We start from the raw sequence: 71,052 nt of genomic DNA, 5'->3' as shown, positions 1-71,052 counted from the left end.
GTTTTATAAACTTAAAAGCCTTCTGAAATTAATTCAGCTTTTGTGCTCAGGTGAGACTGGTTGGTCAACCCATCTCATTGCTATGTGAATGGGTAGTAGGGCTTAGTCCAGTGACTGCCTATTCAAGGTCTCACTTTGGAATGTGATTTCAGCTTCTAAAATGAGGTATGGTATTAGGGGCAGTGGTGGCTAACTGTTCTGCTCTATTTAAATCATGTTAATTAATACTGTACAAAGAGGTCCTCTCTTTGACTGGCTTTTTTGTCTCTTTTCTTAGAATGCCACCGTGCAGACCATTTCTGGAACTGGAGCACTGAGAGTGGGAGCCAGCTTTCTGGTGAGCGTAGAACTCTTGGGTTTGATAACGCTCCTTTTCAAATGAAAAGCACTGCTTCTCTTCTTGGATTAGAGTTTTACAAAGTACTTCTTAGTAGAAGGGAATCTTTCCAGGGAAGGCAAATAAACAGTGATAACTGTGATATTTAAATATTTCTTTTCTTTATTTTTTCTCTCTTGCCCATTCCTCGCCACATCTTTTAGCAACGGTTCTTCAAATTTAGCCGGGAAGTCTATCTCCCAAAACCATCCTGGGGAAATCACACTCCCATCTTCAGGGATGCTGGCATGCAGCTGAATGGCTATCGCTACTACGACCCCAAGACTTGTGGCTTTGACTTCACTGGAGCCTTGGAAGACATTTCAGTAAGTATGGCTTTCAGGGAAGAGGAAGAAGCACATGGAAAAAATGGTGGACAGTGGGTGTAGGTTTCTTGAAACACACTGACGCGTCACATTCAGTTCAACCAGTTTTTAAATATTAAATGCCTGGTAGGTGCAAGACCCTGAGAATACAAGGATACAGACTGGTATAGCCCCTGCCTTCAAGAAGCTGGTGTTGTACACATTTGAGGTTGCTTTTGTAGCTGATGCAATATGGCCCATTCACCGTAAAGCAACTTCAAGAGTTAATGGTGTGTTTGTTTTTAATCCTCTGTGTAGAAAATTCCAGAGCAGAGTGTCATCCTTCTGCATGCCTGTGCTCACAACCCCACTGGAGTCGATCCTCGTCCTGAGCAGTGGAAAGAAATAGCATCCTTGGTAAAGGTGCGTTGTCTAGGATGGGCCGGCCACACGCAGCAAGATAATCACAGCAGAAATTGGCTACAGTTGAACTTGCACTGGGTTTATACACCCAGGCGAACTGGGTGGGATTTGGAGGTGACAGAAATGTAGCGTTAATTAGAATGATTGTGGAAGGGAAGCACATCACGGTCCCTTCATCTCTGGTTCCCTCTTACGAGAACTCTAGCAGCCAAAGCCTGGTAACATCTCAGCACGGTACCTGACGGGGTTATTGTAGCAAGTCAATAAGATCTCTCTAGTGGCAACGTACTTTATGGGAGGCGGCTTGTTACAGTGTAAAGAGCCCTGGGATTGGAGTCAGGGAAAACTGAGTTCAGATCCTGCCTCATACACTTTATGGCTGTGTGACCCTGGGCACATTCCTGAATCTGTATACATCTGCATAACCAGGATAATGGTACCTAGTGACACAGTTGTTGTGAGGATTAAATGTTATCACGTCTATAAAGTTCTTTGTAAATCTTAGTAGCTCATGTTTCTGTAGCTCATGATTATTAAAAAGCATGGGATTAGCTCTGGCTAACTAGGATGTTGAAGAAATTAAATTGATTCCACATCATTTTATAATTGATTCTGTTCTGTAATTGATCCTGTCTTGTATTACTACCTCACTTTTTCTTCAAGTTCATTTAAAGGTATAATTGTTTTTTAAAAAAATTGTTATCTACCATACCTTATCTTTAAAGACCTACAAGCTGATCTGGTAAATTTCCACGAGATATATTGTCTATCCTTGCCTGTCCTTATACAATTAAGGAGAGTCTTATCTCCATAACAAGATCTGAAAGATGGGGTGGGTCCCATAAAACAATTACCATTCCTTAATTGTCAAAGAGGGGTGTTACTAGCCTCATGTGGGTGCTAGCCTGATTTCTTTAAAATAGTCACCTCCCCACCCTCACGATGCTGTATGCCCTGTAACCAAATTGTCTTCCCCAACCACCCAACTCCCCAGAATTCATAGTAAGGCTGAGGAGCCCTACCGCAGCATCTTTTGGTCATTAAGAGAGGCCATTGATGCAGTTTATTGGTTCCCGCTAACCTAACTAATAAAGTATTGTCTCTCGGTTCACCTTAAATTTCTAACATAACAATATTTAAAATGTACGCATTTAGAGTACATGGTGATGCCACTCAGTGAAATGCAGTCAGGTAAGATTTCTCTGTGGAATCTTCAAAATGACTAATGAAAACTTTGTTCTGATTCATTCGTAGCAAAGGAAACTCTTTGCCTTTTTTGACATGGCATACCAAGGCTTTGCCAGTGGAGATGGCAACAGGGATGCCTGGGCTGTTCGCCACTTCATTGATCAGGGCATTAATGTGGCTCTCTGTCAGTCATATGCCAAGAACATGGGCCTGTATGGTAAGCAGGGATACTTGGTTGATTGGTTTTCCCATTGGGTTCCAAGAAGGATTAGGGGTGGCAGATACTCTATAGAGGGAGACTTGGAATTCATTTGATGTAGCCCTGTTTTTCATATTACATTTTACCTATTAGAAAAAACTTGGGATCTAGAGGAATTAACTGACAGTTTTGTCAGATTAGTCATTGTTGCCGTGTTAACTTCTTCCCAAGTATCTAATCCAGTAAAGATAACCAGCTACCTCTCTTGTTCAGTAAACTGGTCTGCGTGGAATAGTTGGAAGTGACCTAGTGATAATGTTCATCATTGTGTCCTGTAGAAATGGACTAATCCTGTTTTGTTTTGGGGGGGGTAGGGGGGAGCATCATCTAGGCTTCTTTTGTGCCTGGATCAGTTATCACACGTTGGTCAGAATGACTTTTTTCCGTCAAGGACAAATTGTTTGTGGTGCCTCTGCTTACAGAAAACTGTGGGGTAAATTCAGTGTCTGCTCTGGCAAAGTAAATGTTAAAAGGTCTAGGTGATGTGTAACCTGCCTTGTCTTCCAGGTGAACGTGTGGGGAGCCTTTACCATGATTTGTAAAGATGCTGATGAAGCCAAAAGGGTAGAATCCCAGTTGAAAATCCTGATTCGTCCCATGTATTCCAACCCCCCTCTCAATGGGGCCCGAATTGCCACCACAATCCTGAATAGTCCTGATCTGAGGAGCCAATGGTAAATGTCCGGTGCTACTTCCTGTTCTCTGACCCATGCCTCCAGCTGCCCTTCAGAGCTATAGAAATAGCTCTGAATAGTATTGGCTTCCAGTGCGGTTTAGAAATGGCCAGTTACCTTATGGGAGGCACAGTCATCTAAGACCATAGTTTGAGAGTAGAAGGAGGTCATCTAATCTGAGGCCCAGAGAAGCAAAATGATTTGAACCCAAGACCTCTAATTATAAATCCCTTTCCTATATAGCACGCTACCTCATTTTGTCCCTGTAGTCATGTGACACCTTTTCCCATACCAGGGAAATTTTAGACGAGACAAAAACCTGTGAGGCAATCATAACATTTCTCATGCCAACATTTCTATGTACTTTGAACATTGAAACCCAAAGGCCCCTAGGGAAGAGTTCAAATTGACACAGTGAATGTAGCAAGGCACCCTTACTTTTCCCTTTGGTAACGTCTAGGATTGATTTTAAATGATGTTCTCTAGAAATGTATTAAGTACAACATGTAGGATTCTCAAAGGGCCTAGACTCCAAGTAGCCTAGAATGTAAGAAGTAAATGGCTTATGCAAGATGCTGTCTACTGTCTCTTCTTAGGGGGAAAAAAATAATAAAATGAAGAGGGGCCCTCTCTCCATAGCTAACTAGTATCTAGAGCTTTACAGAATCAGCAGAAAAGGAGTTAATGGTTCACCAGCTCCATTGACCAACTTGTCTGCATCCTTAGACATCAGTGACTGCAGCTGCCTTGGTCAAAATAGCGTTCTTCCCAGGCAGAGCAGAAGGCTGTGAGACGGTCTCCTCACATGGGAGTTAGAATTAACCATGGCTCCTGTCAGAAGGAGGCTGGAGTTGAATGGAGTGATTCTCTTTTTCTTCTAGGTTGCAAGAGGTCAAAGGCATGGCAGATCGCATCATTGGCATGCGAACCCAGCTGGTTACCAACCTCAAGAAAGAAGGCTCCTCCCACAACTGGCAGCACATCACTGACCAGATTGGCATGTTTTGTTTCACGGGCCTGAAACCTGAGCAGGTGTGTGGGCTGTCGGAAGACTCCCTCCAGGGTCAAGGGTGGGGTTGTCATGAGGGTTGTTGAGATGTTCTGCAGGTTAAAGGGGGAAAGGGCTTATGAGAAAGAGGAGAAAGACTGAGTCTTTTTCCTTAGAATAACAATGTTAAACAAGCTGTGATTGTTTGCAAGGAAAACACGGTTCTTTCTGATTTTTCTATTAAATGCTACATGTAGGATTTTTAACCTGTGATTTGTGTAAGGCTTTACCTTTTTACCTCTAGCGTCATTATATGTGGTCTTCTTCTTTGTCATTTTAAAGCAGCATAATATGCTAGAAATTGCAGAGAGAGCATGTATGATAGATAGCAATGCACTTTAGTTGATCAGGAGGTAAGTCTTCCCAAACCAGTAAGCAATGCCCAGTCCCCTCTCTTTTTGCAGGTGGAACGGCTGATCAAGGAATTCTCCATCTATATGACAAAAGATGGCCGCATTTCCGTAGCAGGCGTCACATCAGGCAACGTGGGCTACCTTGCCCATGCCATTCACCAAGTAACCAAGTAATTCTGCCTGGCGAGACGGAGCAGAGACGACCTTCCCACCTCCAGACTCTGCTGGCTGAGATCCAGAGAGATGATGGAGCTGGCGAAGATAGGAGCGGCGTGAGAATTTCTTTCAACCACAGTGCTTAATGCTCAGCCATTGAAAGGGTCTCAGGACAAGACCTGAGAGTAGGCTAAAGGCATCCAGAACTAGTGTTTGGAGCTTTGGGGGTCTAACCCGAACTCCCCAACCCATCCTCCACAACTTTTCCAAAACATTTTATGTTTACAGGAACTCTACCAAAAATCCCACCCAAAAATCACAAGTGCTCGCCCTCTCCCCTTCCCCCAGTCTTAAATCTCTGGCATTACAGTGTTGTTCGAGAGCTTTAATCTAGGTAACAAATATCACTTAGCCCGCTGAACCAAAATCTCTGTGGTGCTAAAAGCTCCCAAAGAAGGCTTGCCCAGTTCTGGCTCCCAGCTCTAATGAGAGGCCTCCCATGGCTGATAGAGGCACCTCACATCGCAGTTTGTTTTTGGAAATCGTAGATGCTGCTGTTGCACAGCATCTTGGCTTCCAGAAATAACAGGAAAGGGAAGTGGCTCTCACCCATTGGACAGCTAAGACTTTTAACTCTCCCCTCCTCCCCAATTTTTATTGCTGTCCTTTCCCTTTGACCCAAAGATCCAAATCTGCCCTAATTTCTCTCCCTCCCTCTGCTCAAATTAACCTTCAGACTCTTCCTATCAGGATCCATATACTTGGAGAATTAAGTAAAATGTAATTTAAGAAATGAGCATGTGCTCTCCTCCCCTTTCTCAGCAAAAGATGGAGGAGGGGAATTCGATAAAATGTCTGCACTTTAATATTGGTGTCATTGTAAAGTTTTTCATCGTCCCTGTTTCTGCCACCTCCCCACCAGACCTCATCAGTGTGGTTGTGCACCAAATAGCCTGTTCGTGACAAGTCTGTATGGAGCATTCAGTCCTGGGAGATGGGTATTGTGAGCTGTGGTTGTAAGCTTCTCTGTGTTGCTGGCTGAATTCAAAGATCACCCTCCATTGTAATCACATAGGCCTTTATGCAGCCTGGTTTCCCTGTTACAATAAAATTATTGTAGATTGGATCACTGTCTCCAAGGCTTTTTTTTCAAGGAGAAGCAGGGGTGGGAAAAGGTATCAGCTGCAGTAGCCTATAACTAACACTATATTCAGCTCACCCCAAAAAGCTAATGAATATATGATGATAATCTGGGCCAAAGTTGAAACCAAACTTGCGCATTCATCTTTTTTTGTGCAAATTGTCCTCTGCAAATATATTGGTTCTCTGTGAGGTAACCACCAGAAGGGAAAGTAATGTTGCTGCTAGGATACTTTTGGAGGTAGGCTGTGGATGATAGCACAATATTTAGTAGTTTCCCTGCCCTGCTTTCACATTGTTCCTTTGCAGCTATTGCTGCCTGGTATGTGCACAATATTCCTTATGGGGATGCTGTGTGTCTCCAGTCGATTGGCCCTTAACCAAGGGGAAACAAGACTTGGGTTGTCTGTTATTTTAGGGTTCTGATTTCTTCCCCTCAAACCCAACATTGATCCTGCATGCCTCAGGACCCTGAACTTGAGGAGCAAAGCACAACCTTAATACTCTGCTCTTCTGCTTCCTTCAAGCTGCTGAATGGTTACTCAGAGTTGTTAAAAAGCTTTCCTTTCATGGAGATTGACTCGACAGAATGTTTTTGGAAAATAAACCTGAGGGAAAATAATTATTCTGTCCTTCCCCTTCCTTCCTTAATGTATGTCTGAAGGAGCTGGCCTCCTTCCATTGAATGGTCATTCGGTGTTTTTAGAGCCTACAGTGGGAGGGGCTGAAAACTGGCTTCCAACCATAACTTGGCAAGAAATTTGACCACCCCGAGAGTCTTATTTTTAAGTACATGTGTTCATCTTGGGCTGATGCCCAGGTTTTTTTTTCCTGGTTTTTTTTTTCTGAAAGGAATTACATGGTATTTTGATCATGTTACATTTCTCAGGAGGATAGAATCTTTGCTTGCGATGCTTCTTCTACTTCAAGTTGTCCTGTTGTGTATCTGGTCACTGGACCCAGATGGCTCTGGAGGAGAAAGTGAGGCTGGTGACTTTGCACAGCCTTCCCTCACTTAAATCCAATTCACTTGCATGTCACAGCATTGCCTTCCTGACGTAATGGTCCTTTTCCAGAACTAAGGACAAACAACTTCTCAGACTTGTGGGATCCTTTGTGGGATCCGGTCGGGGACACTTAACACCCATTTAGCCAAATTTTCCCTAGTTACTCCCAAGCTTCTCCACAAAACAGTGACCATAACTTTCTTCTATTTCTCAGGAATGTTTATAGTCCTAAAATTGTATTAGTATCTCGAATCCTAAAGAAATACTGATATTTATAAAAATACTGTTTTGCACAAATCACTTCCCTGCTTCTTGTTGCTTGTAAAGTTGGCCTACTTCTCAGCCCAACGTTAGAGGTCCTTTGAGAGCTGACCTTGACCTTTTGCATTCTCCAGAGACCTTCTAGTATCTTTATCTTCCCAAAGCCCTGTGATATTTCTATCTTGCTTTTGCCCAAACTTTTCTATCTGAAATGCATACCCCTTCCTTCTCCCATTTTTTCACATCCTACCCCTCATTCAGCAAGCATTTATCAAGTGCTTGCTATGTGCCAAGTAAGGAGGGAGGTGGATAAGCATTTATTAAGCTCCTACTATGTGCCAGGCACTGTTAAGCACTTACAAATATTCTCACTTCACCCTCATAACAATCCTGTAAGGTAGGAGGAAAAGTGCCCTGTTTTACAGATGAGGAAACGTGAGAAATGAAGTGACTTGCCCACTGGGTTCACATAGCTAAGTAAGTGAGGTCTTCCTGACTCCACTCCCAGCACTCTATCCATGAGCTGTCAGCTACCTACAGTTTACAACAAAAAGATGGGAAGATTACATATGTAATCTTAGGGGGTGAAGGCTTCACTTAGAAGCGTGACACTTGAACTGAGGTTGGAAAGAAATTAGAGAGTCTAAGAAATGGGCATGAGGAGGCAGGCCACATTCCAGCCAAGGGAACAGCCAGGGCGGAGGCACAGAGTGTCCTACACAGAAGAAGAGCCAGTTTGGCGGGACTATAGTGATCTTTTAAGGGGAGTAAAAAGGCCAGTTGTGAAGGGCTTTTTATGGAAAACAGCAGTGTGTATTTGATTCTAGAGGGAACAGAATCAGACTGACTGACCAGGGGTTACGAGAATCCCTGGAGAAAGGGGAAGCAAGAAAATACAAAATGTTCAATGAAATGACACCTAGAAAGGACAGAATAGCAAAGATCCAATAGGTTAGAATAGAATCAGTAAACTGTATCCTAGAAAATTATATAAATATTACCTATTTTTAAAAATATTTTTAAAATAGGTAAACCTTATCAAAGAACTGGACTCCCTGAAAATAAGAAAGGGCCAAAGAGAAGAAATATTAAAACAAGGGTCGGGAAGTAAGAGGAGAGAAAGTGTGGAATAGTGGATAGAGAGTGGAGATCAATCAGAAACACTTGGGTTCAGTTCTAATCTCTTGACATGTCCTGGCTGTGTGACCCCGGACAAGAAAATGTCTCTCTCATTGGTAAAGGTTCCCCACCAGGAGCTGCTCCCAACATCTTTGATATTAAAGATCTACAGTAGTTTTAAAAAATATATTACAAGTGGAGGTAACAAATGTAGACAGTTCCAGGGTTTTTTCCCTGGGAGTTTCACCAAGGAAAAGAGGAGAGATAAAGCCTTTTGAGGCAATGAATGGGGAGACCTGGGCATATTTGTAGACAGAGTGGAAAGACCCAGCGACTTGATAAATATTAAGTATTCGTGTGCCAATTAGCATACTAAGCACTGGGGATACAAAGGAAGGTTAACAGACAGTCCCCATACTCAGAAGATGGAGAGCATGAGAAGAAAAGGTGAAAATGAAGGGGATTTGTCCTTTATGGAATGGACATTGCAGGTGAGGGAATAAGCATTTCACTGGCATCTACTGTGTACCCAGCACTTTTATAAATATATATCATTGGATTCTTGTAGCAGCTCTAGAAAGTGGGTGCTTTAATTATCCCCATATTACACTGGAAGAAACTGAGGTTGTGACTTGCACCAAAGTCGCCAACTATCAAGTGTCCAAAGCTGGATCTGATCCCAGTTCTTTCTGATTCCAGGCCCAGTGCTTTGTGCACAGCACCCAGCTGTCTCTGTTCTCCAGCCTCAAGGAGAGGGCCATGGAGGGCCATCTCAGTAAAGTGATATGAGCTTCTACTGCAATAGCCCTAAGGTTGAAATTAAGAGCTGGGTTTTAACCTGAGCTCCCAACCAATGTGCCATTTCAGCAATACCATTTTCCTTCATAAAATAGACTAGAAAAGCATTGAGGTGCCACTAACATCTTGACCTCACTCAACTGCTGGGTTGAAAGAGATTAAATTCAACCCAACATTTTTTGTCATTAATATTCACAGGGATGCAAATGACCAAATAGTAACAGAGCTGACACAATTTGGAAAGAACTTGGAGGGATTTTCAGGCTGTGAAACCCAGCACTCCAGTTGACTCATTACTGCCATGTTCAGGGCTCACCTCTCCCACCCACCACGTCTTCAGAGGATTCATGCACACTTCAGGTTAGCAGGGGACCTAACTGGGGCACTAATCTCTGGTGGTAGGGACCAAATGAAAGCCACATATCAAAGGCATCCCATGTTCAGAGCTGAGCTACTTGGAAGGAAGGAAGTGCTACCAGCTGAGAGGCTTTACTTTAAAATAAGTTGGTTTTATTCAGGCTGGTGCCACAGGTTAGGGAACCTGGGTTAGAAATAACAGCGATGGTAAGTCTTTACTCAAAGGCCAATTTCCCTTTTAAATCCATTCCTGCTGGCCTTCTACAAGTGCTATGGGGAGAGGGCAGGGGATGCTGGCAGCTAATCATGAAGCCTCTGAATTGTACTGCTTCCTACAGGCCTAGCAGTCGAAGAGAAATCACTTCTAAGGGGCATATTGATGTAAGTCCCTGTGACTTTTGCCAGGCAGAGATCAGAATAGGGACAGGGAGGGATGGGTAGAGCTGGGCATCTTTTGCAAGAAAACAGACAATGCTACAAAAGCACCATAGGACATTTCCGATGCTGTTATTTTATTTTTTCAAAACGAAACTTATAAAAATGGCATTTAGAGAGTCAGTGAGCAAGGGTCAACTGTGAATACAATGGAGGCAATGTTCAGAATTGGCAGTCAGCCACTGCCACACTGCAGGAAGGTCTTTAATCTGTTTTAGGTCACCAACTGGTCCCTGTAGGATCCTTCCTACCACCTGCCACCATGGATTACTAGTTACTATGTTGAGGACAGTGATAAAATGTCCAATCTTTGAGCAAGCAGGGCTGAAAAGTTCCCTTTTGTGAACAAACTGATTGCTACTATGTTATATTTGTATTTATGTGTGTGTGTGTGTGTGTGTGTGTGTGTGTGTGTATCTCAAATCATGCAACATAACATAACTTTCCTTTGCTATGAATGCATATCTGTCTGTATGATTTTGGTCAACTCTTCAGTAAACTACCCTAACCCTGAAGGAGACCTGCTTTTCATACTCTTTATAAAGTGAGGCCATCTCACCTGCCAGAGAGGGCAATGATTTTAACGTGCAGAATGAGACGTACAGTTTTGGTCATAGCCAGTGGGGGAATTTGTTCTATGGGACTATATCATTCAGAAAGTTTTCTTTTTCTTTTTTTATTGTTCAGTGAGAGGGGGCAGTGGGAAGAGAGATAATAAATGCTTGTAAAAATAAATAGATAATTTGTAAAATAAAAAAAAATAATAAAGTAGGGCAGTTTCTTCCACTGCTAGGCAAGTGGAAGACAATGCTCCAAGAAAGACAATGACCAAAAAAAGAGTCCTATGTGCACCAAGACATTTATCACATCACTTTTTATAGCAGCAAAGAACTGAAATAAAGTCGATATCCATCACCCAGAGAATGGCTTAACAAATTATGGTACATGAATGTGATAATGGCAGCTAGATGGCACAGTGGATAAAGCCCTGGACCAGAAGTCAGGAAGATCTGAGTTCAAATCTGACCTCAGATACTTATTAGCTGTGTTGACCCTAGGCAAGTTACTTAATTTGTATTTGCCTCACTTTCCTTACCTGTAAAATGGGGATAATAATAGCACCTACTTCCCAGGGTTGTTGTGAGATATGAGATATGTGTAAATCACTTAGCACAAAGTCTGGCACGTTGTAGGTGCTATAAAAATGTTAACTGTTGGTATCATTACAAGGGATGGGGGGGCAGGAAGAAAAACAATGGGAAATATAAGTGATGTAAAAACTAAATTTATCTATAAAAATGTGATTTTTTTAAAAGTGTGGCAATCTCTAAAATGACAAAGTAGGCAGTTTCTGGGTAGATAAGCTCCTGTTGCTCCCTTCTGTAATTATCCAACCCTAGTTTGACTTTGTCAACCAGTGAGTGAGTGTGTGTGTATGTGTGTGTGTGTGTGTGCGCACGCACGCACACGCGCACGGGTTTTATGAACTTGCAGAACTTCATGCAAACAACAGTATACAGGTAACCAGAAGAATCTCAGGAAATGTTCTGGCTTCTCTAAGAGGCTTTATGCAGCTGTTATGGAAGCATGGACTAGAATTCAGACTTCTTAAATTCTAGGCCCTCCAAGGCCATGCAATTGTGGGCCCATGATAAAAGTTCACAGAACTGAATGATCTCTCTAGACCCTGTTGCTCTTGAGGAGGATCATTATAACTTGACCCCCAAGGCCCTACGAAAGTGGGGGTTTATGAGATCCAACAACATGAAGGAATTTCTCTGTACTTTTTTACAAAAGGGTTACTCAAATGTCATTCTGGACTCTTCGTGAAGTAATAGCGACACCTAGTGACGGAGGAAGGTGAAGCCAACTGCAAGTATTGGTCAGAATTTCAAAGGTTTTTGAGACCTAAGTATTGATTATCATGTACTCCCAGAGCGGGTAGACACTTTAGAGATCCTCCAGGCCCATCTTCTTTTATAGATTAGGAAAACAGATCAAGAAACTCACTTTAGGTCATCCAGCAAGTTTGCTACACAGAAATGAGGTTTTCTAATTCTTGCTTTCTATGCACTACTTCTATAAGAAGCCTTTCTAGGTCTCCTCTAAGGCCAGTGAATGCCTTCCCTCCCAGATTATCTCCAAATTATCCTGTATACAGTATAACTTGTTTGCACATAATTATTTGCATGTTGTCTCCCCCATTAAACTGTGAGCTTCTTGAGAGCAGAGACTGGCTCTTTATATGTGTGTGTGTGTGTATATATAATGTATATACATGTATATATATGTATATGTATATATGTGTGTGTATATGTATATATATGTGTGTGTGTGTGTGTGTATATATATATATATATATATACATATATATATATATGTATATATATATATATATACACACATATTTTTTGCCTTTCTTTATTTCCAGTGCTTAGCACAATGCCTGGCACACAGGAGGCACTTGTTGACAATTTATGCAATAGAAACATTGTAAAAATGAAGAACTTTTAAAGACTTAAGAACTTCGATCAATCCAATGACTGACCAACTGTGATTCCAGTGCATAGAATATGAAGAATGCTGTCCATCTCCTGACAAAGATATAATAGATTGTGAAATGAGACACATTTTTGGATCTGCCTAACATGGGAATTTGCTTTGCTTGACTGAACATTTGTTAAAAGACTTTTGTCATCAGTGTTGGGGAGGTAGGAAAGAGAGAAAAATACTTTTTAATTGAAAAAAACTAATTAAAGAAAAGGAAATATTAAGAAAGTATTTCTTGCTTGACTATAATTATTATTTGTTATTAAGGAAGAGTTGGAGGGGGAGGGAGCATTTCAAAGTGACTGGTGTCACAAAGACCAACAAACATCAGTTAAAAAGAAAATAAGAGAGGCAGCTAGGTGGTGAAATGAATAGAGCACCAGCCCTGGACTCAGTAGGACCAGAGTTCAAAGCAGGCCTCAGACACTTGACACTTATTAACTGTGTGAGCCTGGGCAAGTCACTTAACACCATTGCCTAGCAAAAAAAAACCCCAAACAAACGAAAAAGAAAGTGTTTGAAAAATACCCCAAACCCTTGGACTAATCTGAAAGACAAAACTGATCTTTTTTTTAACTATCAATTTCAAGCGCAAGAAGAAATCTTCCCTTGAAATAATAAAGACAATAATGGTATTAGAGCAGAAGGCCCTCACTATATTGATTTACCTCAGATTGGTGGCCTTTTTCCCCAAGCCTTTAAATGATTAGACCAGAGAGCGGGGGCTGGAATAAAGAAGACTCATCTCTGTGAGTTCAAATCTAGCCTCTGACTCTTACTAGCTGTGTGAGCCTGGGCAAGTCACTTAACCCCATTTGACTCAGTTTCCTCATTTATAAAATGAGCTAAAGAAAGAAATGGTAAACGATTCCAGTATTTTTACCAAGAAAACCCCAAATGGGGTCACAAAGAGTCAGACAGGATTGAAAAACAACTCACTAACAAATGACCAGACTTCCCCTATCTCTGGAGTTGCTTCTGGCGATCCTGAAAGGAAGATCCTTGAAGGGAGTGGTCTAAGAAAGATTGAATGATTTTAGGAAAACTATCTTCTAAAGGCATGTCTAAAGTTCAGTGACTACTGGAACTATTTGTCTTGCCTTCATAAATGCTCTTGTGATAACCCGGGTGCTTGCTGGAGCACTGTTCATGCTGTGGCTCATTGTGATTTCTCTCCCCCACTCCCCCAGGCATGAATGCTTTTACCATTTGACTTTTTTTTTTCCACTTTTCATCCTATACAACAATACAGTATCACTAACATTAAAAAAAAAATCTTTTCATTCCCCAGATTTCTCACCAACCACCATTCCACACCACATCTCCCACCACTCTAACCATTCTGGAATAAATCAGATTTTTTTTCTTCCAGATTTTTTTTTAATTTATGCAACATTTGATGCCATTTTGAAAGCTTGTGTTCTTTTCTTTTAGATTTAAAACATTTTACTGATAGAAATTATTTCTTTTAAAAATAATTTTAAATTTTAGAATTTATTTTAGCATTTTAATAACATTTTTCCCAATTACATGTAAAAACAATTTTTAACATTTGTTTTTTGCATTCATTTCTTAAAATTTTTGAGTTCAAAGTTCTCTCTCTCCCTCCCAACACTCCCCCACCCACTGTAAAGGCAAGAAATGTGATATCAATTATATATGTGAATTCACACGAAACATTTCCATATTAGCCACATCGTAAAGAAAAAAAGTAAAAAAAATTTGCTTCAATCTGCATTCAGACTCTAGAGTTCTTTCTCTGATGGGGACAGCATTTTCCACCATGAATCTTTTGAAGTTGTCTTAGATCCTTGCATTGCTGAGCAGAGCTAAGTCTATCATAGCTGATCATCACAACGTGGCTGTTACTGTGTACTGTGGACTGTGCTCCTGGTTCTGCTCACTTCACTTTGCATGAGTTCATCTAAGTTTTCCCATGTTTTTCTAAAACCACCCTGCTCATCATTTCTTATAGCACAATAATATTCCATCACAATCATATACCACAACTTGTTCAGCCATTCCCCAACTGATGGGCATCCCATCTCAATATCCAATTCTTTGCCACCACAAAAAGAGCTGCTACAAATACTTTTCTACATGTGGGTTCTTTTCCTTTTTCTTTGATCTATTTGGGTTTCATTGTGGTAGTATTGCTGGACCAACACAGGTATGCAGTTTTGTAGCCTTTTGGGCAGAGAACCAAATTGTTCCCCAGAATGGTTGGATCAGTTCACAACTCCACCAACAATGCATTATTTTTGCTCAGCCATGTCTGACTCTTTGCGGCCCCATTCAGTATTTTCTTGGCAAAGATGCTGGAGTGATTTGCCATTTTTCATCTCCAATTCATTTTACAGATGAGGAACTAAGGCAAACAGGGTTAAATGATTTGCCCAGGGTCATACAACTAGTAAGCATCTGAAGTCAGTTTTTGTGGAAAATATGGTTGGGGATGTTGTTTCTGCATATCATTCAATCAGGGATTGGGTGCCTGTGTGATAGGATTGGAGTCAGTTTAAACCAGGAGGGAATATGAGAAATAGCTAGTTTTTTTAATCTCCACAAAAGTCAAGTAGAACCGAAGGAATGCTATCTAAAGGGCTAGGTGGAAGTTGAACAAAGGGAGCTATATTATAATAAGAAAAACACTATTGGTGGTGAATAGACTAACTGGTGGAAAACCAGTTCTGAGGTTAGGTATAGATTAGCATCAAAAGGGGTGTTCTCAAGCAAGGGCCACGGTGCCCCAAATGTGGGGAGTGGGAGATTCATGTAGGGAAATTAGGGGCTTCAGTTAGGCTATAACCTCTGTAGTACCCAGCCAATGGGGAAACAGGGAAAGGAAATTCAAATGGGGAATAGGGAATAAAAAGGTGTACATTTGTCTACACGTGTGCTCTCACATGCGTTCTCTCACACATGTGGGACACCCTGCCTTCCCAGGTCTTCAACAAAGCTTCTTCCTGCTTCAACAATGGCTTTGTGGAATTCGTGATATAGAAAACCGTTTTGAACTCAAGAGGATGAATCTTCCTGATTTCTAGCCTAGCACTCTATCTACCGTGCCACCAAACTGCCCAGTGCATTACTGTACCAATTTTCCTATATCCCCATCAACCTTTGTCATTTTCCTATTCTGTCATATTAGCCAATCTGATAGGTATGAGATGGCGCCTCAGAATTGTTATAATGTGCATTTCTCAATCAATAGTAGTTTAGAGCATTTTTTCATATGCATATTCATATCCTTTGACCATTTATCAATTGGGGAATGATTTATAATCTTATAAATTTGACTCAGTTCTCTATATAATTAAGAAATGAGGTTTTTATACAGAGAAACTTGGTGTAAATTTTTTTCCCCCAGTTTTCTGCTTTCCATCTGATCTTGGCTGCATTGGCTTTGTTTGTGCAAAAAATAATAAAACTTTTTTAATTTCATGTAATAAAAATTATCCTTTTTACATCTCATGATTCTCTCTATCTCTTGTTTGGTCATAAATTCATCCCTTATCCATAGATCTAACAGATAAAATTTTCCATGTTCCCCTAATTTGTTTATGATATCTCTCTTTGTGTCTAAATTATGTGCCCATTTTGACTTATCTTGTATATGCTGTGAAACCTACTTTCTGCCAAACTGCTTTCTAGTTCTCACAGCAATTTTTTGCAAAATAGTGAGCTCTTAGCCCAAAAACTTGGATCTTTGGATTTATTAAACACTAGATGGCTATGGTCATTTACTTCTGTGTATTATCTACCTAGCCTATTCCACTGATCCACCACTCTATTTCTTAGCCAGTATCAGATTGTTTTGATGATTACCTCTTTGTAATACTGTTTGAGATGTGATAATGCCAGGCTACTTTCCTTCACATTTTTGTTCAATGACTCACTTGATATTCTTAACTTTTTGTTCTTCTAGCCGAGTTTTATTATTTTTTCTAGTTCTGTAAAATAATTTCTTGGTAGTTTGGTATGGCACTGAATAAGTAAATTAATCTAGGTAGAATTGTCATTTTTATTATATTGGTCCAGCCTATCTAATGATCAATTAATATTTCTCTAACTATTTAGAAATGACTTTATTTGTTTGAAAAGTGTTTTGTAATTGTGTTCATATAGTTCCAGGGTTTGTCTTGGCAGGTAAATTCTCAAATATTTTATATTGTCTGCAGTTATTTAAAATGTAATTTCTCTTTCTATTTCTTACTGCTGAGCTTTGTTGGTAATATATAGAAATGCGGATGATTTATATGGGTTTATTTTATATCCTGCAACTTTGTTAAAGTTGTTAATTATTCACACTAGTTTTTAGTTGATTCTCTAGGATTCTCTAAGTATACCATCATATCATCTGCAAAGAGTGATAGTTCTGTTTGCTCATTGACTATTCTAATTCCTTCAATTTCTTTTTCTTCTCTTATTGCCATAACTAGTATTTCTAAAACAATATTAAATAATAGTGGTGATAACGGGCATCCTTGCTTTACCCCAATCTTATTGAAAAGGCTTCTAGTTTATCCCCATTACAGATAATGCTTGCTGAGAGTTTGAGATAGACACTGCTTATCATTTTCAGGAAAGCTTCATTGATTCCTATGTTTTCTAGTGTTTTTAGTGTCACATTTTAGTAAGTTGTATTTTAGTAAGTGTTGTATTTTGTCAAAAGCTTTTTCTACATCTATTGAGAAAATCATTATGATTTTTGTTGTTTTTGTTATTGATATGGTCAATTATACTGATAGTTTTCATAATATTGAACTAGCCCTGCATTCCTGTTATAAACTTTACCTGGTCATAATGTATGCTCTTAGTGTTTCATTGCTATCTTTGCCTAAAAGACTGTTTTACAGAGAACTCATACAAGGCAGGTGCTCACATGGTGGTCAGAAGAAGTGATACAAGGACACTCTCAAGGTCTCTCTGAAGAACTTTAGAATTGATTGTATAACATGGGAGACTGGCAAAAGACCACCCAGTATGGCATGCCCGCATCAAAGAAAGTGCTATGCTCTGGAGCAAAGCAGAATTACAGTAGCTCAAAAGAAACATTAAATGCACAAATTTAGAAACATCTTCTCTCCAAATGTTCATGTGCTGATCTGTGATAGAGCCTTGGACCTGAGACCAGGACCCCAACTCCCTGGTGAGCAACCATAAGCACTCTTCTCTGCCAAGGAACTGGGACCTGGAATTAGGTATGGGCAATGAAATGCAGTCCTGCACCTAGGACCAGCAAAGGGTCCCCATGCTCTTTTTCTCACCATTTGTCTAACTCCCCTGCTGTCTATGGGCTGAGACCTCCCAAAGCTGCTGCTGCCACTGATACAGCCACCTCCAAGGTCTGCTTCTCCTGCTGCGGGGGCTTGTGCTGCCCTCCAGATCGACCATCACCCCAGGATCATAGACCTTTCCTGCTGATCGCCTGAGGTGTCTTGGGCTGGAAAATTGGCTCACCCCAACCATTTTTTGGCTCTGCCGCTCCAGAATTCTATTTTAGGCATGATTTTAAAGTTGTTTGGAGGGAATATTGAAAGAATTCAGCTGGGTTGCTGCCTCCTGTCTGCCATCTTGGCTCTGCTACCCACTATAAGCAAATTCATTCTGCAATTGACCAATACTAGAACCTTCTTCAAGCTTGACTGTGAAATATCCCTTGTTCAAGAATCTAATACATTAGGGCTATGTCTTAGGGCATAAAAGAACTCAGTCAGTTTGGCTATTTCTCTCTCTAAGCAGAACAATGCTTGAATTTAGCATAATCTAAAATGAATAAAAATTGTTTCTAGCAGGCTTGGGTCTACAATTCATAGTGAAGTACAGTTTTTTCTCAAACATATATGCATCAGTTATATCCCCTTCCCCACCTCTACCCCTGGCAGAAGTTCCTTGACAACAGGGACTGCTCTGACTTTTTTTTGTTTGTTTGTTTTGTTTTGTTTTTAATCTTGGAGGCAATGGGGGTTAAGTGACTTGCCCAGGGTCACACAGCTAGCTAGTAAGTGTCTGAGGCTGGATTTGAACTCAGGTACTCCTGACTCCAGGGCCGGTGCTCTATCCATGGTGTCGCCTACCAACCCTCCAACTTTTTTTTAATTCATATCACTTGCTACTGTGCCTTGTTCTCACAAGGCACTTAATAAGTATAGCAGAATTGTGGGTCTCTCCCCCTGGATGGCTATTACCCCAAACTCAACATGTCTAAAGCTGAGCTCCCCATCTTCTCTAACCTGACCCTCTATGGAATTTCTCTCTCCTCGAGAATGAAACCACCATCTTCCCATTCCCCCAGGCTTGTAATCTTGAAGTTGTCTTTGAGTCTTAATTTCACCCCACCTCCATCCAATCAGTGGCCAACTCTTGTCCATTCCATCTCTGAAATATCCTTCCAATCCAGCCCCTTTCTCTGCACTCCAACTAGAGTTGTCACTCTAGTATTGGTCTTCACCCTTTTTCATCTAGGTTATTATAATAGCCTCTCAACTATTTAAAAACCCACCACTCTCACTACCTGTATGATCTTGGTCAAGTCACTAAATCTCTCAGAGCCTCAGTTTCCTCATCTGTAAAATGAGGGTGTTGAACTATATATGAGCTCTAAAATTTCTTTCAGTTCTAAATCTGTGAGCCTGTGGTCTTCCTACCTCCAGCATTTCTCTTCTCCAAAGCCTCATTCAGTTGTTCAGTCATGTCCAACTCTTCATGACCCCATGGACACAGCACACTGAACTCTCCTGTCCTCCACTATCTCCTAAAGTCTGTCCAAACTCACGTTCTTTGCTGTAATGGACAGACACTATCTATCAATTTCACCCTCTGCTGTCCCTTTTTCCTTTTGCCTTCGGTCTTTCCCAACCTTAGGGTCTTTTCCAGTGAGTCCCATCTTCTCATTTTGTAGCCAAAGTATTTAAACTTCAGCTTCAGTATTTGACTTCCCAGTGAATAGCCTGAATTAATTTCTTTAGCCATTGGCTAATTTGACCTCTCTGGTGTACCTAGACCCAAGTAGTTTCTTAATGTAGTTCTCTGATCAGAGAACCCTACCCCCAAAATTTTAATAGCTCCCCAATACCTACCAAATACATTTAAACCTCTAACTCCAGCATTCAAGGCCCTCCACAATATAGCCCATTTGCTCCTTGAGGGCAGGCACTGCATTGGGTTTTTTTTTTTGCCCTTTTTATATCCCCAGAGTGTAACACAGTATCTGGCACACAGTAGGTGCTTAATAAATGTTCATTGATTGACTGTCCAACTCTATACCATATTGTTTCCCATAACCTCCTATTCTGTCTTCCAAACTGGACTACTTTTCATTTCCCCTTCTCCTTCTCACCTCTCATCCATGAAGCCTTCTTCGATCTCATTCTTCTCCCTGTAATCCCCAAGTGCAAGCTAACAGTTATCTGTCTCTTCAGACTTCGCATGGCAAAGTGGATGGCTGTCCTTTGCTCCTGTCACCTTCTACCTCACTTCTCTGCACATGAGTTGTCTCTTCCCTCTATGAGGCAGCTGGCTGTTAGGGATGATTTGAGTTCAAATCCCACCCTAGACACTTTTCTAGCTGTGTGAGTTTAGGCAAGTCACTGAACTTTCCTGAACCTTAGTTCCCTCATCTGTAAAATGGAGATTATAATAGCACCTACTTCTCAGAATTGTTGTGAGGATCAATAAGATATTGAGCTTTATAAACCTTAAAATGCTATATAAATGGAAGTTATCATCATCATCAGACTGTAAGCTCCTGGAGGGTATAGTAGACATTATTTTTTCATGTATTGCAACCCTATCACCTAGCATAGTGCCTTACTTGAAGCAAGCATTTAGTAAATGTTTGTTGAATTCAACTGAACTTGTTTCCTGAGAGACAAGGACTCTCAGCTAGACAGAAAGATCTCAATCGATGTGCTGATTATCATTCCACGCTCAACCTTTCAAGTTATTTCAATATATCAAGGATCTGTGACTTTATCAAGTTGGTTTCATCAGTTCTTCCAGAGAGATCACAATTCCTCCACTGCTTGTTATATTGTCTTCATTATGGCCCCAAGTCCCATCACAATCTAGTAAAACAGGTAAGAAGCTACTTTATGCTCAGCTAGGTTGATCTTCAGGGACATCACTGGGTCTATCCTCAGTCTTTCCAGCTTGATAGACAGGCTCTGACACAGATTAAGTTCTACTGGCGTGGCATTTGGGAAGCCAAGGTTATATCCATGCCAAGATGAGGGTTTCCTTCAAATCTGAGACTTCTTACCAGTCTCCATTCCCTGAACTAAGCCCTGGATGATTTGATCCTTTCATGCCCCAAACCCCCCCAACCCTGGGACTCCTGATGTGGTTGTCTTGGTTTTTCATTATGTCCAGCCCAGGCTTCCATCATGCTTCACTTAATTTTCTAGATTTTGCCTTACAAGCCACCATCTCCCCTCTTTACCCACCCCAAATTCTCAAGCCATAATCAGTTTTTTATATGGCACGTCAATTTATTTGCATCTACAGATATTCTTGTATCTTTCCAAACAAACCAAAATTTCCTTCCCTAGCCATTGCTCCCCTACATAAGTTGTCTTTTCTTATTAGAATGTAAGTTGATTGAGGGCAGGGGCTCGTATTTGAATCTCTGCCATTAGCAAAGTGTCTAACACATTATTGTTTGTCCTTCATTTTCAGACAGGACTGGTGACATCACAGATGATGTCTTGACTTGCCTGTGAATTGGATTTAAGTGGGGCAGAGTTGCACAAAGTCACCAGCCTCTCTCTCTTCCAGTCATCAAAGTCCAATGGTAAAACAAAAACCAAGATGACTGGTGATGGCCTGGGATGCAGTGGGTGACCGGGCATCTTCGATGTCTGACCAGGCTCTAATCATTCCACAGACTTGCATCAGCCGCCTTCATGGCCATTGGAACAAATTGTTCTCATCCACCCATTCCACGGTGGGAAACTTTCACATGCTTGTGGTAGACACCCCCCAACTCATCGACAGGTTTTAGGGGTGTATGGGGTGTTCAAGCAGGACTAGCACCTCTGGTGTGAGGGCTTACTGAGCATTTTTTCAGAGCTGCTCATCCACTTTTAGTGTCTCCCTGGCACTCAACTCTCACCCGGGGCTCCAAGAAGCGGTAGCATCCACACCAGCGGCATCCTAATAAAACCATTTCTGCAGACAGGCTAAACAAGGTTAAGGGTAACTGACGGGTCTAACACACAGTAAGTATGTTTTGGTTTTGGGGGGGGTTTTTTGCTTTTTTCATTCACTCATTCATTCTTGCACTTGACAAAATTCCAGCTGAATGAAACTTCCAATATTGGAAGTCACTCAGAGACCTTAGGAGGGCTCAGGAAAGTACAATTAAAATGATTAAGGAAATTAACTGCCCTTTAGGGAGAAAAAGCAAAGTGCTAAAATTCCAAACCATGTGACTGCATTAGGGACCAGAATATTGAAAGAGCACCTCCAATGTCCCTTGTCTCTCCATGTGAAGAGTCTGAGGAGCCTGTTTTCAGGAGAGTCCTGATCACCTGTAATGAAAGTGCCTTGAAAGAACTTGAGTATGTGGAGACATTCTGTTACCTGGTTTCCCTCCACGTAGTTTGCAGAAGCCTCTTCTATCGACCGCATAGCTGGAAATGAGGGTGCCCTCAGAAAGACACAAGCAACCAGCATATCGGCTTCTGTTTGGCTTCCGACTTTGGTTTGACTCCTTGGCAGCTGGCCGCATCCTAGGAAAGTTGCCATGCCAGGAGAGGCCTTCAGTCTAGCCCACCAGGGCTGCCATGTGGCACTGTGAAATGGGCCTTCTTCATTTTGCCTCTGAGTTTGCTCTCTTCTGTTTCAGGTGAAGGGATTAGAGACTCCACCCAGTGAATTTGGAAAAAGCCACATGAGTGAGCATCCAGGCATCCTAGAATCCAGATTTTGCACCTAGGCCAGCATGAACCGAGTGAGAAACAAAGAATGACCTTCAGAAGTAACATTCAGGACCCAGCCTAGCAGTGGCTGAGATGGGTACTCATTTAGCAGTCAAGCCACATCTGGATGTGAACTTAGTGAGTCCAATGCTATGTAGGAACTGAGCTAAATTTGAGCCTACTCTCTCCACAGACCAAGGCAGGATAGGGGAGAGAGTATACAGAAGGTGTTGGAGGTAAGAGAAATGTTTGTACTTGTATCATTGCTACATCTTCAAAATAAATATCCCTTTGTAGATGCTTATTTATGTTAAGTGGTCAAATGGAAATGGGGTGCTAATATATAAATGATGTCAAATTGCTTATCATTTTAGAGAGGAGGAAGAGGAGGGAGGGAGAAAATTTGGAACTCAATTTTTTTTAATGAATGTTAAAAATTGTCTTTGTATACACATAATTGGAAAAAATAAAATACTATTTAAAAAAAGGAAATGGGGTGCTAGTCCCTGGTATCTAGCAGCGGGGTAACAAAACTAGTGAGCACTCAACCCAATGACATTAGAGAAGTGACACCCCTCAAAACACTCAAGGTACCTCTAGATCCTGGAGGGAAAAATTCATTTTAAAAGAGTGAAGCCAGAGAAATAATCACTACATAATACTCAAACAAGAGGGCCCTTGCCCTCAGGGAATCTCAAGATAAGAAACAAACATAAATATCTGTCATACCATCTTTCATAGATAACACAGTATCAAAGATCTGCTGGTCCAACCTCCTTATTGTGGAGGAAGAAACTAAGGCCAAAATAACGAGCTTTGCACCATAAGTACTTGGGCTGGTCCTGGAATTAGAGTGTTGAGTGTTCTTTCTGCTCCACTGCAGCTGGCTCTTTACAGACCCAAAAGACTGGCTAACTTTTTTTTTTCCTTGCAGCAATCAGGGTCAAGTGACTTGCCTAGGATCACACAGCTAGTAAGTGTCAAGTGTCTGAGGCTACATTTGAACTCAGGTCCTCCTGACTCCAAGGTCAGAGCTCTATCCACTGAGCCATCTAACTGCCCCCTAGACTGGCTAACTTTTGCTACAGGTTTCAGTTTGCCCAGAAAAAAAAAAAGCGATTGAGGCAGTACAGTCCAAAGGAAAGAATGCTAACTTATCAGACCTAGGACTTGGGTTTGACTCTGCCTCATTGGACATAGCGGTTCATCCATGTGAACTCTCTAAGCCTCAGTTTTCTCATCTGTAAAATGGAATGTAAGTTATTTTGCATATCTAGTTTTGCTTATATTAAGAATGATGATTAGTCATGAGATTTTTAAAGTTTTGATGCACTCTTTGATATGTTATCAATGTTATTACATCATAATATCCAGCCACTGAATTAATCGTCTTGGTCTCTATTGACTCTTCCCACCAAGTCAAGGGCTGTTCCCAGGTCCAAAATTACACCATAGAGATCCACCCAGGGAAAAGCAGAAGCCCATTAGGGGGGACGTAACAAGAAAGAGCCAGTAACTGTCATCAGGTGCCAAACACAGTGGAAACAGCAGCAACGACAAGAAACGAGCCAGTACAAAGTCCTCTCTGCCCAGGACTTTGTATTCTGAAGGATGATGCAATATGCCAGCAGAGCCCTTCTCTGTGCCTCCACTAATCCTCTGCAAGGGCAGGGCTGGCCTATGGGGCCAAAAAGAAAATGTTTTTTCCCCAAAGTCACACATTTTTGATTGATGGAGATTAGTGAAGAGCTGGTGTCAAATCAGCACCACCTGCCAGGATGTCATCGATGCGAAATGCAGGCTACCAGTGGTGAGCTGCTAGGTGCACCAGCTGAAACTGCAATCTAGTTTTCAAAGATGTATCAGCCCATAAGAAGCTTCATTAACCCTAATATATATGTGTGTGTGGACACACAAAGACACCAGACATTCATTCAGGCGCATTATTAAATGTACAGAGGCAAAACTTACCAGATTTAAGGGGCTGACCCTGGGGGATTGGGAAGCACCAGGAGACTTTGCAGGAGTCAGTAGATTCTGACATATGAACCTCATTTCACTGGGTTCTTTTATGTTAAAATATCCCATTGGGTGCTAATCAAAAGCCACTGGAGGTGGAATCAGAGAGCTTAGATTCAAATCCCAGCCACTGCACCCGTGTGGCATTGGGCATGCCCCTCTCTGGACTTTTCCTCTACTTTTCAGCCAGTGCTGAAAAGCGAGCATTCACAGAATGCATTAAGGTTTGCAAAGCATTTTACAAACGCTATCTCCTTTGCTCCTCACAACAACCCGGTCCTATGATTACCGCTATCTTAAAAGATGACAGTGAGAGATTAGGTTAACTTAGACAAGATCACACGGCTAGGAAGTGCAGAGACGAGGGAGGACTCCTCTTCTTGACCCCTTGTCCCTTGTCCAGTGTCAGCCGGCTGCCTTTGAGGTGCCTGGCCTGGGCGTGCCTCAGTTTCCTCATCTGTAAAACGAAGGGGCTGGTCTCTGAGGTCCCTTCCAGCCCTAAATGTGATCCTAGGATCTCTTGGTGCCTGTTTCCCCGCCCGCAAAATGGGAGGGCTGGACCCCATGAACTCGAAGGTCCTTTCCAGCCCTAAATCTGTGGAACTGGCTTGGATGGCGCTTAATAAATGCTTGCTGACGATGTGCCAGGATCAGTTAGCGGAAGCCCCTTATGTTCTAGGGCAGGTCAGTGACACGGGGGGAAATGTCCTGCCTGCACCTTCTCCGAGGCTGCCAAAGGCCAGGCTAAAAGGCGGCGCCTCTCAGAACAGCCCGCACAGGGAGCCGGCCTCTCGGGGCGCGGGCGAAGAGGGGGGGCGGACTACACCTCCCAGCGTGCCTAGCGCGGAAGTCCGCGCTCACGTGACCGGCGAGTCAGCTGGCTCCGCAGCTGGAGGCGAGGAGCCCAGCATCGCGAGTCGTCGGAGCAGCCTGTGGTGAGCCCGCGGTGGGTGGGGGGGGCTGCGTGGGCTGAGCCTGGGGAGAGGCCTCGGCCCCCTCCCTGTCTCCTGGGACCCGGAGGTTCCCTGGCCTCGGCATCCGGGGCCCTCCGCGGACCCCGAGCCTTGTCGGGGGCCAGTTGGGTCATTTACAGATGGGGAAACTGAGGCCCGGGGATGGGAAGAGGAGTTACCTTCGTGTGCGAGTCAGTGGCAGAGGCTGGATTCGAACCCACGGCTCCTGTCCTCCTGGAGGGGATTTTGCATCCTGCCTCGCCCTCCACAGGCTGCCTCGGCCCCATTCCCCAACCCCCACCCCCCGCATCCCTAAGAGGGGGAGGTCTGGGGAGGGGCGCCCCTCGAAGGCTTGGGGGGCCCTGAGCCACAAGCTCAGAGCTGAGAGGAACCTCCGAAGTCATCGGGTTCACCCTCACCCCCACCCCCATTGTACAGCTAAGAAAACTGAGGCAGGCGGGTTTAAATGACTTGCCCAGGATAAGAGGCAGTATGTGAACTCGGATCTTCCCAACTCCAGGTGCCGCACTTGAACCCCTGCGTCCCCAGAACGGAAGGGAGGAGGCCACGGGAGGGAAGCTGTGAGAAAGAAGAAACCACCTGCTCACCTGCCCTAGGTAACAGCGAGGGGGAAGCCGCGGAGGAGTGGGGTCGTTCGTGCGGGGCAGTTTGCTAAGGAAGGGCTGGACGGTGCCCTTTCACCCCCTTACTTGAGCATGTGACCTGAGTCACCAGTATCCTCATTACTGCTTAAAGCAGAGCCAAGAGTTTGAGGAGTCGTAACCCCCACCCTGAGACATCTGGCCAGCAAAGGGAAGGAAGTCTTTGGAGCAGAAGCTAGGGCCCAAGAATCCCCATGTGCTGGGAGCTTGGCAAATTTTTATGGTACATTTTTCAACTAAAAAAACCTTTTTTCTCTCCCACCCTCCCCCCACCCCTTTAAAAACAACCCAACATCGTAGTTATGCATGGTCAAGCAAATGAAGTTTCTCTGCTGGAGCTTTTCCCAGCGTGCTCTGTAGTCTGGGTGTTGGTGCAGTTTTGACCTTTGCTCAGTTATTGACCCCTCCAGATTTCAGATTGTCTAAGAGGAAGCCTACCTGATCCAGATCACCCATTTTTGATTTGGGGACGTTGAGATGTTCTCCAGGCATCGGGTTTTGTGGCTCTTTAGATGTAGAAGCAGCCTGACCAGTTCATGTTTTCTTCCATTCACCTTCTAAAGGATGTCTGAGCCGCTTGGCCTTTCCTTGTGGCATGTTATCAGGAGGAAAGGGAAAAGCTTGTGGCTGGCGCTGGGTTTCATGCAGCTGTTCTGAGCTCCGCTGCTTTGAGGAATAGCCAGTTACAGTGACAAATTCTGATTACGTTCCTTATGAGCTGCAGGGGGAGAGGGATGTAGGTTGTGAGGACAGAGAGAGAGAGAGAGAGAGAGAGAACGTGAACACAACAGATCACTGCCACCAGATTGCTGAAGTAGTTTTCCAGGCAACCAGAGTCACACAGGTAGGTCCTATCTGAGACAGCATTTGAACTCAAGTCTTCCTGACTCCAAGCCTGGGCCTCTGTCCATCAGCTGAAACTAGCATTTCAGTGAGTTTGTCCAGTTCAGGCCTTTAACCTGGTGGGGAGGATATGGTGACTATCTTCAGGTATTAAAAAGCATCCCCAGGAATGCTTGTCCCCAGAGAACAGAGCCTGTAACTGTGGGGAGAAGTCACAAAGGAGCGAATTTAGGCTTGAAAAACTTCCCAGCAATTAGGGCAGTCCAGAAGTGGAGTGGGCCGCCCCCAGGAGCCGGGGTTTTCTCCACATCTGGGCTGTTTTTTTGTAGCTAGAATTCTGGTGAAGGTGTGAGTTGTACTAAATGACTTCCAGTCCCTTCCAGCTCTGAGAGTCCATGACTGTCCTCCAAGACAGGCCACACCCTTGGCCACACCCCATTACTTATCTCCTTGTTTCTCTGATTTAATCCTGCTTTTTTTATGGCTTAAATTTATTATCAGTTAATAAGCATTAATTTTCTCTTCCTTCCGCCTCCTCCCGTGTTGACAAAAAGAAAATGCAAACCCTCATAACAAATATGCCTACTCCAGCAAAACAGATTCCCCCAGTGGCCTTGTCCAAAAATGTACTTCCTGCACCTTGAGTCTTATCCCCCTCTCAGGAAGTGGCTTGTGGCTTCATCATGGGGCCTCTGTTGGCCATTAATTACATCAATCACAGTTCTTGAGTCTTTCAAAGTTGTTTATCTCTTCAGTGTTGTTATTATCACATAAATTATTCTAGTTCTGCTCCCTTCATTATGCATCAGTTCATGCAAACGTTCGTAGATTTCTCTTTTGTCATTTTTTTTTTTGGTGAGGCAATCTGGTTTAAGTGACTGGCCCAGGATCACGCAGCTAGTAAGTGTCAAGGCCAGATTTGTATGTAAGTCCTCCGGACTCCAAGGCTGCAGCTCTATCTACTGCACCACCTAGCTGCCCCTCTTTTGTCATTTCTTGTGACATTCATCTACCTTAATTTGTTCAGCCATTCCCCACCTGATGGACTCCCCTTAGCTCTCAACCCTTTGCCGTTCTAAAAAGAGCTGCTATGAATATTTGTAGTCGTGATTCCTTTTCTGCTTTCTTTGATCCCTAGTGGAGCATGGGCTTAGGAGAGGTATTGGTGGATCGAAGGGTAATGCTGGTTTTCTGTGTCTTGTTTTAGGGCCCCACAGAGCCATTCCCAGAGTGATGAGCCCCTGGTCATGCTAAGCCTGACCGCTGACTAGACACTTGTTTCTGTCATGGCTGGCTGGGAAGTGGGGTGGTGAGTGAGCGTCAGAGACAAGCAGCCAGGGCAGGGAGCCCATGTGGCCATGGCTCAGACCGGCATGGTCATCAACAGTGACTATGGTGATTGGGGTTGGAGTTCAGATGCCGGAGAGCGAGCCCGCCTCCTACAGAGCCCCATCGTGGATGGAGCCCAAAGGGGAGGAGGAGGAACTGGGAGCCACGAACGGGGCGACCACCTCCACGCTGGGAGCCGTCTTTATCGTGGTGAATGCCTGCCTGGGTGCCGGCCTGCTGAACTTCCCTGCCGCCTTCAGCACAGCTGGCGGGGTAGCGGCTGGCGTTGCGCTGCAGATTGTGAGTGAGGCGGGGCTCCCTGGGGCCGGGGAGGTGGAGCAGACCCCTTGGTTTCAAAGGAGGGGAGGGCTTCGGGCTGTGTGCAGTGGCAGGGCACACTAGACTGCCCGGTGAGGGAGGGGGATGGGTGCTTTGGCCTGACTTTCCTCGGCAGCAGCTGCTTCCGCGTCTTTTGGCATCCCCTCCCAAACCTCTGCGGCGTGTGCCCCTCTTTCTGCTGCAGGGCATGTTGGTCTTCATCATCAGTGGACTGGTCATCCTGGCATATTGCTCCCAGGCCAGTAACGAGCGCACCTACCAGGAGGTGGTGTGGGCGGTATGTGGCAAACTGACCGGGGTTCTGTGCGAGGTTGCCATTGCGGTGTACACTTTTGGCACCTGCATTGCCTTTCTCATCATCATTGGGGACCAGCAAGACAAAAGTAAGCCCCCCCCATCTCCCGGGGGGCTGCCTCTGGTTGGGGGAATTCCTGTCACTGTCTGTAATCAGGCTGGGATGGCCCAGGGTATGGACCAAATCAGGCTTCCCTCCAGCCATAACATCAGAAGTGCAAAGTCTGTTACATGGAATAGAAAACAGACATGGAGGAAAGGGAGGGAGACACAATGAGTCCACGGGAGGGAGGAGAAGTCACTGCGGATGGGCCCACGGCTCCACTGACATCCCTCTCCTGGCTCTCCCTGCAGTTATTGCTGTGTTGGTGAAGGAGTCAGAGGAGGCAGGCAGCAACCACTGGTACACGGACCGAAAATTCACCATCAGCCTCACTGCCTTTTATTCATCCTTCCCCTCTCCATCCCCAGGGAGATCGGCTTCCAGAAGTATGCCAGGTGGGAGTTATTCCTGTCCTCAAGGTCGAGGGAATGCTGTGGGTCCGGAGGGCTCAGGGATAGTAGGCATCTTCCCTCTGAGGCCCATGTGCTCTTAGGTTCTTCCTCCTCCTTCCTCCTGGCCTACTCACTTTCTGGGAGTGGGACCCAAAGGCTAAAGAGAATTGGGAAGGTATAAAATCACACACTGGTCAGTCACAATCCTTGTCTCAGAACTTGGTAAATCTCTTCGGGCCCACCCAAGAGTCAGTCTCCAAGTCTCTAAGTCCCTTCTCCCCCAAATGTCTCCCTCCCATAAGAGGGGTTGTGTTATTCCTGGCCTGGTAGGAGACCCTGTTCCCAGCTTCTTCCTGGCCTTGTGCCAGCTTAAATGGAGTCAGTAAGCTTTGTTCTCTGGTCCCAGGTCCTGTCTCCTTCACACCCTCTCAGACAAAGCTCTGCCCTGTATTAGAGGAATCTGCCCTCTATCGGTGGTCACTAACTTCCCTCCACCTCAGTAATGGCGTTTTCTTGACACGCTGGACGTCTAGCTGTATATGTTCATTTTGGTTTTATCCAAAGGCTGGAGAGAGTGAGGGAGTCGGGGCAGGGGTGTCACGACTCCAAGTAAAATCTCTAGAGCTTCTGGGTTCTTAAGCGGAGACTGACTGACTCATCCCTGGACGGGGACAGGAGGATGCAGCTGGGGGTGGGGTAGGCATGACCGTTGCTCACCAAAACCCAATTCTTTCCTCCCTGGCAGCTCCCTGAGTGTCTTGGGCACCTGGTATGTCACAGCCATCATTGTTATCAAATACATCTGGCCAGACAAGGAGATGTCCCCTGGGGATATACCCACCAGGTAGGTGACAGGTTTTAGTTAAGGAGCCATTCCACAGAGACCTTTGGTTTCTTCAGGTCCTTCTGCTTCAGATCACAGCATCTCAGATTTGGTCACAGGGTTGGAAGGGGCCTCAGAGTCCACCCTGAGGCATGAATCCCCTCTTTGTCAGGGAGGCCTCTTTCTCCTGGAGCAAGCCATTCCATTGGGCACGACTAACTGGTAGGCCTCAGTTCAGCTCGGTGCTGGGTACTCTAATGAGGACTAAGGCAATGTTTGCCCCACTTGCAGAGAAAAAGCAGTCTTCTTCCATGTGACCTCCTTGCAGGGATCACAAGTATATTCCTTTTGATGGTTCTACTAACTGAATTTCTTGTATTGATCCTGGGCCCTTCCTGCTAAGGAGAGTGCTTTGTACATAGCTACCTCATTGGTCCTTGTAAAGATAAACGAGGAGGAATATCCTGCTTTTATTGGTTTTCCATTGAGTCTGACTTTTTATGACTCCATTTGGGATTTTCTTGGCAGAAATATGGCAGTGGTTTCCCATTTCCTTCTCCAGCTCATTTTACAGATGAGGAAACTGAGGCAAGTGGGGTTAAGTGACTTGCCCACAATCACACAGCTAGTAAGTGTCTGAGGTCGTATTTGAACTCAGGTCTTCTTGACTGCAAGCCTGGCACTCTATTCGATGCACCACCTAGCTGCCCATCCCCACTTTACAGGTGAGCTAATTGAGACCCAGAATGAAGCTTGGCCAGCAACATCAACAGAACTAGATGAAGATAGAACCTGGGGCTCCTGCCTACCAGCCTAGAGCTATACGTGTGATCGTTGCGTTCTACCTAGGTCGGAAGTGACTTCAGGGTGGCCAGTTTCACTTGATTCCCCCCAGGGTCCACTGGGAGCAGCAGACAGTGTAGTAGAAGACACACAGTACAGTAGGAAGAAAACTAGCTTGGGGGGGGAGGTCGGGGACTGTCCTGGCAAGTCTCATTGTTTCTCAGACCCTCCGCTTTCTCATCTGTAAAACAGAGGTAGAGATACCTCATTTTTCTCTGTGAAGATTAAGTGAGAAAATGGGTGTGGAATCACTTTAAAAAGTATGAAGCTCTCTACCATGGGGGACTGTTACCATATTATGAGAAAGTCATTTCATTTGGGCTACGGAAGGTGGCTTAGCAAGAGGCATATTGATTCCAATGTAGCCTATACTTTTCCAAATCTGGCTTCTCTAAAGCCTACGTAGAGCCTGTAATAACGCTCCTCATTTTACACATTTTTATCCTCTCTGCTGTCTTCTTGGTTACTACATCTGCAACAATGAATAAAACATTTTATGTGAAAGGCCCCATCTAAAAACCATCAGAAAGCCTTTCACATTTCACATTACACGTTGATATTAGAATGACAGTGTGTCAGTGTCTTTCCATTTCCAGAGCAGAGCTAAGGCAGAGTTGAGGGGCTAGACAGAGGGCCCTGGTTGGGCTTGGTCTCCAGCTCTGGAGCAGCTGAGATCTGAACTCGTGCAAGAGTGGAGGGGCCTTGCTTCGGAGCCCGGGCAGGGGGGCCCCCTCCGGTCTGGCCTGCCCCTCATCTTGAGCCCACATGTGGCTGCTCTCCTTGCAGGCCGACCTCCTGGATGGCCGTGTTCAATGCCATGCCCACGATCTGCTTTGGATTCCAGGTACTAGCTATAAAATGGGGCTCATGATAGCTGTGATCATCCATTTCATGGGGCGGGGGGCCAACAGGCAGGCAGCGCTTTGTAACCCACCAGCCTGGCTCTTCTCTTTGGCAGTGCCATGTGAGCAGCGTGCCTGTCTTCAACAGCATGCAGCAGCCCAAGGTGCAGACCTGGGGTGGGGTGGTGACAGCAGCCATGGTCATAGCCCTCTGTGTCTACATGGGCACAGGTAAGGCAGAGCACCCTCTTGGCCAAGATGAGGTGGGGTGGAGAGTTCTCTCTAGTCGGGGAAAGGGCCAAGGATGGACCCGATGGCCAGGGCTCTTCCTGTGCCATCATCACCCCTTCTTGGGCAGAGCTGGGCAATTCTCAGGGCCTGATGCCTTCTGCCTTCTCAGCAGGTCCTGCTAGAAGTAGCTAGAACTCAAGCACCCATGACCTCTCTCCTCCCTCTGTCCTAGAACTGTCTCTAAGAAGAGAAAATCCAAGTGATTACAGACCCCCAACCTTGTCCTTACCTCCTCAGACCCATTCCCAACAACTCTTTTGTTTCCTGGGCCAGATAGATTGGAAAGATTCTTTCCCCTCCTCCCAAGAGCCTTACTTACCATTTTCATCTGCCTTTCCCACCGTGACCCAACTGCTGTACTTTCTTCTACCCTTTGGACCCCTCAGGCATCTGTGGCTTCCTAACCTTCGGGGTCAGTGTGAACCCCGACGTGCTCCTCTCCTACCCCTCGGATGATATACTTGTTGCCATCGCCCGTGTCTTCATCATCATCAGTGTGCTGACCTCCTACCCCATTCTGCATTTCTGTGGACGGTGAGGCCCTCTGCCTGGGGCGGGCAGTGCCAGCAGTGGGGAGGGGGCTTTGTGTCTAGCCGAGTGATGCCTCTGCCCAAGGAGGGGATGTTTCCATGCCCCAGAGGAGTGTGTCCTGGGGGTGGTAGGTCTCCCTGTACAGAGTTTGGCCGTCCCACCCCTGCCCCCATTCCCCCTTTGCTCTACTTCCCATCTTTTCCTGAACTTGACTACGTGTGCTTTGTATGTATGTCCAGCCTCCCATCTGCTTCATTTTGGGAAACTCCGGGGCATGGCCAGACTTTCTTCCCCTCAGGCTACACTGATCTTGGGAAGTCTGGCGTCCCCTGCGCACCCCCGTCCTAATATGTGAGCTTATGCACAGGGCAGTCCTGGAAGGCTTATGGCTACGCTACAAGGGTGAGACGGTGGAGGAAGACGTGGCCAGGGAGAGGCGACGCCGAGTGCTGCAGACAGTCACCTGGTTCTTACTGACCCTGCTCCTGGCCCTCTTCATCCCAGACATTGGGAAAGTCATTTCCATCATCGGTGGCCTTGCTGCCTGCTTCATCTTCGTCTTCCCAGGTATGGGCGGCCCTACCGCCACCCTCTGCCACGCATCCAGAGTCCGCCTATGTGTCACTGACTGGGAACGCTCCTCTCTTCCCCTCCTCTTTAGTCTCCAGAGTTAAAAATCCCCATTGCTCAGGAGCACAGACAGATTGCACTGGCCACTCCTTGGAATTGGAAGGAGCAGCAGCAGATGTCTTAGTCTTGGGAAGGGGAAACATTTTGAGCTCTCCCTTCCCCTGAGTCATGATTTCGGACTTACTGAAGTGCGTGTGTGTGTGTGTGTGTGGTGTGTGTGTGTGTGTGTGTGTGTGTGTGTGTGTGTGTGTCGGGGGCATGGTGTGGTCAGAGAAGGGAATCAATGAAGAAAGGAGCTAGCCTCTTGGCCAGCCCTTGCTTGGCTCGAGCTGGCCAGTTCGTTGACCAAAGGTTTGGTTTCTCCTAGGACTGTGCCTCATTCAGGCCAAACTTTCTGAAATTGAAGAAGTCAAGCCAAGCAGGTAAAGCTCCGTGTTATCTCACGATTCCTTGTCCTGAGGGCCCTTTGGGAGATGTAACCTGGGGTAGTGGGAAGGGAGGAGGAAGCCAGGGGTGCAAGCCCAGCTCTGCCCAAAGTCACTTACCTCCTGGAGCCTGGCTTCCTAACCCATCGAATGGAGATATTACTTGTCCTTTTGCACTTTGGAATAACATTAAGCGCTTCAAAGAGTACGAGGGTGAAGATGACGGAAGGAATACAGAGGGGAAGTATTTTCCATCTAGGCCCATCTGGGAGGGCCAGATGACGGAGTCCTTTCCCCTCTTGTCTGTTTACAGCTGGTGGGCGCTAGTCAGTTACGGTGTCCTCTTGGTCACCCTCGGAGCCTTCATCTTTGGCCAAACCACAACCAATGCCATCTTCATGAATCTCGCGGCCTAATCTCTCCATTTGGGACTGGACAGCCAACGGGAAAAAGTGGCCTTTTCTGTTGAGACCTCGAGGAACCGTATCCATGGACCAGCCTCTGGCTGTTGTCGGGGGGACCACACCATATTGCGTCTTATTTAATCATGTCCCATCGTCAGTGCCCTCATGAGGCAGAGAGGTGGAGCTTCCTTACAAGGGGCTCTTCTGGTCAGAGGACAGGCCCAGGGATTTCCCTGGTCACCAGCAGTGCTGTGGATGGTGGGAAAGAATCCTCTCCCACCACTGAATCTTCCCAAGGCTCTCCTGCTGTCTTCCTATCCAAAATTAAAACCCCGTTTCTTTTACCCGTTGGTAGAGAGGAGCAGGAGAAGCTCAGAAGAGAGAACCTAGTCTCAGTTGAGTGAGGAGAAAATCCTTCCTCTGCTGCAAAACACTTTCTGCAGAAGGTTGGCCTCGGGCAGGGAGCAAAACTTTGCATTTCTGGGGAGGCCTTCATGCAGGGGACACTTAAATGCAATGACCAAAGCCACTCGTGACTTCAAGTGTGCAGTTTAGATGTGAATACAGTAGCTCAAACATGGTGGGTTTCCAGAGTCATGCCAATGACCACCACAAAATGGAGGTTCTTTCCCTGCCCAGAGAGCACGAGTGAGCAAGCTGTGGCCAGCAAAGGGCAGGGATCAGACCCAAGCCAGCTGTGTTGCCAGATGCCAGGCTTCCTTGACCCCATTTAGTCCCATTCTGTTTTGGTAAATGTCCTTTCGCTAATCATCAGTTATACCCAGAGCCATTTGGAACCTCGTCTCTTCCTCCCAGCATCGTGTTGGCTGGGACCAGGGAAGAACAAAGACCACTATTCCATGGCCCCTAAGGTCCCTCCATCTTACCACATTCCAGTGGGGCTTGGCCAGCCTTCTCAGTCTCATCTGGCCCCAGAATCTCACTAAGTCTAATGTTTACAGAGACTATTGGGCTTCCCTATCTGTAAGGGGAAGCCAACGTGTTATGGTGCTTCATGTATCCATCTGTTACCTCCAGATTAGGAATTCTCTTCCCTCTCTAATTCTAAATTGGCACCTCCTTTAAGAATGGGAAGGAGGAGAGGATGGCAAGATGGCTGTTTTGTCTCCTTTGAGTGTTCTCAGAAACTCCCAGCCAGTGTTTGCTGTTCTCTGTCCACACTTCCATTTGCCATTCTTTCATTTAAGGGTGAGTGCAGTTCCTGGGTGGGAAAGACCCACCTGGCATTCGACTGTTAATGGAAACTGTAACACTGAGGACAGGAGAGGATTGGACCTCATCTTTCTGTAGCCCAGCAGATTACAAGACAGTCATGATTTTCTGTGCCTAGTGATAATACTTCCTGTGCTATGCCTCCTTTTCCTTTACTCATTTGATTTCCTGTTCCCTTGTACCTGAGGAAAAGGGGCAATCATTAGCTTTTGAGCCACTGCCCTGCCCTCCATGAAGCCCCCTTGGCAAACAGATCTTGGTCTGGCATCCCCCGTGACATAATCAGGAGGTGATGGTGTTGAGAACATTGTATTTCATTCTTTTGGGGTGAGAGATGGAGGAGGAGGTCCCCAGAGAGTCAGGACCAGGCAGAAAATGATAGAATTTTAAGGCTTTCCATTTGTCAGCCCATGCTATCCATTTCTCTGTCTTTGTCAGTAACCATCCTGCATTAAGCCATGTGGCTTTGGGGCCCCTTGGCAGCCCCGACTCACTTTGGACAATCTCAGGAAGACCAAGGATAATAAACTGGAGCTATACGTCTGCCATCCTGCTTCTTCCAGATCAAGACTTCCACCCTTAGGAAGTGGAGAGGTCACTCACAGATAGTATCCCAAAGCTCTCCAGCTCACCAATTGGTTTTTCCATGTTGATGGATCCAGAAGGAGCCTCTGGTTTATAGGAAGTAGGCTTCTTTCGCCCAAGGATACTGTGTCCTTGAAGGTCCAGCCAGGGACCTGTTCCTCCTTCTTCCCACATAAGCAACCAAGACCTTGCAGGTTCAGTTGTGTGGGAAGCCAGGGTTAGGTAACAAGCCGGGTCTCCCCATTGTTTCCCCCTTCCCCCAACCGGTAATACAGGCCCAGCTTTTTGCCACGGTCCGGGCTTTTATCTTCTAACCTGTCTGTTCTAGCCACTCCAGTGTTGAATATCATCTGGCAGTGTCTGCCCCTTTAGAGAGAGTTGAGATGAGGATAGGGCAGTTTTTGTGAGTGGGTTCCAACCCCAGATTAGGTGTGTGAAGCCAGAAAAAAGGACGGACTCTGGTTCTCGCCACCCAATGTTCTCACTCTGCCTCACCCCCATCTGTGATTTTTAATGACAGAACAATACATAATAAAAGGGAACTTTGCTGCTGAGTTGTCTTTGTGTGATTCTAACTTTGTGGGCAAAAGGAGTTACTGTTTGAATTGGAAAGGTGGGAAGGCACAGTTGGGCCCTGGCAACCTGACTTCCTCAGTTTGGGTCTTCGAGGTGAAGAGCTTGTCTGCCAGGCACTCGGTGGAGTCCTGAGGATAAAAAGAGGTAAAAATAGCCATGATTCCTGCACAAGCTCATAGTCTAATGGGTGACTCAACAGGCAGCCTACTGTGTATGTACAAACAAGAGCAATTATACGTAGATAGACAGATGTCTATGTATGTGATAAATCAGAGATTATCACAGAAGGAAGGCGCTAAGGTTCAAGAGGACTAGGAAAGTCTTGTAGGAGGTGGGGCTTGAGCTGATACCTGGAAGAAGCCAGGAGAAGGAGAGAGTTCCAGGCAAGGGGTGGTAACAGCCTGCCCTGTATTTTAGGAAGATTATTGGACAGCTAATGGACTGGCATGGGGAGAGATGAGACAATCAATCGATAGCTATTGCTATAGTCCAGGTGTAAAGTGATGAGGACCTCACTGGGCCAGCACTGGTGTTGGAGGAAAGGATGGAGTGGATAGAAAAGATGTTTGTTAAGAAAAAACAGAGTAGGCGGAGCCAAGATGGCGGAGTGAAAGCAGTGACTTGCTTGAGCTCTCCTCCAAACCCCTCCAAACACTCATAAAAAATGGCTCTAAACAAATTCTGAAGCAGCAGAACCCACAAAAAGACAGAGTGAAACAACTTTCCAGCCCAAGATAAGGTGGATGATTGATCAGAAAGGTGTGTCACGCCGGGCTGGGAGCGCAGCGTGGCATGGGTGCACAGGCCGCAGCATGGGCGCGCAGGCTGCAGCAAACCTGGAGCAGGCCTCAGAGGACTGAATCGTGGGCAGCTGTGGAGGTTTCCAGACTCCTCAATCCACCAATACCAAAGACAACTTAGAAGGTCAGTGGGAAAAGTCTGTTTCTGTGGTGCTGAGAAAGGAAGGCGGAGTCTCAGCTCCATTCCCTAAGAGCGTGGTGCTGGGTGGGGGGGGGAAGCTGCTTCCCGAGCTTCCGGCCCACAGACTGAGGGGGAATCCAGTGGCTGATCAGGGAGGGATTGCAGGGATCTCTTTGCCAGTGCTGAGGCAGGAATCTCTTGCTTTGCCCGTGTTTGGATCTGGGTCACAGTTCTGGGCCGTGGTGCTGGGGTGAGGAGGAGCGCTGGCTTGGTGGAGCTTGTAGTGATTGTGGAGAGAAGCCCCTCCTCACAGTTACAGGACAGAAAGGAGTACTTGTAGTCGCAGGCCAGGAAAGAAGTAAACACCTCGACCCTTATCATACCACCCTGGAAGAACAGAAAATTTACAGGGCCCTACAAGTATCTCTGAAAACAGCTGTACAAACCCCCCCAAGCTTGGGACAGTACATTCTCCACATTGGAAGCAGATTCGTACCTTAACAAAAAGTTTAAAACTCACGTAATTGGCCGGGATCATGAGCAAGCAGGGCAAAAAGAGTCAGACTATATTATCTTACTTTGGTGAAACAGAAGACCAAAATATACAACCAGAAGAAGACAACAAAGTCAAAGCCCCTACATCCAAAGCCTCCAAGAAAAATATGAATCAGTCCCAGGCCATGGAAGAGCTCAAAAGGGATTTTGAGAAGCAAGTTAGAGAAGTAGAGGAAAAACTGAGAGTGATGCTAAAGGAGACCCAAAAAAAATACTGAAGAAAATAACACCTTAGAAAATAGCCTAACGCAAATGGCAAAAGAGGTCCAAAAAGCCAATGAGGAGAAAAATGCCCTAAAAAGCAAAATTGGCCAGATGGAAAAGGAAGTCCAAAAGCTTACTGAAGAAAATATTCCTTAAAAATTAGAATAGAGCAATTGGAAGATAGTGACTTTATGAGAAATCATGACACAGTAGAACAAATCCAAAAGAATGAAAAATTAGAAAACAGCGTGAAATATCTCATTGGAAAAACAACTGACCTGGAAAATAGATCCAGGAGAGAGAATTTAAAAATTATTGGACTATCTGAAAGCCATGATCAAAAAAAGAGCCTAGACATCATCTTTCAAGAAATTATCAAGGACCAACTGCCCTGATATAGTAGAACCAGAGGGCAAAATAGAAATGGAAAGAATCCACAGATCTCCTCCTGAAAGAGATCCCCAAAGGAAAACTCCTAGGAATATTGTAGCCAAATTCCAGAGTTCCCAGGTCAAGGAGAAAATATTACAAGCTGCCAGAAGGAAACAGTTCAAGTACTGTGGGAACACAATCAGGATAACACAGGATTTAGCAGCTTCTACATTAAAGGACCGTAGGGCATGGAATATAATATTCCGGAGGGCAAAGGAGATAGGATTACAACCAAGAATCACCTACCCAGCAAAACTGAGTATAATCCTTCATGGGAGAAAATGGTCATTCAGTGAAATAGAGGACTTTCAAACATTCCTGATGAAAAGACCAGAGCTGAATAGAAAATTTGACTTTCAAATACAGGACTCAAGTGGAATATGAAGAGATAAACAGGAAAGAGAAATCATAAGAGACTTATTAAGATTGAACTGTTTACATTCCTGCATGGAAAGATGATATTTATAACTCATGAGACCTTTGTCAGTATCAGGGTAGTTAGAGGAAAAAAATTATATGTATGTATATGTAGATAGATAGATAGAGGGCACAGGGTGAGCTGAAGATTAAGAGGTCATATCTGGAGAATAAAATGAAGGGATGAGAGAGGATTATACTCGGAGAAGAAGAAAGGGAGAGGTAGAATTATCTCACAAAAAAAAACAGAAAAGAAAAGTCTCTCACAGTGGAGGGGAAACAAGGGAAGGTGAGAGGGAATGAGTGAATCTTATTCTCATAGGATTTGGCTTAAGGAGGGAATAACATACACATTCAATTGGGTATGGAAATCTGTCTTACCCTACAGGAAAATAGGGGGGAAAGGGGACAAGAGAGCAGGGGGATGATAGAGAGGAGGGCAGATTGGGAAAGGGGGTAATCAGAAGTAAATACTTCTGAGGAGAGACAGGGTCAAAAGAAAGAATAGAATAAATGGGAGGGCAGGATAGGATTAAGGGAAATAGAGTTAGTTTTTCACAATGTTTTCACATGCTACTGGGAAGTAAATGTAGGAAATGGTACAGAAGTCTATCCTGCCCTACAGGAAAATAGAAGGGGAAGGGGATAAGAGAAGGGGAGAGAGATAGAAGAGAGGACAGAGTAGGGGAAGGGATATTCAGAATGCATGACATCTTGGGGTGGGGGGAGGGGGGAGATGGGGTGAAAAGTTGGAACTCAAAAACTTGTAGAAGGGAATGTTGAAAACTAAAAATAAATAAATGTATATTAAAAAATAAATAAATAAATAAATAAAATTTAAGAATTTTTAAAAAAAGAGAAAAAGAAAAAAACAGAGTAAAGGTTATGAACCTGGGTGACTGGGAGGAGGGTGGTACCTGTAACTATAAGAGGGAAATTTGGAAGCAAAGAGAGGGGAGAAAGATGCATTCAATTCTGGACATGTTGGTCTTCCATTTAACTCAATAATTTTGAGTATTTGAATGCCTATACATACCTGGCAGTGTGCTAGATACTCAGGCAGAAGCTAAAAAGTATACTAACAGTAACTCCAAGAGCTTTAGCATATTGAGCTCATAGCTCACAGCATAGAGCTCATTGGCTTCTCACAACCCAGGAGGTATGTCCTACAGCTATTATCCCCATTTTACATCTGGGGAAACAAGATCAGAGCAGGTAAGTGACCCACTCCTCATCTCCTGTTGTGTTAGAGGTGAGATTTTTTTTTCCCCGGCTAGGTAATGGGATTAAGTGGCAGGGTCACACAGCTACTAAGTATCAAGTGTCTGAGGCCAGATTTGAACTCAGGTCTTCCAGACTCCAGAGCCATGCTCTATCCACTGTGCCACCTAGCTGCCCCTCGAAATGAGATTTTAACCTGTCTCCCTCTGAGTGAGCACTTTATGAGACACCAGGAAAGAAGAGTTTACTATGGGCTTGAATACTTCAGTGAAGGCTTTGTCTAATTTCAGCTGGACCACTGAAGACACCACCACCACCCCTCCCAACCTCTTCCAGGAACTCTCATCTCCCTGATTCTTATTGAGGACAAGCCTCACCCTTCCCAGAGTTAACTGAGGGCTACCAGTGGCTATGAATGGGACCCTTCTGAACCTGAGCTTTCTCCTTTGTAAAAGGAGATAATAATTCCTGTCCTACTTATTTCAGCCAGCCAATCAATCAGCTATTAAGTGCCCACTATGTTCTGGGCATTGTTCTAGGTGCTGGGAATACAAAAACAAACGTGAAATAGTTTTTGACCTAAGTAGTGTACATTCCATCACAGAGTTGTTATAAGCATCATAAATTTCAAATTGAAAAGGGACCTCAGAGGCAGCCAGTCCAACCTAAATAAGAATTCCCCACTATGACACATCTGATAACACCCAAATTTTTGGCCAAATCCCTCTCTACTAGGGATATTCCACTACCTCCCTAAGACAACCCCTTCTATTTTGGGATCAGGTCCACTCACCTGCATTCTCTATTAACTCTTTTTTTTTTCAGGTGCTTAATAAATGTTTATTGATTACTGCTAGATTATAGGAATAGGATTTCCAAACTGCATTAAGAGATTGATTTACCTGAATTTTCCTTCCATGTGCACTTTTATACCTCTCAGCTAATGATAATCAAGATGGTGGAACTGACAATACTTTTAGCACATACTTCCAGGGGTTGTTATAAGGTTCAAAGGAAGTAACGAAGGTGAAGCACTTGGCAAATTTGAATGCACTATCTAAATTACTACCACCACCACCACCACCACTACTACTACTACTACTACTACTACTATTACTGCTACTGCTGCTGCTACTACTACTACCATTACTACCCTGCTGCTGCTGCTATTGTTACTACTTCTATTACTGCCTTGTTACTGCTGCTTCTCTGCTGCTGTTTCCTATTAACTCAAATTCAAACCCTTCTCTTTAGCATTTAAAGCTCTCCACAACCTGCCTCCAACCTACCTCTTCTAACCTACATTACTTCATTTTACCAGGTCTCCCACTGCATCTGAGGCCATCTCCAATCATCCTGACCTTCATCTTGCCACTGGACTCCAGTAACTCTGAAGGAGAGAGTGAGGCTGATGACTTTGCACAGCTCTGCTTCACTCAAATCAGATTCACTTGCAAGTTAAGACATCCCCCTGCTGATATCATTGTCCTCTTCGAGAATGAAGGATGAACAACAACACTTTTACCTACTCTGTGGTCAAATCAAAAAAGTCTGCATTCCTTACAGGAGCCATTCCATTTTCTTCCCCTTCTTTTGCATAGGTTATCCGCTATACCTGGATGCTATCCCTCCTCAATTCAGCTTCTTAAGATCCCTGGCTTCTTTCATTTTTTTTTTGGTTTTTTGGGGGGGCTGGGCAATGGGGGTTAAGTGACTTGCCCAGGGTCACCCAGCTAGTAAGTGTTATGTGTCTGAGGCTGGATTTGAACTCAGGTCCTCCTGAATCCAGGGCCACCACCTAGCTGCTCCCCTGGCTTCTTTCAAAACTCAATTCAAAGAACATCAAAATACCAAAAATACCTTTCCTAACCCATCCAGGTGAAAATTAGTTACTCCCTCCCCACCCCAAATCACCCTGTATTTGCTTTGTACATATTCTGCATATACTTACCTGTGCATTCATTGTTTTCCCCAATAGAAAGAGGAGATACTGTATCTCATTTTGCCTTTGGACTGAGTTGACAGATTGGCTGACTCCAATTGTAAGGAGGAGTTTCCTTCCATCAAGCCTACATTTACATCTCCTACTTCCAATACTACCTTCTGAGGCCAAGCAGAGTAAGGCTAATTGCTCATCCCCATAACACCCTTTCTAATATTTGAAGACAGCCATCCTCCCCCAGTTCTCCTCCCCATCAAAAAAAAAATCTTTCCTAAACATTTCCAATTTCTTCAGCTGAGTCTCCTATGACGTGATTTCCAAGTGCTGGACAAAATATTAGAAATCATCCAGCATAGTAGTGTGAGTGTGAAGTAAAGTTTAAGAAAAAAGCAGCAATTCAGCATCCCACTCAGCAAGACCAGAAGATAGACTGGTATATAATGTCCTGCAGATGGATTGGGCAGAAAAAGTAGCTCTATTGGCCTTTGCTTTTCCTCTCTGGGCCACTAGAGGTCCCCTTTGTTTCATACAGGGCCAGCATCAACCTGGATCTGACCATGGTACCAGGGTACCATGGACCACTTGCCTGCAGAGTTTAGCCTGAGCTCTCTTGCTCCATAACTGGCTTGTCCCTGCTCCCTATTAGTGGTAGTGCCTTTCTTCTGAGAATATCCCCCAACTTATCCCTTATATATCTTGTTTTTACATAGCCGTTTGCTTGTTGTCTCCCTCTTTAGACTATGAGTTCCTTGGGGACAGGGATCATATTTCTGCCTTTCTTTGTATCCGAATTGCCTGGCACATAGTAGGCACTTAATAAACGCTTGTTGACTGTTGACTAACTATCTCCTTGATCACCTGGTTGGGTTACAGGAGAGATTTGGGCTGCAACAATGAAATTCTGCCTTTTTTCTATCCTCCCTTTCTACCAGATATACCCATTTTTACCAAGGTATCATGGAAAAAGTAGTGGATTTAGGGTCAGAGGACCTGAGTTCAGATCTACACTCACTACCTGTGTAACTCTGGTCAAATAATTTCATCTCCCTGGGCCTCAGTTCCCTCATCTGTAAAATGAGGCCATGGCGGTGACCAGATCACAAGTGTCAAATACAGCTGCTGTCCCCACTGTAATGAACCAGTTTAAAGTGTAATTAGGAAATATTTAACAAAATAAATCAAAATACAATACAACATAGATAATGTTAATGTGTGGTTTTCTAAGTCAATATGCCAATGCTGGGATCCTTATGTAAGGTTTACTGGCCCCTGTTTTTATCTGAATTTGACACAACTGACTTAGATGGCCTTTGAGGTCCTTTCCAGCTCTAACACCAATGATCTCATCATCCTTAAGGGGTAGGATTGGGCTTGTCTCACCTACTGCCTTTTAACGCTACCAAAACCTCCTCTTAAAAACTGTGTATAGATCTCTGGACTAACATCCAAGGGTTAGTGAAGCAACAAGCATTTATGTAAGAATTTTAATATGTGCCAGGAACTATGCAAAGTATTGGGAATACAAAGGAAGGCCAAAATGCAATCTCCGCCCTCAAGGAACTCACACTCTAGTAAAGGAGATGGCATGCAAACAACTATGAGACAGACAGAGAGAGACAGAGAGAGACACACACACACACAGACAGAAACAGAAAAACAGAGACAGAGAGACAGAGAGAGAGAGAAAGAGAGAGAGAGAGAGATAGAGAGAAGAGAGAGAGAGAGAGAGAGAGAGAGAGAGAGAGAGAGAGAGAGAGAGAGAGAGAGAGAGACAGAGAGAGAGAGAGAGAGGGAGAGAGAGGGAGAGAGAATCTCAGAAGGAAAGCTCTAGCAACACCTGGGACTGGGAAATACTTCTTGCCAAAGGTTGGATTTAAGCTGAGCGTTGAGGGCACCCAGGGAAGCCAGGAAGGGAAGGGAAAAAAGGAGAGCATTTCTGGCACAGGGGATGGCAGCCAATGAAAAAGCAGAGTCAGAAGGAATATTATGTACAAGGAACACTGGATTAGAGAGCTTTGAAGGAGAGCAAAGTAGAAAATAAAGACTGGAAAGCTAGCATAAAGGAATTTTAAAACCAAACAGAGCATTTTATATTTGATCCTGGAGGTAAGAGGGAGCTACTGGAGTTTATAGAGTAGAAGGATGACCTGGTCAGGCTTATGCTTTAGGAAAATCACTTTGGTTCTTGAGTAGAGGATGGGCTGGAATAAGGAGAGACTTAAGAAACAGCAGACAAGGTCACTCACCATCTGAAAGGGAGAAACAAGGCTTCCCAAGAAACATACAAAAGAATCCACAATGTTGCCAACAGAGTTCAATTGTATATACTTAATATTTAAAAGATACGATTTTGTCCGTGTGAGTGCACCTTCCATAACTGGTCTTGCATTGTCATAGCCAGAAAAAAAAAGTGTATCACCTAGTGACCAATCTTCTAATAAGAAGCCTCTCTGTACTTAGCCCAGCTGGTGGTCCTTGGACAACAGGAGGGCATACTCAAAGCCTTTTCACCTCTGCTGCATCTACCAGACCTTGCACTCAGCTGCCATATCCTTCCAGGACCCAGTTTGAGTGTGTGTGTGTGTATGTGTGTACATATAAAAATATGATTTTGTGAGTTTTAAATTTTTTTTATTTTTTATTAATTAATTGTACACAAACATACCTGTTCCAATTTTTTGAAAAATGATCATATGTAAACTGTGAGTTTCAGTTATATACCTTCAAAACCTTACATACCTAACAAAATAGGAATAAAATTGCCCTGTGTGCATCCCCTTCTGAATTTTTCTTTTCTCTGTATTTTTTAATGTTTTTGTCAATATTCTTTTTTTAAAAGAATTTTTTACATTCCTCTCACTGCCCAGTAAGTCACATCTCTTTGACTCAAATAGAAACCTTCCTTTAACATAAATTAAAAGTTAGCAAAAAAAATTTTTAATAAGCAACATGTTAACTATATTTGAAAATCATGCCTCATTCTACACCTCTGGTAAATGATCTCTCTGCCAAGAAGCAGGAGTCAGGCTCTATGAGTCAGGTCTTCAGAAGTCATGATTGGTCATTGCATTGACTTGAGTTCTTAAGTCTTTCAAAATTGTTCACTTTTACATTATTGTGGCCATCATGTAAATTGTTCTCCATGTTCTGTTCATTTCACTCTGCATCAGTTCATACAAGCTTTCTCTAATTTTTCTAAATATCACATTTATCGTTTCTAAAATATAGATCTAACAATAGTATGTTTGTGTGATCTTTATGCTTTCCAAAATACCTTCATATTTTGAATTTGCCTGAGATGAATGCAGATTCATTTTGCAAAGGGATTCGCCATAAGAAGTATTTAAAATGTTTAAATGTTGATAGGCTGCTTATTAAAGTTGAACATCACCACCATCTTGTACAATATACTACTCCAGGCAATCTACACACTTTGTACAAATTTTAAACAGCTGCTTCTCAGTGACTGAAAGGATTGCATTTATATCCTTGCCTTATGATCATCTAAAGAAGGTTTTGATGCATCCATGACAGTTTTGACATGACCCCACAAGAAAAGGTCAAATGGAGACAGATCAAATGTCTGAGGTGGTCAAGCAAGATGACCTCCACTGATCCCAATGGCCTGAGAGGATGTCATCCAGAAACTGTCACACATGCAATGCACAATAACATTGTTCAAATGAATATGAAAATTATGTTATTCAAAATTTATAAAACTAAATTAGTATAAAAGAAATTTAAATAATGAAACATTCCAATGATATTTTTGTAAGTTTGTAGCATTGATACTTCTGAAGTCATTAAGTTTTACAATTTCACTAAGACTTTTGGGACACCCCATTATCAGCATTACAAAATATATTTTATCAGTGACCCACCAAGTTGTTTAATCTCTGTGTGTCTCAGACCACTTCCAGGGACTTCTCTAAATCACTGACAGATTGTACCTTTGTGGGTGGAAAATTCTCCATACTTTCCTATATTCCTGTTTCATAATCAGATTTGTAGTTCTCTTATCCACAAATTATTTCACACGTATATGTTTTGTCTTCTCAACTGAATTAAAAGGTTTTTTAAATGAAATTTAAAACGACCCACAGAGTAAATCACATCACTCCTTTCTCTGTGATTTTTCTCTTTTCGTTGTTTTTTTTTTCTCCATGATTTTTTATGCCTGCACTTGTCACCTGCCCTCCTCCCTAACATGCTTGGAGCTCATCCAGAAGAGGAAAGCCATCAAGCTAGTGAGGAGATAAGCCCATGCCACAGGAGGCTCCATTAAGGGAACTGGGGGGTCCTCGGCCTTGATCGGCTCTGCTGAACTGTATAGCTATGCAGACAAAAGGAACATGTTCTTCAGAAAGGTGCCTTCAGTGTAATGGAGAGAGACCTCTATTCTGGGGGAACCCAAGCCTGGGTTCCCGTCTTGCTTCTTCTTTCTGTGTAAGATTGAATGAGTCACTTAAACTCTCATTGAGTATCATTCATTTTCACATCCTAATATTTCTTTGTTGTGTCTAATCTGACATCCTAAAGACCTACTAGCATAGACTAGAAATGTGGCTGAGCTGTGGAAGGAGTCAGTGAGATAACAAGCATTTAGGTGAGCATTTTACTAGGTGTCACTGAAGTAAGGTCTAGGGATTCAAAGGAGAGAGACCAAAATATAGGCCCTGCCTTCAAGAGGCTCACATTCTAATGGGAAGGAAGGTAGCGACTATAGGCAGTAAGCCCAAAAAGGGCACCAGATTTTATCCCAGTGAGGCTTCCTGGAGGCAACAGATAAATTCCATGCTTCAGTCCATACATACATACATATGTATATGTATATATGTGCACATAGAGAGAGATGTGTGTGTATATATAATATGTATATATATGTGTGTGTATGTATGTGTATATATATATATATATGTATTATATGTATATATGTATGTATAAAATCTCCAAGTCTTGACTCCCCACCAAATGCCAGTTTCATGAACACACAAAGCAAATTACAAAGAAACCCATTTATACAGGCTTATAGCAAGCAGAAATCAGAGAAAGATATACAGATGAGAATATATACCAGAAAATACACAGAGTGAATAAGCTCTCTCATTAGAAGTGAAATACCTCAGCGCAATCAAGAGAGGGTCCCAGATTTTACCCAAGAGGACATTCCCTGAAGAATCTGATTTATTAAGCTAAGATAAGGGACTTAATTGAGGTGCCAATTCTCTTCATGTTAGTTTCTTCCTAGAGTCTCTCTCTTCAGGAACCTGAAAAGAATCAGAAACTGTGTGTCTTCTCTCTTAAAGCTGGAAGTCTAAAGACCAGGATGTCAGTTCCAATAGGTTCTTACCAACTCCATTCCTCACACAGGAATGGAGTACTGAATAAATCTCCACAAATTAGTAGAGAGCCTTGTAAATGCTTTTTGAGGCCAGATATATATGACATATTACATATATGTGTGTGTGTGTGTGTGTGTGTGTGTGTGTGTGTGTGTGTGTAGAAAGAGAGAGAGAGGATCAATTTGTAAGAACAAAGGCCTAGACAAAAATGATGAGCTCCCATGTTGAGCCATTGCAAATATCTGTCCTTAGCCCTATACTGTTAAACATTTTCCCCAGTGAATTAATGAACATATAGATGGCATGCCTGTCAAATTGACAGATGGCATAAAGTTAAGAGAGATAACTGATACACTGAGTAATAGTCAAGACTCAAAAATATCTTGATAGGCCAAAATGATGGTTCAAATTGGAGAAGATGAAATATAATAGTGATAAAAGAAAAATCCCTTACAGGTTCAAAAAATCTGTAAGTATGAAGTAGGTGAGGTATGGCTAGACAACATTTGGTCCAAAAAAGATCCGGGAGTTTTGACTTAGCATTTATTAAGAACCTACTATGTACGCAGTACTGGAGGTACAATGAAACTAGTCCCTGCTCTCAAAGAGCTCACATTCTAGTGGAATACAACTACATAAACACTAAGTCATTTGAAGATGAAGAAAGCAATAGCAATCTCTGTAAGATGATTAGAAAAGGCTTTATAGAAGATACAGCATCTGAACTGAGCCCTGATTCTAACCCTAAACTAAGAATTCTAAGAGGTGGAGGTGAGAAGGGAGTAAATTCCAAGCACCAGGGACAGCCTGTACCAAGGAGATAGAAGTGGGAATGCCAAGTTCAGAGAACATCTAGTAATCCAGTTTGTCTTCATTTAAATTCCTCCCTTTTCCCCTTGACTGAATATAATGAGAAACAAGATAAAAGGACCAAGAGTTGTTTCCAAGAATTGAATTGTTTTTATTTACAAAGAACTGGACTGCAGGCTGGGTATGGGGCAACAGTGTGACATGGCAGCCTAGTCATGAATACAAGCTCAGGCAACTTTAAGAATGATGAGTCTAGAGCAGGCGAGGTAGATAAAAGTCTCCTGGTTCTTCTTCCCTCATCAGAAAACTTGTGAAATTTTCTGAGTAGTTCTAAGCACCAGGATTTAGGAAGAGTAATTAATGGAAACTACAGAGAGCCACTTAATAATTAATGCCTGTTGACTTAAAGATGGATGAGCAGATTTAGGTGAATAGAAGGGAAAACTTCCTAACAATTAGAGCTTCTCCCAAAGTGACATGATTAGCAGGTTCTTCCCCACTGAAGGACTCTGAGAAAAAATTTGATCATCCCTTTTTAGGAATGATGAAGAAGGGATTCCTATTCAGGTATGAACTAGATGACCTCCCAACTGTGAGATTCTGTAATTCTCTCTGGCTTTGGCTGTTAATTCCCATAAGTCAGAAGGGACTCTTCACTAAGAATTGCAAACAGTGCCTTCATCATAGGGCTTGAGAAGACCACTGAAAATCAGAAAGGAGAATAAGGTTATTGGCAATGGAATGGGGAAGCAAGTAGAATCTTTGAGCAAAGGAGGAGCAGAAGGAGAGGGAGTTGTCCTTGCCCTCCCTTTCCTTCACAAAGCAGGGTGTGGGCTTCTGAGCCAGCCAGGTTTCTCCTCCCTGCTGTTGGGCAAGGAGAATCACCAACCTGTTCAGTTTGACTTCCCACCCTCAAACTAGTATGGTTTCCTGCTGCTGTTGGCTTCTCTCTCTTGACTGATGAAAGTATATTGGACAACGTCTCTGCCCCCAGACCAAAAAAACAGCCCTGGGTTTTTGAGGATGGAGCAACCTTGGTGGAACCACTCTGCATTGTAACCTTAATTTGTCCTTGAGGAGAGGAAAAAATCCTGTTAACACCACAAATATTGATTTTTCCTTATCTCCTACAAAGATATTGGCCGAGGATGTGAGAGGTCAGCAGTTCCTCCAGGGACCAAGTTACCAAGTTCTGGGAACTCTAAGGGGAGTAAATTCAAGTTTCTCACGTAATGGAATAAATGACCCATGGGCCATCATGGATATAGCAATCCTCAAAGAAGCTTTCTCTCTTTTCCTTGTATGTCATACTCCATTTCAGGCAGTCAGTAAGCATTTATTAAGCACCTACTATGTTCCAGGCATGGTGCTAAGTTCTAGGGATTCAAAAAGAGTCAGATGATAGTCCCTGCCCTCAGGGAGCTTACAATCTAATGGGGGAGACAATAAGCAAATAAATACGTACAAACAAGCGATATATAGAAGAAATAGGAAGTAAATAAGAGAAGGAAGGCATGAGGATTAAGGAGAGAAAAAAGCTCCCATCTCCACATCTTTGCGCTAAGCATCCTCTGTTCTTGGAACGTACTTTGTCTTCACCTTTACCTCACTTTTCTTCCTTTAAGACTCAGCTCAGGTACCATGCTCTATAGGAAGACTTTCCTGATTACCTCCAACTGCTACCCTACTAGTCTGTAGTTGCACGTATTTATTCTCTTTTTATTTATTCTGCAAATACTTAATGATAGCTGGCCTTTATAGAGTGCCTGCTATGTGCCAGACACTGTGATAAGCACTTTACAATTATTATTCCATTTGATCTTCGAAACAACCCTGTGAGGTAGATGCTATTATTATCCTCATTTTCCAGTTAAGGAAACTGAGGCAAACAAAGGTGAAGTGACTTACTCAAAGTCACACAGCTACCAAGTGTCTGAGGATGGATTTGAACTCAGGTGTTCCTGACTCCAATGCATGTTCTTATAGTCACTTTTATTTTAGAATGTAAGCTCCTTTAAAGCTGGAATGGTTTTGTGGGGAGAGGGAGCTCCCTATACCAGTGAAATTACAGGTCCAGTGCTTCTCCTGGTTCCCTTTTTGGTGTCCTCAGCACCTAGGACAGTGCCTAGCACACAGTGGGCAACTTAATACATGTTTGCTGGTTAATCGTTGATTTAATATGTGCAGAACCCTGTGGTGTATGCTGGGGCTCAGTGGGGAGAGAAGGGAAACCTAGAGAGGATTTAAAAGACAATAATCTTAAAATCTCAGTATGAGGCTATGAGAGAAGAGGGGAGAGGCATCAGAGACAGGGCTCACAAAAAAAGACAAGACCCACTTAAAAGAAAGCACAGCAGGGGATAGAGCACCAGCCTGGGAGTCAGGAGGACCTGAGTTCAAATGTGACCTCAGACACTTACTGGCTGCATGACCCTGGGCAAGTCACTTAAACCCGAATACCTACAAAACAAAACAAACAAACAGAAACAATGGGTTTACTCTTAGAAGATGCACATTTTATCCCTGGTTCTGCCACCATATCCCTTTATAATTTTTGACAGTTCAAGGGCTCTCTGTTTCCTCCTTTCTATACAGTAAAGGAGGAGGCCTAAGTGACTGCCAGAGCATCATTTGTCTTCACCAGCCTATTGTAATCTAAGGCCTCTTTCCAGCTCAGCTCTAACATTCTATAGTCTGTGTTTCAATAACCTATTATTCTTGTAACAGAATAATAACACTACTAATAATAGCTAGGCACTGATGGAGTGCCTGAAGGTTTGCAGCACTTATTACACAGATTCTCTCATCTTCACAATATCCCTGAGAGGGAGATGCTATTATTATCCCTCATTTTACAGATCAGGAAACTGAGGCTGAGACAGGTGAAGTGTGCCCAGGGTCACACAGCTAAGAAAATGTTGAGATTGATCAATCCTAGGTCTTCCTGATTCCAAGTCCAGACACCTAAGCACAGGCTGGTTTCTGTGCCACAGAAAAATGTAAGCCCAAATCCCTGCCATCTGAAATTTTACAATTTCCCAGTAAATGAGATATTTGTAAAATGCTTAGCACATAGCAGGAACTTCATAAATGCTTTGCCCCCTCTTCCTCCCTAAACCTAAGAAAGGATAAAAATTGCTCTTTTCCTCCTCAAATTAATCCACAAGGATTTATCCATTAGATATCTTCTCTTGCGTGCTCCATTCTGGATTGGGAGAGGCAGAACACACACCTGACTGATGCTAGACCTCACCCATCACCTCCCTATTTCACAAAAACCCCTTTGTGATGACTAGAGATTGAACCAGGTCTTGTTACAGTCAAGAAAATGTTTGCCCATTCCTAAGTGTTTTCCCTGTAGGAGGTCACTTGACCCCGCCTTTGAGGGAATGGATGAGGCAGATACATTTATCTTATTACATCTCCCTGCCTTCCACCCCTCAGGCCAACCGTGCCCAGGAATCACGTTCTCCTCAGGAAGTCCTGGAGATGTATCTGTATTATCTCCCCCATTAGCCTGGGCTGGGTGCCCAAGGACTAAGACTGTGTCCCCCAAGAATGACATTCTGTTCCCTTGGGCTCCTCCCTTAGTGCTGACCGTGGAACTCTGCTTGAAACAGATGCTCCCAATGTTTGCTGACAAAGGAGTGGGAGGGAGGTGGCCTCTGCCAAAATGGCAAAACAACTCTGTCATCCCCTGGGAGATCAAGGGACTTAAAACTATCTCAGCCGATGACAACCAAGAGGGAGTTGGTTCAAGACTGTGTCCTGGGCCTATGATCATCAACAATTGTGATCCACCCTCAATCAAAGGTGGAGAAACTGAGGCACAAGTTAAGTCAAGTGTCAGGATCATAATGCTCCCTAGCTTACAAAGCCTTTGAGTCATAGAATGTCAGAACAGGAAGCAGGCAGAGATCACTGAGTCCAATCTCTGCGTTTCGTAGAGGGGGCACACTGGGGCTTGGTGCTGAAGCAACTTGGGCAGCATGGGGCCTTGGCTGTGAATCAGGAGTCCTGGGTTCAAGTCAGGTGTGGCATCACCTTGGGCAAGTTGCTTCTAAGGGAAAGGACGAGGCCGATACACTGGAGGTATGCACAACTGCCTACTTGGGTCACATATCTCTGGGTATCTGGTTCCCTTATGAGACTCAGCTCCAATCTCACCTTCTGCAAGCAGCTTCTTCCAGATTCTAGCACAGTCTCTTTGAGATTATATCCCATTTATCCTTTACATACATAGTCATTTGCATGGTGTCTCCTCCAATAAACTGTGAGCTCTGAGAAAACAGGGGCCGTCTTTTGCCTTTCTTTGTATTGCCAGCATTTAGTACAGAGCCTGGCACACAGTAGGTGCTTAATAAATGCTTCTTGACTAACTGACTCCCCCTCCTCATGCCTCAATTTCCACGTTGGTAAAAATGAGTGTTAGATTGCATAATCTCTAAAGTCCCTCCAGGTTAAAACACATCCATGATTTTAGGACCCCCAGAAGATTCTCCTTTTTCCTCAAGACCTTAAGCCGCATAGAATCCCAGAATGACTCTAGCCCCTCCAGAAGACCAGGCTACTCTGTGTAAATCTTGATGGTATTTAAGGTGCGTACCTATCCACCCAGGCGAGCAGCCCAAGTTGGCCTGCAGATCATGTCTATCAGTAGCTATCAATGGAGCAAACAGCCCAAGATTATAAAGGTGAGAGAAGTTGCTGGGGTGCTCCAGTCCTCACAGCCAATCATCATGCAACGATTGTGCAGCCTGTTGGCCCTCTCCAGCCTATGCTGGGGCCTCAGCACCAGCCAGCATGAGCCAGACCTTATCACCTCTCTGCCTGGCCTGGCTGATCTGCCCAACTTCAAGCAGTGGTCTGGCTACCTCCAAGCTGGTTCTGACAAATACTTCCATTACTGGTGAGTTCCTCAACATGAGAGGGATGATTCCATGGGCCCAGAGAGATTTAGTGACCTGCCCAGGCTAGACAGCATAAGTACCTGGGGCAAAACATGGGAGTCTCAGCCTCCTTGAGCAGGGTCCCAGTCTCTGCCTCGGTTATCACCCAGGATACTAAGCTTATAGAATAGAACCTTTCTTGTATCCTGGGCCCCTGGAGTAGTCTAGTGAAGCCTGTGGACCCCTTCTCAGAATCATGTGTTCTTGTGTTTTTTTTCTTTTTTTTTTTTTTTAGGCAATTGGGGTTAAGTGACTTGCCCAGGGTCACACAGCTAGTAAGTGTCAAGTGTCTGGTCTGAGGCCGGATTTGAACTCAGGTCACTTCAGGGCCCGTGCTCTATCCACTGCACCACCTAGGTGCCGCTCAGAATTATGTTTTTAAATGCATAAAATAAAATACATAGGCTTACAGAGGAAGTCAAAGGTTAGTGAATGTCAATCTGTCATTAATTTTCCTAAGTTCACAGACCCCTAGAAATCTCTCTACAGACCCCTTTGAAGAATCTAGGTTAAGAATCCTGCTCCAGGCTGAGATTCCAAGGTCAGCCCTGGTTAAAGTTCCTTGTGATCTCACTGGGTCAGTGACCACATTGCAGTCTTACAGAAGGAGCACTGGAGCCTCAGATTCCCAGCTAGGTGACCTTGGAAAACTCATTTCACTTCTCTAGGGTTCGTGTTTCTCATGTGGAATGAGGAAATTGGACAAGATGATCTCGAAAGTCCCTTTCAGATGTACATCCTAGAGTCTTATGACCCTAACTCAAGGACTCAACCCCCTTCCCTATAGAACAGAAAAACTTCCTGATCCTATTCTCAATTAGTCAACAAAGTATAGGAGGGAGGGGGCGGGGCATGGTGCAAGGGAACAGACAAGGAGGGAAAAGATGAAGAGTTAATCACTCCCTATAAACCCCCCCACCCCCGGAGGCAAGAACCCCATCACTGTAGCAGTGAGACAAGGGCTGTCTAGATTCTGGAACTTTTCCCACTTCACAGGTCTCAGACCAAGCCCAAATGTGGTGTTGGAGGTGATTAAAAAAAAATAAGGCATGCTAAGTCATTTCCTAATATATACCTACCCATGCTAAAATTCATGGTTAGCTGCCACGTTCCCATTCCCTTCCCCAGTATTCTCAGGAACAGGGAACCCTCTCTGTGAACCTGTCTTCTTTAGAAAAGCTGCCGATCTCACCAGAGGAGAGGGATTTTTCTCTTCTTGGCCTTACAGGTTTGTGGAGTCCCAGGGAAACCCTGAGTCTGACCCTTTGGTGCTGTGGTTGAATGGAGGCCCTGGCTGCAGCTCTACAGAAGGCTTATTGGCAGAGAATGGCCCTTACAGGGTGAGGATGGGGAAATTCCTAGGCCTGGGGGAGGGTTGGAGAGAGAATGAGAGTTGGGTTTCCCTTTCTGTCCTGGCCTCCAACCTCGAACAGTGAGTGGTGACTTTGTGCAGGCCGATGCCATCTGTCCATGTTTCTGCGCAGACAAATGACGATGGCTCCCTCTACATGAATCCCCATAGTTGGAATCTAGTGGCTAATGTGCTGTACCTGGAGTCACCGGCAGGAGTGGGCTATTCCTACTCCTCTAGCCAGAACTACAAAATTAATGATCAGCAGGTGAGTAAAGATGAGGGAAAGGGACAGGGCCTCTGTATGTGTGTGAGGGTGAGAGGAGGATAGTTCAAGTGCCTTTAAATCCAAGAACAAAATGGCCCCAGCATAAGTGGAAAAAGGATTAGATTAGAAGATCTCAAGGTCTCTTCCCACTCTACCATTCTATGGTTCTATAGGCTAAGATCCCTTCACCTGGCATTTTCTAGCACCCCATCTTCCAAGGTCCCCTCCACCTGTCACTCCATGTTCTAATATTCTGTTTTCTTAGGCCCCTTCCAGCTCCAACGTTCACATCAATGAGCTCACGTTATGTCTTCTAAGGTCCCTTCCAGCTGTCATTCCATGTTCTGGTAATTTATTTTCTAAGATTCCTTTCATCTGTCATTCTTTGCTCTAGCATTCTATTTCTTTCCGGGTCTAACATTCTTTTAGTTTTTGACATTTTTTAGTTTCGACATTCTGTCTTCCAAGGTCCCTTACAGCTCTGACATTCTATGATTCTATGACTATTTGGTTTCGGTCTATCGGTGGCGGCTGACCATTACCAGGCCTTACAGAGCTTCTTCACCAAATTTCCCAGCTTTACCAGCAATGACTTCTACGTATTTGAAGAGAGCTATGGTGAGGTCTACGTGCCCTCTCTCAGTGCTCAAACTGTTAATGGTCCAGCCTCCATCAACTTCAAGGTAGGTACAGGCGTTGTTTGTCCTTCGTCATTGAAGAGGATCAGTGACATCGAGGATAACATCTCGACTTGCGCGTGAACTGGATCTAAGCGAGGCACTGCCGCACTAAATCATCACCTTTATTCTTTCTTCCCAAGGCATCAAAGTCCAGTAGCAGGACAAAGATCAGTATGCCGGTGAGGGCCTGGGATACAGTGGGTGACCTTGGCATCTTTGATGCCCAAGTTTTAAACACTCCCCAGTGTCTGCTTTAGCAGCCTTCATGGCCGTTGGACCTAATTGTTCTCATCATCCATTCTACTGGGGAAAGGCTTCACATCTTTGGGGTAGACATCCCCTTAACTCACTGACAGGTTTTTTTTAATATAAATTTGTTTATTTTTAGTTTTCCACATTCACTTCCACAAGTTTTTGAGTTCCAAAGTTTCACCCCGTCTCCCCCCTCCCCAGATGGCAGCATTCTGAATATCCCTTCCCCTACTCTGTCCTCTCTTCTATCTCTCTCCCCTTCTCTTATCCCCTTCCCCTTCTATTTTCCTATAGGGCAGAACAGACTTCTGTACCCCATTTCCTATATTTCTTGTTTCCCAGTAGCATGTGAAAACATTTTTTTTAAAACATGTGTTTTTAAAACTTTAGGTTCAAATTTTCTTCTTCCTCCCTTCCCACCCATCCTCATTGAAAAGGCAAGCAACTCAATATAGGTTGTACATGTGCAGTTATGCAAAACACGTCCATAGTAGACATGTTGTGAAAAACTAACTCTATTTCCCTTAATCCTATCCTGCCCTCCCATTTATTCTATTCTTTCTTTTGACCCTGTCCCTCCTCAGAAGTATTTACTTCTGATTACCCCTTTCCCAATCTGCCCTCCTCTCTATCATCCCCCTGTTCTCTTGTCCCCTTCTCCCCCTATTTTCCTGTAGGGTAAGACAGATTTCCATACCCAATTGAATGTGTATGTTATTCCCTCCTTAAGCCAAATCCTATGAGAATAAGATTCACTCATTCCCTCTCACCTTCCCTCGTTTCCCCTCCACTGTAAGAGACTTTTCTGTTTTTTTTTGTGAGATAATTTACCCCATTCTACCTCTCCCTTTCTTTCTTCCAGTATAATCCTCTCTCATCCCTTAATTTTATTCTCCAGATATGACCCCTTAATCTTCAACTCACCCTGTGCCCTCTATCTATCTATCTACATATACATACATATAATTTTTTTCCTCCAACTACCCTAATACTGACAAAGGTCTCATGAGTTATAAATATCATCTTTGCATGCAGGAATGTAAACAGTTCAATCTTAATAAGTCTCTTATGATTTCTCTTTCCTGTTTACCTCTTCATGTTCCACTTGAGTCCTGTATTTGAAAGTCAAATTTTCTATTCAGCTCTGGTCTTTTCATCAGGAATGCTTGAAAGTCCTCTATTTCACTGAATGACCATTTTTCCCCTGAAGGATTATACTCAGTTTTGCTGGGTAGGTGATTCTTGGTTGTAATCCTATCTCCTTTGCCCTCCGGAATATTATATTCCATGCCCTCGGTCCTTTAATGTAGAAGCTGCTAAATCTTGTGTTATCCTGATTGTGTTTCCACAGTACTTGAATGTTTCCTTCTGGCAGCTTGTAATATTTTCTCCTTGACCTGGGAACTCTGGAATTTGGCTACAATATTCCTAGGAGTTTTCCTTTGGGGATCTCTTTCAGGAGGAGATCTGTGGATTCTTTCAATTTTCTATTTTGCCCTCTGGTTCTAATATCAGGGCAGTTTTCCTTGATAATTTCTTGAAAGATGATGTCTAGGCTCTTTTTTTGATCATGGCTTTCAGATAGTCCAATAATTTTTAAATTCTCTCTCCTGGATCTATTTTCCAGGTCAGTTGTTTTTCCAATGAGATATTTCACATTGTTTTTTAATTTTTCATTCTTTTGGATTTGTTTTACTGTGTCTTGATTTCTCATAAAGTCACTATCTTCCAATTGCTCTATTCTAATTTTTAAGGAAGTATTTTCTTCAGTAATCTTTTGGACTTCCTTTTCCATTTGGCCAATTTTGCTTTTTAGGGCATTTTTCTCCTCATTGGCTTTTTGGACCTCTTTTGCCATTTGGGTTAGGCTATTTTCTAAGGTGTTATTTTCTTCAGTATTTTTTTGGGTCTCCTTTAGCAAGCTGTTGACTTGTTTTTCATGATTTTCTTGCATCATCTCATTTCTCTTCCCAGTTTTTCCTCTACTTCCCTTACTTGCTTCTCAAAATCCCTTTTGAGCTCTTCCAAGGCCTGGGACTGATTCATATTTTTCTTGGAGGCTTTGGATGTAGGAGCTTTGACTTTGTTGTCTTCTTCTGGTTGTATATTTTGATCTTTTTTCACCAAAGTAAGATAATATAGTCTGACTCTTTTTGCCTGCTTGCTCATGATCCTGGCCAATTACTTGAGTTTTAAACTTTTGTTAAGGTATGAATCTGCTTCCAATGTGGAGAATGTACTGTCCCAAGCTTGGGGGGGTTTGTACAGCTGTTTTCAGAGATACTTGTAGGGCCCTGTAAATTTTCTGTTCTTCCAGGGTGGTATGATAAGAGGTGAGGTGTTTACTCCTTTCCTGGCCTGTGACTACAAAGTACTCCTTTCTGTCCTGTAACTGTGAGGAGGGGCTTCTCTCCACAATCACTACAAGCTCCACCACGCCGGCGCTCCTCCTCACCCCAGCACCACGGCCCAGAACTGTGGCCCAGATCCAAACACGGGCAAAGCAAGAGATTCCTGCCTCAGCACTGGCAAAGAGATCCCTGCAATCCCTCTCTGATCAGCCACTGGATTCCCCCTCAGTCTGTGGGCCGGAAGCGCGGAAAGCAGCTGCCCCCCGCCAGCACCACACTCTTGGGGAATGGAGCTGAGACTCCGCCTTCCTTTCTCAGGCACTGACAGAAACAGACTTTTCCCACTGACCTTCTAAATTGTCTTTGGCATTCGTGGATTGAGGAGTCTGGAAACCTCCACAGCTGCCTGTGATTCACTCACAGCTGCGCTGTGCTCCCGGCCCGGCATGATACACCTTTCTGCTCAATCATCCAGGTTGTCTTGGGCTGGAAATTTCTTTCACTCTGTCTTTTTGTGTGTTCTGCTGCTTCAGAATTTGTTTAGAGCCATTTTTTATGAGTATTTGCAGGGGTTTGGAGAAGAGCTCAAGCAAGTCACTGCTTGCACTCCGCCATCTTGGCTCCACATCCTCACTGACAGGTTTGAGACTTATCAGTTACCCTAAACCTAGTTAGCCCATCTGCTGAGACAGCTTACTAGGGTATGGCAACTGCACATACTACAGCCTCTTAGAACCACAGGTAGGAGTTGAGTGAATCAGGTGGACACCAAAGGTAAATAAGTTGCCCTGAAAAGGGCTTGGCAGGCCCTCACACCAAGTAGCTAGGTAGTGCAGTGGATAGAACACTGGCCCTGGAGTCAGGAGGACTTGAATACAAATTTGGCCTCAGACACTTACTAGCTGTGTGACCCTAGGCCAGTCGCTTAACCCTGTTTTCTTCTGTTTCCTCATCTGTAAAATGAGCTGGAAAAGGAAATGGCAAATCACTCCAGTATCTCTGCCAAGAAAACCCCAAATAGGAGTCAGTCATGACTGAAATAACTCAACAAAAATCCTCACACCAAAGTTGCTGGTCCTCCTGAACACCGCATACACACCAGTTAAGTATAGGTACCGATTCTGTCCAGGTCTGAGCCAGGTACCAGCTACTCTTCCAGCCCCAGAAGTTACATGAAGGAATTAGTCCCCTCCCCACTTTTTTTTTTCTAAACTCTTCATCTAATGCTTTTCTGTCACAAATGGTCTGGGATGGAAAAGCAGTGCAGCCTGTGCTGGGGCTTCCGGGACCTACAAAGCAGTCTTTCCCATCCAGGGCTTTGGTGCAGGGAATGGAATGAACAACCATCAACTCAATGATGAAACTCTCCTTGAGTTCAGTTATACCAAGGCATCATTGGAGACAAGTAAGCTTAGAGGGAGGTCTGTGAATATCTGTCTCTCCCTCCTCATCCTGCCCTTCTCCCCCACAAACTTTAGCAAGGTCAGAAGGGGCCTCTTTTTTCCATCATGTCAGGCAGCCGCTCAGCTCCATCACTTGGTTGAGAGAAAGGCAGGGACAGCCAGACAGGCTTATTTGTAAAAGAAGTAAAAAGGCAATAGATGCCGCAATTAAAAGGTAAGAGAATGGACCAAGATGGACTGAACTGGTAAAGTGGCTGCATCTCAAACATCAATAAATCCACGAAAGGCAATTTCCACTTCTAGTGGAAAAAGTCTTTATATTCCTAAAGCCTAGAAGGGCCTGCCACACTGTAGGTGCATAATAAATGCTTGTTGGGGCATCTAGGTGGTGCAATGGGTAGAGCACCAGCCCTGGAGTCAGGAGGACCTGAGTTCAAATCCAGCCTCAGACCAAACACTTGACACTTACTAGCTGTGTGACCCTGGGCAAGTCACTTAACTCCATTGCCTAACAGAAACAAAAGAAACAAAAAAAATAGTAAAGGCTTGTTGATTGATTGACTGAATGGTAGATAGAAGTTCTGTACTAGAATTCTTAAGCTGACACTATCTGTATGGCCTTGGGCAAGCCACTTAACTTCTCTGAGACTCAGTTTTCTCTTCTGTGAAATGGAGATTATCCTGCCCTGAGTTCTCCCTCAGGGTTGTTATGATGATCCAAGGAGATCATGTATATAGGGCACTTTGCCAGCTATAAAGCCCTCTATAAATATAAGCCATTGTTACCATGACCATCATAGTCACATCTGCCTTATTTTCCCTACTGAATTATAAATTCCAATAGGGTTGAAGCTGTTTCATTTATTTTTGTATACCCCAGCACAGTGGCTTTGCATGGTGTAGACATTAAAACCTTTTGTAATGTCTCTTGTTTTTAGATCTCCTTCCTAAGAGCTTTAGACCTGATAGGTCAGCAAAGTGTTTGACAAGTATTTTCTCTTTTGATTCTCACAACAACCCTGGGAAGGGATGATATTATTGTCCCCATTTTACAGATGAGGAAACTGAGACCAAGATGCCCAGGGGTAAAACAACTAGTAAGCATGTGCCGGTGACTGTGAACTTTAGTCTTCCTGACTCCAGGCCCAGTCAGTGCTCTGTCCCCTGTATTGGTTTATTCCCTTACATCTCTTTCCATCAGAGCCATCCTTTATAACAAAGAATAAGAAGAAAGAGGAAAAGAATGCTGTTCTTCAAAACTAACCACAATGTCTGCCGGGTTTCCCCTGCAGGGTCTCGCAGCCCTGAAAAGGAAGAAGGGAAGGTGCCTTCCCTCACCTCTTTTTTGGAGCTAAGCTTGGTCACAGTAACCAGGGAACATTCAGTTTTGATTGTTTTTTTTGTCCGTGTTATCATTGCTGTTGTCATTGATAATGCTGTGGTCCACGTGCCCGTCGGTTCCCTGGTTTGACTTTTTTCCCTTTGCATTATTACTTCATTGAAGATTGCCCAAGCCTCCTTGCATTTTCCATATTCATCGTTTCTAACAGCCCAGTGATATCCCTTTGCCTTCATATAGCAAATTTTTGTTTTGCCATATCCCAGTGGATGGCACCTGCTTTGTTTCCTGTTCTTCCTACAAAAGGTCCCTCTATACGGGGTGTCCCAAAGGTTTTAGCACGGTGCCTGGGCACATAGTGAGAGCTTAACAAATACTTATTGCCTGATTGATTCATTGAATGTATGAACGACCTCTCCAACAGCCCTGACCCCCAAAATGACACTCATCTCCCAGCTCAAGCCTAATGGGCCCTAGGAACATACATTTTTAGAAATGAATGGGGCCTTAGACGTTATAGAGTCCAATCCCACTCATTTCACAGATGAGGAAACTGAGGCTCAGAGGGGTTAAGTGAGTTGCCCGAGGTCACGGAGGTACAGCCAGGTCCGAATTAGTGTGAATAAGGACTCCCCTTAAGTGGTCGCACGGATTCGAATCCGTACCATTAGAAAGAATAATAATGTTAAATATGGTTGCTGGTTGCAGCCCGGTAGAAATACGCGGTGCGAATGCGAATGATGCGGCCACTTCGTTAGAGGATTGATTAGTTAGTCTAACAGACCCGTGACCTAACTGTGGAAAGGAGGTGGTGGGATGCGACTGGCCCTGCGCTGTGCCATTCCCTTCCGGACTGGAGGGTGGCTCGGATTGGCTTCGTTGAAAACTCTCTGGGGGAGGGCGAGAGCGCGAAGCCCATGCGTGCCTCCCCCACTTTTCACTCCCCTTGCATTCTGCCCGCAGCCTCTGGAAAACCTTGAACACCTACTGCTGCTCCGAGGGCGCCTGCAACTTCTATAACAGCACCCAAGACACCTGCTTCGATTCCGTAAGCCCTATCTTTGCCTGCCGGGAGGTCCAGCAGACTGCGGAGGCGGGCCAGGGTGGTACACGGGATGCTTCTAAGCCCCAGCCGGGACCTGGGCTCTTAGTTCTCCCCCTCTTTCTGTGGACTCCTGGGCTGGGGGACAGGGGAAGGTAGGGGAACTCTCCAAGCCCAAGGAAAGGGGTACCTGACCCCCAGGACTGGGAGGCTCAGGTTTGAAACTCGGGTACAAATACCCCAGAGTTAGGAGGGCAACTTGAGCTTTTGAAACTTGAGAGGCAAAAAAGCCTCGGGTATTCTGTAGATTCTAGCTTGGTCAGCGCTGGGGCAGAGCGTGGTTACCTCTTCTTGGGTAATCTCAGCAGAGTGGACCAGACAATCCCAGTCCCACTACACTCCATCCTACCCCACCTTTACCTGGGACGTGGCTTCCTTAAGGGATGCCTAGGTTTAGGGTGGGCAGTGGTGGAAGGAAGGAAGGGACCCGTGCCAGAAAGTGTGGGCAGTTTAGCAGTGCCTCCCACCTGGTCTCTCCGCGGATCCTGGAGACGTACAGAATGATCCAGGGGGTGGGCCTCAATATCTACAACCTCTACTCACCGTGTTGGGGGACTACGGGATACCAGGAGCGCTATGCCACTGACATGAGCAACCTCTATCGCAAATACCAGTTCAACGCGGCAGTCCCGGTAAGCAAGAAGAGGGACCTTCTGTAAGTGGGAGGGCAGAATCAGGCTGGGGTGTCCAGTCCTGTTGGGCAGCAGCCCTGAACAAGGGGGAGACGTCTTGGTGTGACAGAAAGAGAGACATTTAGAGTTGGGAGCCCTGAGAGCTCAACTCACCCAACTTCTCAGGGCACCACTGTCCTCATCTGTAAAAGGAAAGGGTTTGATGGGATGACCTCTAAAATCTCTTTCAATGCTAATATTATGTGATTTGAGGAGAGTGCTTGTTACTTCTCTGATATTCAGTAAGTGGGAAAGGAGGGGTTCCAATTTAATTCCAACAAACATTTAAGATCAATGCACTATAGAAGGCACTGGCATAAAAAGTGGCAGAGAGATGATCAACTTTGATAGACTTAGCTCTTCTCAGCAATACAATGATCGAAGACAATTCCAAAAGACTCATGATGGAAAATGCTCTGTGTGTGTGTGTGTGTGTGTGTGTGTGTGTGTGTGTATGTGGCTTTTCCCTTTTGTTCTATTTCTTCTTTCACAACGTGACTAATGTGGAAATATGTTTACATGATTACACATGTATAACATATCAGATTGCTTACATCTTGGGAAGGAGAAAGGGGAGGGAGGGAAGGAGAAAAATTTGAAACTCTAAATCTTACAAAAATGAAATTTGAAAGCTATCCTTATGTGTAATTGGAAAAAAATAAAACATTTACCAAAAAAAAAATGAGGTATACAGGTGGATCTCAAGATGCTAATCAAATTAATAGAGGGATTCTTAACCTTTCTTGTGCTGTAGATCTCTTTGGCAGTCTGGTGAAATCTCCAGAGCACTTCTCAGAATCATGTTTTTAAATGTATGACATAAATCTAGAATTTCAAAGGAAACCAATTACTTTGAAATACAACTATAAAAATTTTTAAAAAGGCAACTTCATGGACTCCAGGTTAAAAACCCTTGATCTAATGAAAAAAAAAATATGTAGCAGTTTACTGGGAACATTTTGTACCAAGGAAACCTTGGCCCTAATAGGAGTAGAGATGGGGGAGGGGTGTGTGTGCTGAGTAGACTGGACCTAAAAGTTGTACGAGACCAAGAGAAAAGTCACTAAGGGTGACATTCACACCCTTATAAAGTTTTTGCCTGAAATGCCTTCCTCTCCCCCCTCCTCATGTTAAATTCCTACCTAATTCTTTTTTTAAATTAATTTATTTTTGGTTTTCAACATTAACTTCCACAAGATTTTGAATTCCAAATTTTCTCCCCATCTCCTCCCTCTTCCCACCCCAAGATAGCATGCATTGTGAATACCCTTTCCCCTAATCTGCCCTCCCTTCTATTTCTCCCCCCGCCTTCTCTTATCCCCTTCCCCTTCAATTTTCCTGTAGGGCAGGATAGATTTCTATACCCCATTTCCTGTATATCTTATTTCCCAGTTGCACGTGAAAACAATTTTTTTAACTTTTGTTTTTAAAATTTTGTGTTCCAAACCTATCTAATTCTTTAAAGCCCAATTTTACCTCTCAGAGAAAGCTTTCCCTAATCCTCCCAGGCCAGAAATGACTTTTCCCTCCTAGGACCTCACAAAAAACTTTGTGTTTGCCCCTCTTTAACACCATTATTACACATTTTTATGTATTTTATTCTTGTATCATACTTATTTGTCTATGTGTCATAACCTCCTACTCTTACAATGTCTGCTCCTTGAGAATAAGCATTCTTGCCTCTCTGTTTGTATTTCCAGAGCCTAACAGAGTTTGGCACATAGTAAGCACTTAATAAATGATTATTCATTCATTCATTCATTCTAGAACTGTCCTTGTCTCATCTAACTTTTGAATCTCCCTCAGTGCCTAGCCCAGGAAGTATCTCTCAGGAATGGTTGAGGCTTTAAAATGGCTAGTTACCTATGTTCGGTCCCTCCCTTACCATCCATTACATTTTTGAGACTGCCTCTGCCTTGTCTCCCTGTCTGAAGTTATACTCTGGATGTATGGGGGCAGCATGGTGTAGTTGAAAGAGCCCTGGTCTTGTAACCTCCCACAGCCTCAATTTTCTTATCTCTAAAATGAACAATAATATGTGTACTACCTAACTTACAGAGTTATGAGGATGAAATGAGGTCTTGAAGCACTGCATGAGCTATGATGGGAGCACCGAATGGGGGGGAGGGGGAAGAGATGGTCTTTGGATAAGGGGTTAAAGAGGAAACCTGGATGTTGTTGGGGAAAGGGAGAGGCACCCTAAAAGGGGAATTAGAACAAATCTCAAATAGGATTTTGTGAAAGTTCAGTCTTGGGGTAGGGAGCAACTCAGGAATCAGTTCCTGGGATTTCTGGGATTTTGACGTGCATCATTCCTGAACCTTTTACCCTTTTCCTTGTTTGCCATTAGCCCCCAGGAGTCCCCATCCCTGGAGTCCCCAGGTGCATCAATGCCACAGCTATGTATGTGTGGTTGAACCAGGACAACATGAGGCAGGCCCTCCACATTCCTGTATTCTTCCCCAATTGGGAACTTTGCAGGTGAGGCAGTCTTTTGATGTTCTGTGCATGGGGAAGTCTCTCTCTCTCTCTCTCTCTCTCTCTCTCTCTCTCTAGGCAATTAGGGTTAAGTGACTTGCTCAGGGTCACACAGGTAGTAAGCGTCAAGTGTTTGATCTGACAGGATTTGAACTCAGGTCCTCCTGACTTCAGGGCTGGTGCTCTATCCACTGTGCCGCCTAGCTGCCCCCCAGGAAGTCTCTCTTAAAAGACCAAGAAGAAAACGATATCTTCCTGATGCCATGGTTCTCTTTGAGACTGATGGACAAACAACAATCATGGCTGGGAAAGCTGCCAATGGGACTTTAGGGGTTTCCTTTGGTACTTACCAACACAGACAAATACGTATGTTGGGGGGAGAAGGCTAAGTGGCAAATTATGTTGCAGTAGAAAGAACTTAATGAGGTCAGATAAAGAAATTGATGAGAGATGAATGGATGAATGAGTTTAATGAAAAAGCTTTTCTTAAGCACATAATATGTGCAAAGCACGGAGGTTACAAATAAAAAATGAAGACAATCAGCTTTAAGTCACATGGAAAGGTTCCATGGTCTTTATGATGATGGTCATTTTAATCCCCATTTTCTATTTATATCCCCAGCGCTTAGAATTTAGTAAGGGATTAATAAGTGCTCATTCATTCAATCTTTTTTACTGTCACTTCCACTAATAAAAACCATATCCATTTCTGGTGTTGAACCACTTGCCAGTGCTAACGATTTGGTTGGTGAGAACTTTCTCTTCCTCATCTTCGGTAGCTGGGGCATCTAGCTCCTTCGCTGGATGGTGGTGCCAAGCTCTGTGCTAGAGGCAGAGCCAGTAATTTGGCAAGACAATTCTCAGGGCTCTTAGCCTCAGGCTCCTGGGCTCCCGAGGGGTGAGAATTAAGGAAGGGTCCTAGAGATTAAAGACATGATAACTGTCCTTATATATTTGAATGGCTATCCCTGTCATTGTGGGGTTAGACTTTTAGAACCTTACTCCCCTCCCTGTACTCACATCCCTAGACTCCGGTCATTTTCACTCAGTCTTCCCCATGCCTAGGACATGCTTCCTCCTCTGCTCTAACTACTGAGCATCCTGGCTTCTGTTAAATCCCAACTAAAATCTCATCTTCTACAAGAAGCCTTCCACAACCCCTCTTAATTCCAGTGCCTTCCCTCTGTTAATTGTTTTCTATTTATTCTGTATATAGTTTACTTTTCAAATATTTGTTTTCATGTCACCTCCCCCATTGGATTAAGAGCCCTTTAAAAACAGGGAGTATCTTTTGCCTTCGGTTTTTTTTGTTTGGTTGGTTGGTTGGTTGGTTCTTTTTTTTTTTGGTATTCCCAGCACTTTGCCTGGCATGGAGTAGGCAGTTGATAAATGTTTATTGATTTTGATTTGATATTGATTTGATTTGACTCCCAGTCTCCCTCTACTATAGTTTTTTATCTGCTCCTCCTTGTCCTCTTCCTCCCTCCAGCACCCAGGTGACTTCTCAATACCAGAGGCAGTACATGGACATGGCTCCCTTCTACCAGGAGTTACTGCACAGCAACACCCGTATGTTGGTGTACAATGGAGACACTGATGTGGCTTGCAACTTCTTGGGAGCAGAGAAGTTTGTGGAGCCCCTATACCAGCCGGTGAGAAGGAAAGGGGGTGGTGGAGTTGTAAGGTCAGGGTGGAGCGCTTGGAGGAAGTGTGGGAACCTCCTGCTTAGAACATGTTTGTATCCAGGAAGATCAGATTTCTAAAAGAAGTTACAAAAGGACATCCTGCCTTCTGGTATGAGGGAGATGTAGAGAAGAGCTTTGCAAAGGTGGTTAGATATTGATGTTCAAATTGGATGCTTAAGAGCCAACTTCTCCTCCCTGGTAGCCACAGCCTCAGAAGAGGGCTGGGGCAATCACCCTAAGGGCGGCTTGGAGGGAGTGAGCAGGATGCTGGGGGCAGGATGACTTTCCAGCCTAGCATGGAGCCCAGCACACAGTAGGTACTTAGCAAATGCTTATGGAATTTGTTGTTCATAGACCAGTAGCTCAGGCTGTCCCAATTTCCCTGGTTCTCACAGGTGATGACCCTCTACCAGCCTTGGTACTATAAAAGGCAGGTTGCTGGATTCTTCAAGGAATATGAGCAAATCACCTTCCTCACTGTCAAGGTAAGGTACTCTCTCACCTGCTCACCACTGGAGGATGGGAAAGCTCTTGGAGGACTTGAACCCATGCTTGGTCCTTCTGGGGGGTACTCAAAGGGAGAGAATCTTTCCAAACTTTTGAAGGGCTCTGAAAGGCTGAAGGGAACCCTAATGAAAACATCAGAACTAGGTGTGATTGGACAGAGGCAGCTTAGTGGAGTGAAGAGGCATCTGGGTTTAGAGCCTAAGGTTCCGGGTTTATTTAGACTCTCACTCTTACTGGTTGTATGACTTTGGGCAAATCACTCAGCCTCTCTGGGTCTCAGTTTCTCTTTCTGTACAAGGAGGGGATTGGACTAGATCAGAGGTTTTCAAACTTTTTGGTCTCGGGACCCCTTTTACACTCTTCTAAATTTTTTTACAATTTGATTTTGTTGTTGTTGTTTTTTTTAAAGATCAAGCTGGAGCCTGGAATGTTTGCTTGCCTTCTTTTGCTGTTGTTTTCATTCCTTTGGTGGTGTGTTTGGTTGGTTTTTTTGGCATCATAATCATTTACGGATAATCTTCTCCACCCCACAGACAATGAATTGAACCTGCCTTTAAGAAATAAAAATAGTTTAAAAAATATAGGATATAATATGATGGACACTTGTAAAAATTATTGAGGATTCCCAACCAAAGACCTTTTGTGCATGTGGGTTATAGCTATCTTGTTGTTTACATGTTTTCTCTCCTATTAGATTGTAAGCTCCTTGAGGGAACAGATTGCCTTTTGCCTCTTTTTTGTATCCCTAGTGTTCAGCTCAGTGCCTAACACATAATAGGTGCTTAATAAGTATTTATCAATTGATTATTCTATAGATTTTCACTGCAATAGAAGTTAAAATATCTTAGTATTGCTATGAAAATATATTTGACCTCCAGGACCCCCAGTGGTCCCTGGACTATACTTACAGAATCAGGGGCTAGGTGAACTTCAAAGTTTCTTCTGGTTATATGCCTTATGATCTTATAGAGATAGGAGTATTTCTGAGGAGGATGGGAGCTGAGAAAAGTAATCTTACTACAGGTTATGTACTTAAGGTTCTCAATAAGGCAAATAGGGGAACTGAAACCCAGGGAAGGTCTCAGTCAAAAGAACTCAAAAGCCTCCACTGGTGGAGGTGAATTAAAATTAATTCAATAAGCATTTGATAGGCCTACTATGTGCAGTGCACCACTAGGTGGCAAGAATACAAAGATAAAAAAAAATATGACACAGTCTCTACTGTCAGGCATTTTACATCCTTTGTTGACTTGCCTCTTGGGGAGATAGCACGTACCTACGGCTGTGGTTTTGTTACTATTTGAATTCAGGTCTTCCCAACTTCCAGGAAACCTAAAACCACTCTAGCCACTGACTACCTAACTGCCCATAACTACAACTTTCTATAACTTAAAGTCTTCAAAAGTTGCCTGAGGTTCAGAGAGTTGAAATGATCTACCTACCCATGGTCACATAGCCAGTAAGCATGATTTAGATCTAGGTGTTCTTGTTTCCCAGGTCCAGCACTCTGTCTTCGCTGCACATAGCAGAATGGAATTGAGGAGATGTAGTAAGGTTTGGGTGGTCCCTTGGGCAGGCAGGTACTTTTGGCTGCTGTCTTTCTCCGAGGTTACTGGTATCTCCTGGATAGCCTTAGCCCGAGCCAAGGGATATTGCTTAGCCCTGCCTTTTCTCATTCCCTAGGCATGACTTCAGAGACTAATACCTACCATTGTTTCATCCCCGTTACATCTGCCGCACTGGCCACACGACCCTGCTTTCGCACAATCCAAGCCCACATGTGGGAAGCTTGTACCCTCATTCCCATTTGGATCCTCCTTTGCCTTCTCCTTGGATGCCTCTTCACCTCTCACTCTGTCTGACCCACAGGGCGCTGGACACATGGTTCCCCAGCACCGACCTGCTCAGGCTCTGAAGATGTCTGAGTCTTTTCTCAGGAACACCACGTACCTGTGTTCTTCCCCTGCTGCTGGTAAGAACTCCTGGTGGGCAGCAGGGGCCAAGGGTTGCTTCTGCTGCTGCATTCACGTCCTGGGGCCCTTTCCCTCTTTCATATCCTGGGTATGGCCCTTTGATGACACCTGAGCTGTCACTAGTATTGTGGCCTCTGGGACCAGGTAAGGAGAAAAAACAAAGGGGAAAGGATGAATAGCATGGGAGGAATGGAGAAAAGTGGTAGAAGAGGTTAGGAGTGAAAAAGGGAGAGGATGAAGGGAGGGACACATAGGGGAGAGGGAGCCATGTAGGGGGTGGGTCTCAGTGCTGAGATTACTGGTTGAAATCTAGGTCCTAATTCTCCCCCAAGCCTGCCAGGTGATATTGAGTAGGTCACTTAATTTTTCTGGGTCTTAGTTTCTTCACCTGTAAAATGGTGGTGCAGTAGATAGAGTACCAGGCCTGGATTAAGGAAGAACTGAGTTCAAATCTGGACTCACACAGTTATTATACCCGTGATTCTAGGCAAGTCACATAACACTTCTGTCTGCCTCAGTTTCTTCAGCTGTAAAATGGAGATAATAATAACACCTACCTCTCTGGGTTATTATGAAGATCAAATAAGATAATATTTGTGAAGCACTCTACAAACCTTGAAATGTTAAAGAAATGGTGACTCACATTTATAGAGGGCTTAGGGTTTATAGAGTTGTTTTCTCCCAACATCCCTGTGAGGAAGGTTCTGAGAGCCTGACTTTTCCCACTTATTTCAGATTCATAAAGGGTAAGTAACTCAGTGATTTGCCAAGAAAAAGTATCAGAATGGGAACTCAGAACCAGATCCCCCATCCAGAAATCTAAAACTCTTATCTATTGTTCTATGTACAAGAGATAGACATAAAGACCAAGCCATTGTGAAATTCTAAAGATGAGAGAAATGCCTTGGAAGGATACTTTTCTGAACAAAAGTATCAATCTCCAGGGGCATGTTAGAAACCTATCTGCCGCCTCTCTCTTTTTTTTAAAATTCTTTCTCTTTTTTTCCCACATAGATACTTCTCAGTCTGCCAGTGCTAATCTTGAGATAGCAGACCTGGGGTCCTTGAAAAACTCCCACAATTGATAGTTCACCCAGCAATCCTAGCTTATCCAAATGAACAATCCTTTGCAAGTTGTCAAGGATTGGAAAAGATTTCAGTTTCTGCAATAAAAAGTGAAGTTCCCAAATGTTTTCTTGGTCTTCATTTAACCTCTGGCATGTTAGAGAGAATGAGTCTTTCTGACAGCTTCTATCCCCTTTCCCCCAACATCTCTTCCTCATCCCCAAATCTACAGAGGTGTGCCTCAGGCTGCGTACCTCCTAAGACAGGAGATAGAAGTGAGGCATAATCATAGACTCGGAGATCTTACAGCCAGAAGGAACTTTAGGAGATAATAATAGCCAGTCCTACCACCCCGACTCACATCTATATAACACGTTACAGTTTGCCAAGTGTCTTCCTCCCAACAATCTTGTGGGGCAAGCAGCACAAACACCATTATTCCCATTTTAGAAAGGTACAAGGACTTGTTCTGGTCACAAGAGGAGTTAAGTGTCTGCTCCTTCCTCCAAAAACCAACCCTGCTTCTGAGATCTTCTCATCCAGTATCCTGCCTTCAGGCAGACAAGGTATTTATTTATAAGACACCTCTGTAAAATTTTAGGTTCAATCAGTGATGTGCACTGTATTCAGTGTTCTGGGGGCATC

General features: G+C 44.0%; 3 protein-coding genes across 3 annotated transcripts in view; all 3 read left to right on the top strand.

The window, feature by feature from the left end:
• Positions 1–5,908, top strand: part of GOT2 (glutamic-oxaloacetic transaminase 2) — a 17,544-nt gene extending 11,636 nt beyond the window's left edge. Inside the window, 8 exon segments of the mRNA XM_020963573.2 lie at positions 278–337; positions 541–702; positions 1,000–1,104; positions 2,359–2,509; positions 3,059–3,069; positions 3,071–3,225; positions 4,107–4,257; positions 4,678–5,908. Of these exon segments, the coding sequence (XP_020819232.1) occupies positions 278–337; positions 541–702; positions 1,000–1,104; positions 2,359–2,509; positions 3,059–3,069; positions 3,071–3,225; positions 4,107–4,257; positions 4,678–4,800 (918 nt within the window). The 3' untranslated portion in view covers positions 4,801–5,908.
• Positions 5,909–25,241: 19,333 nt separating this feature from the next.
• Positions 25,242–36,467, top strand: SLC38A7 (solute carrier family 38 member 7). The gene is given in 14 exon segments (XM_020963572.2): positions 25,242–25,326; positions 25,865–25,961; positions 28,057–28,308; positions 28,310–28,478; positions 28,702–28,900; positions 29,166–29,252; positions 29,255–29,309; positions 30,052–30,150; positions 31,759–31,816; positions 31,931–32,045; positions 32,492–32,639; positions 33,004–33,203; positions 33,634–33,688; positions 34,005–36,467. Coding segments are annotated over 12 exon segments (1,389 nt in total). The 5' UTR covers positions 25,242–25,326; positions 25,865–25,961; positions 28,057–28,207; the 3' UTR covers positions 34,108–36,467.
• A 16,452-nt stretch (positions 36,468–52,919) lies between these two features.
• On the top strand, positions 52,920–70,531 carry LOC110192388 (lysosomal protective protein-like). The gene is made up of 13 exons (XM_078149122.1): positions 52,920–53,242; positions 54,511–54,622; positions 54,767–54,900; positions 55,425–55,584; positions 59,499–59,589; positions 60,526–60,556; positions 61,890–62,032; positions 62,410–62,660; positions 65,050–65,180; positions 66,667–66,829; positions 67,258–67,347; positions 69,239–69,341; positions 70,357–70,531. The coding sequence occupies exons 1-13, from the start codon at positions 52,920–52,922 to the stop codon at positions 70,425–70,427; spliced, it is 1,803 nt and encodes a 600-aa protein (XP_078005248.1). The 3' UTR covers positions 70,428–70,531.
• Positions 70,532–71,052: the final 521 nt, after the last annotated feature.

The sequence above is a fragment of the Phascolarctos cinereus genome, unplaced genomic scaffold (assembly GCF_003287225.1).
Source record: "Phascolarctos cinereus isolate Bilbo 61053 unplaced genomic scaffold, phaCin_HiC Scaffold_2;HRSCAF=192, whole genome shotgun sequence".
Taxonomy (NCBI): Eukaryota; Metazoa; Chordata; class Mammalia; order Diprotodontia; family Phascolarctidae; genus Phascolarctos; species Phascolarctos cinereus.
The sequence above is the reverse complement of the archived record's forward strand: the minus strand, read 5'-3'. Positions and strand labels throughout refer to the sequence as shown.

Bases quoted from the DNA above. Each gene is read 5' to 3' on its own strand.
- LOC110192388 (XM_078149122.1), top strand. From the start codon at position 52,920: ATGGTATTTAAGGTGCGTACCTATCCACCCAGGCGAGCAGCCCAAGTT. The intron at 62,033-62,409 runs GTACACGGGATG...GGCTTCCTTAAG, and splicing joins TGCGGAGGCGGGCCAGGGTG to GGATGCCTAGGTTTAGGGTG. The intron at 65,181-66,666 runs GTGAGGCAGTCT...TCCTCCCTCCAG, and splicing joins CCCAATTGGGAACTTTGCAG to CACCCAGGTGACTTCTCAAT.